The sequence below is a fragment of the Erythrolamprus reginae genome, chromosome 10, assembly GCF_031021105.1.
Source record: "Erythrolamprus reginae isolate rEryReg1 chromosome 10, rEryReg1.hap1, whole genome shotgun sequence".
NCBI lineage: Eukaryota > Metazoa > Chordata > Lepidosauria > Squamata > Dipsadidae > Erythrolamprus > Erythrolamprus reginae.
Genome location: NC_091959.1, coordinates 16,412,839 through 16,479,126, shown reverse-complemented (window position 1 = coordinate 16,479,126; position 66,288 = coordinate 16,412,839). Strand labels below are relative to the sequence as shown.

Below are 66,288 nucleotides of genomic sequence, written 5' to 3'. Positions count from 1 at the left end.
CCCAAAAGAATCTGGTTCTCCATCTTTGAGTCCTGCCCTAACTGAGGAGCAACAGCAGAGAATCGAAAGAAACAGACAAAGAGCACTTGAAAGAAGACAAGCAAAAAACCAGCTCAGTCAATCTCCCAGTGATGGTGAGTTCTAAGTATCAATTGTGAAAAAAAATCAAGGCATTTGGAATACTAGAATTCTTTGCTATTTAAACAGTGCAAGAAGTGGAAGGTCTTAAGCATAAAACGTATCAGGAAAGACTTCATGAACTCAATCTGTATAGTCTGGAGGACAGAAGGAAAAGGGGGGACATGATCGAAACATTTAAATATATTAAACGGTTAAATAAGGTCCAGGAGGGAAGTGTTTTTAATAGGAAAGTGAACACAAGGACAAGGGGACACAATCTGAAGTTAGTTGGGGGAAAGATCAAAAGCAACATGAGAAAATGTTATTTTACTGAAAGAGTAGTAGATCCTTGGAACAAACTTCCAGCAGACGTGGTAGATAAATCCACAGTAACTGAATTTAAACATGCCTGGGATAAACATATATCCATCCTAAGATAAAATACAGAAAATAGTATAAGGGCAGACTAGATGGACCATGAGGTATTTTTCTGCCGTCAGACTTCTATGTTTCTATTCTGATTTGAGAATTCTGGCACAGCCTGATAGGTCATTATTGGACTTGGTTATAGTCCTCCATGGAAATCTGTAATAATTAGTATGTGTATTCACATTATTTTTTTAAAAATCAAGTATTTTCTGCAAGTTGATAATTATTTCCCCTTTTCAACTAAAAGAGATTTATTCCAGTTCATAAAACTGATGAAGCAATTGGAAAACCGCCATGGTAATTATGTTAGAGAAAAAGAGCTGATGCAGAAGTTGTGATTTTAAAGTCAACTTTTTGTTTCCTTTAGAATTGCCTGCAAATGAAGAAGATGGCACCATTACATCTCAGGAGACGAATGATGTCTGCATAGGCAAAGATGGTGTCCCTTTCCAAGCTACTGAGGATATCCGAAGTAGTACAGATCAAGTGGCCTTGTAGTTGTGTGGAATAGAAATAGCGTAGTTTTGTTTTTACTACAACTGTAGATGTTGAGGCTGGTTAATTTGGCAGCTGCTATAATTATCAGTGTTTTCTCTTTATGCCAACATTTTAAAGAAGTGTTTTCATTTCAGCAGTAGAACGTTTTAAGCTTTAAAGCAACATTTGTACAGCCAACGTTAATGAAAACTATACATAAAAGTCAAATGATGCTATATTTCTACAATTTTAATCTTTTATAACTTTCCCATTGTGAAATATTTGTAATCGCCCATATTTTATACTAGAAATGAAAACAATAAATCTTGGAAACCAGAACTAATATATAAGCTTCAGCCTGGAAAAATAAATCAGTACTGTAATTGCTGATTAAAAGCTATGATGGCCTTCTAGAAATTTGCTATGCAGATCTTCTGGATTTAAAGGCAGGGAATGAAGGAAATGCAGAAATAGTGAACTAAAATCTTTGTTTGCTAAAAGAAGGAAGGGACGGAAGAGAGCTGGAAGGGACCTTGCAGATCTTCTGGTTCAGCCCCCTGGTCAAGCGGGAGAACTTATACACATGGTGGCAAACCTATATGGCACAGGTGCGCATAAAGTCCTCTTGGTAGGTATGCACACCACCACCAGCTGCTCTTCTGCCATGCGCGTGCATGCCGGCCAGTTGGTCTTCGTGCAAAGACCAGCTGGCCAGTGCGCACTGGAACCCAAAATGGAAAAGCTGGCCAGTTGTCCAGCACACATGCACCTGACAACCCAGAAAAGCAGCTTGCCACTTTGCACATGCACACCAGCCAACTGCTGTCTTCTCAGTTCTGGTGCTCCGTGCGATCCAGGTTTGGAAGGTTAACCATCACTGACCTATACTATTTCAGATAAGTGACTGTGTAGATCAGGGATGTCAAACCTGAGGCCTGCAGGCCATATCCAGCCGGCAGGGTGCTTGAATCTGACCCGCAGGGCTTGCCTGGAAATATCAAAGGACCGGCCCATAGTGCCTCTGCTGGCTAAAACGGGAGCTCTGTGGGATCCGTTATTGGTTGGCAGAGTGCTGTACGAGGCCATGGATGCCAAAAACAAGGCACTGCCCCCCCCCCCCCCCGCATCCGTTTGGCTGGCAAAGTGGTGCAGGAGGTCGTTCAGACTGAAAACGGTCTGTTTTGTCCAGCAAGGTGCTACAGGAGGCCTCTGTCCATCTCTCCCCCATGCACCTCGCAAAGAACTATGATGCTGATCTGGCTCTCTAAAGAAATCCAGTTTGACACTCTTGGTCCAGTCTCTTCCCAAAAACCTCCAGTGATTGAGTGTCCATGGTTTCTGGAGGCAAGTTGTTCCACTGGTTAATTGTCCTCACTGTTAGGAAGGTTCTCCTTAATTACAGGTTGCTTCTTTCCTTGTTTATTCCATCCATTGTTTCTTGTCTGGTGCTTTGGTGAATAATCTCCCCCCTTCTTTGTGGTAGCCCCTCAAATACGGGAATAGTGCTGTCCCCCCCTCCAGTCCTTTTGTTTAGGCTAGCCAAACACAAATCCTGCAGCTGTTATTGATTGATTTATTGATTGATTGATTGATTGATTGGATTTTTATGCCGCCCCTCTCCAAGGAGTCGGGCAGCTTACAACAAGATGCTCTTCTCTGAACTTTTTCCAAAGTTTCAACATCCTTTTTGTAATGTGGTGACCAAAACTGGTTGCAAAATTCCACTTCATGCAGGTCACAACTAATACTTGAGCCTTTTTTTATAATAATAATAGTAATAGTAATAATAATAATAGTAATAATAATAGTAGTAATAATAATAATAATAACATTTGTATGCCGCCCCTCTCTGAAGACTTGGGGCGGCTCAACAATAATAATAACAATGTTACAATGGAACAAATCTAATACAATAGAACAAATATTTTATCTCCTGTTCAATCGTACAATTCCCAGAAACTGGACAAGCCTCTACGGGTTTTTTGCTGAAGCTTTCCAGAAGTGGTTTGGCATTGCCTCCTCTTTAGGCCTGAGAAAAAGTAACTGGCTCCGAGTCTTTGGAGAGGGACGGCATACAAATCTAATAAATTATTATTATTATTATTACCCAGCTAGCTTTGTGCCCAAAGCAGGACTAGAACTCACAGTCTCCAAGTTTTTAGCCTCCCAGTTTTTGGCCCCAAACTGGCTTCACTTTATACCTAGAGACTCGATTTAAAATATCCCACATACCTGATCAGGGGAAAGAAAATACACTTTCGGGTCAGACTTGAGTCCCAATGAACACATCTCTGTTTTTTTCTTGGTGGCAACTCAAAAAGTGGTTATCAATCCTTCTGTCTAGGATTTCAGGATGTTTTGCTTCCTAGTGTCAGTTACAAACCACAGATTCCCTGGAAGTCTCCAATCAGGAAAGAAACCATCCCACTTGTACAGTATTTGGCTTCCAAGTCTAGACAGGTTTGGCAGTATGACCACCCATCATACAAAAAGCAGATCAAAGAACAATCATTTTTAGAGATAAAAAAGAATAACCATCAGATAGTGCCCAACAAATTCAATACAATTAGAGAAAATAACAAAATATAAAGATCTATTGGACACACACTTAAATTTAAAAATTAGACAAGAATTAAATGAAAAAAGTATAGTACAGTATTAGATTGGTGGACACATGCTCAAATTAAGTTTTTTAAAAATAAAAAAGATTACAATTTCCAGAAAAGGGAAAATGATTTCGATAAGATACTTATGAGCAATCAAAGAAAGTTAATCAGTAAAATATATAAATTTCTATTAAAATACAAAACAGAAGGGGAGATAGTTAAGGATAACAGGATTAGTTGGGCAAAATATTTTGGGCATCCAACAAACCTTGATAAATGGGAGAAAATTTGGACCTACAATTGGCAGATTACCAAAGCAGTGACATTCAAAGAAAACCAACTTAAAATATTTTACCATTGGCACCTATCACCATATAATTATCAAAATGTATCCAAATGTACAACCAAGATGTTGGAAGTGCAGAAATCAAAATGGTTCATTCTACCATCAATGGTGGACATGTTCCGAAGCTTTCCCGTAATGTAAGATTGGGTATATCCCATGTTGGACTCTCCTTCGCAGTGCAGTGGAGAAGAACTGTTGAACTTACCTGAACGGTCGTCTCGATGCACTGCAAGGAGAGTCCAAAGCCTCCCGGCCTTTTGAATATGATTAATGATTTATTAATCATTAGTGAAAGAACTGATGGGAAGATGGGGCAGGGTTAGAGGTTTTATGGTTAGTAGAATTTGAGACCAAGTTATAAAGAATAAACTGGAATCACCCTATAATTTGTAAATATGGCAATGTTCTTGGTTTAAAATAATATAAAAAAGTACACCCTCATTTTGGTGGAGGAGGTCAGAATGAATGATACTGGGTGGTGGGAGCACGCATCACTGCACACTATGCAGTGTGTATTTGTTATTTAAAAAATATATTTTTTAAAAAAGTCAACTTTCTAAACTTCTAAATCTCTAAGGACAATTAATTCTGATTGTTATTACCCTCTTCCTATTAAATCCAATTTAATATAGGTTGATATAAATTGCTAGTCTATTGTTGAGTACAATTTATTTCTATCTGACCCACCAAAATTGAAACAGTAATTATCATCACATTTTTATTGCTTCCACAAATTTGTATGAATTAAATCTTAAGCCTAAGCAATTCATGGACGTTTGCTGAGAAACAAAAGCTTGCTTCACGAATAATGCCAAGCTGGTGTGGATTCACCTAAGGACTGCTTGTGTCACGGGAAATGTTAGGCATATGGACAATAAGTGTGTGCATGTGTGTGTGTGTGGGGGGGGGTTCTACCCTTAATAAGGAGCAGGTGGTACTATATAAATAGCAGCTGAGAGGTTAAGGTACAAACCAGTTTTGATGTTTAGAGCAGTGTTTCCCAACCTTGGCAACTTGAAGATATCTGGACTTCAACTCCCAGAATTCCCCAGCCAGCATTTGCTGGCTGGGGAATTCTGGGAGTTGAAGTCCAGATATCTTCAAGTTGCCAAGGTTGGGAAACACTGGTTTAGAGAATACAACCCATGAGGTTAGTACATGGTCCACTGCAGATCCAGAACATTGGGTTAACCATCCCTTTGTGCAAATTGTGGGTGTTTTTGTGCTTTTATAGAGAAATTGGAATTCCTACAAAGAGACCTTGCAAGTCCAAGTTTCTGCATAAGAAAATAGCTTATCTAGTCATCTGCTTCCTGCAGACTTCAAATACTCTTCAAACCCTAAGTATCTCTGCTTATAAACAAAAAAAAATTATTAAAATAAAAGTCTGAACTAAGTATTCTTAAAGCTACATCTGAGTAGTTCCTGTCATTTTCATACTGTATATTCAAGTGTCTGCATGTCAAAACAACTAAAAATGATTAGACAAACTGTAGGTCAGTGTTTCTCAACCCCAGTAAAGTTTTAAGTTGTGTAGACTCTAGATTCCTAGAATTCTGGGAATTGGCATCCATGATTTTAAAAGTTGCTGAAGTTGAGAAACTACCCATTAAAATAAAGCAGCTGACTTAATGTAGGTTTCTACACAGTCAAAATTACCAAGGAGGAGTATTTTAAAGAACTAAGCTGCTACATCATCACTTATTCCCTGAGGTGCTTCGGAACTATTTATATTTCTCTGTACAGTGATACCTCGTCTTACAAACGCCTCGTCATACAAACTTTTTGAGATACAAACCCAGGGTTTAAGATTTTTTTGCCTCTTCTTACAAACTATTTTCACCTTACAAACCCACCACCGCCGCTGGGATGCCCCACCTCCAGACTTCCGTTGCCAGCGAAGCACCCATTTTTGCACTGCTGGGATTTCCCTGAGGCTCCCCTCCATGGGAAACCCCACCTCTGGACTTCCGTGTTTTTGTGATGCTGCAGGGGAATCCCAGCAGGGGAATCCAAGCAGTGCAAAAGCGGGCGCTTCGCTGACAACGGAAGTCCGGAGGTGGGGTTTCCTAGCGAGGGGGAGCCTCAGTGAAATCGCAGCATCGCAAAAACACAGGTCCAGAGGTAGGGTTTTCAAGGACTTCGGTGTTTTTGCGATGCTGCGATTTCACTGATGCTTCCTTTGCTGGGAAACCCCACCTCTGGACTTCCATTGCCAGCGAAGCGCTCGTTTTTGCGATGCTGGGATTCCCCTGCAGCATCGCAAAAACACAGAAGTCCAGAGGTGGGGTTTCCCATGGAGGGAAGCCTCGGAGGAATCCCAGCAGCGCAAAAACGGGCGCTTCGGCTGGCAAAAGGGGTGAATTTTGGGCTTGCACGCATTAATCGCTTTTCCATTGATTCCTATGGGAAACATTGTTTCGTCTTACAAACTTTTCACCTTAAGAACCTCGTCCCGGAACCAATTAAGTTTGTAAGACAAGGTATCACTGTATTTAATTTATAAAAGACAAAAGCATAACTTCCATTACCAATAATTGCTGTAAATGGATTTAAGAATGTCATCTTAAAAATAGATTCTCCTCTTTTTTTTGATAAACAACACTGCAATAATTTACAATTTTTTTAAAAAAAAACAAGCTGCAAAAAGAGGTTTTGGCACAGACGTCGTATGAAACGAGGCCTCACGCTCCATGGTCTGCAGAAACATCCAAAAGGGACAAATCCTTGATTTCTTCTAGCAGGTGGTACAAGCTCTTCCTACACTGTGTCTGCCGATACTCTTCGTCAATTCCTTCCTTTGCCTGGTTGGCTTTGGCCAGATTCTTTGCAAGTTGCGTTTCCTCCGCCGTCTTCGTGACTTCCCTTACCAAGTCTGTCCTGGACATCTGAGGCCTCTGCGACGGCTCCGTTTCCAAAGTCTTGTATGGTTTGCAGCTTGTGATCTGAAGCTGGATCCTGTCTGCATGGCAGCGAGATATCTGCACGGAGATTTTCACCTGGGTAGAAACAACTCGGAGTAAGTCTCGTTTATCAGGCCTTACATGGCTTAAACTCCCAAATAGAAACGATCCTTGGTTCCCATTTTACTGAGAAAGGTACAGTTTTATTAGAAATTTTTTTTTTTTTTATCTATCTATCTATCTATCTATCTATCTATCTATCTATCTATCTATCTATCTATCTATCTCTATCTATCTATCTATCTATCTATCTATCTATCTATCTATCTATCTATCTATCTATCTATTTATTTATTGGATTTGTATGCCAACCCTCTCTGTAGACTCGGGGCAGCTAACAACTGATAAAAACAGCATGTAACAATCCAATACTAAAACAACTAAAAACCCTTATTATAAAACCAACCGTACATACAAACATACCATGCATAAATTGTAGAAGCCTAGGGGGAAAGAATATCTCAGTTCCCCCATGCCTGACAGCAGAGGTGGGTTTTAAGGAGCTTACGAAAGGCGAGGAGGGTGGGGGCTGTTCTAATCTCTGGGGGGAATTGGTTCCAGTGGGCCGGGGCCGCCACAGAGAAGGCTCTTCCCCTGGGTCCCGCCAAACGACATTGTTTAGTTGACGGGACTCGGTGTGGGACCTAACTGGTCGCTGGGATTCGTGCGGCAGAAGGCGGTCCCGGAGATAATCTGGTCCGGTGCCATGAAGGGCTTTATAGGTCATAATCAACATTTTGAATTGTAACCGGAAACTGATCGGCAACCAATGCAGACTGCGGAGTGTTGGTGTGACATGGGCATATTTAGGGAAGCCAATGATTGCTCTCGCAGCTGCATTCTGCACGATCTGAAGTTTCCGAACACTTTTCAAAGGTAGCCCCATGTAGAGAGCATTACAGTAGTTGAGCCTCGAGGTGATGAGGGCATGAGTGACTGTGAGCAGTGACTCCCGGTCCAGATAGGGCCGCAACTGGTGCACCAGGCGAACCTGGGCAAACGCCCCCCTCGCCACAGCTGAAAGATGTTTTATTAGAAATCAAGCTTTATTGCAAGAATACAAAGCCAGAACTGAAAACTGCGCACCAAAATTCTTTCTTTCTTTTCTTTTCTTTCTTTCTTTCTTTTGTTCTTTCCTTCCTTCCTTCCTTCCTTCCTCCCTCTCTCTCTCTTTCTTTCTTCATTCATTCAGACCAATACACAATAATACACAATGAAGGTAATAGAGGACCCCGTCGAGGAAATAGAATTAGAGAAAGAATAGAAGAGAGAATATAGGATAAAATAAATCGATGAGAGAATAGAAAAAAGATATAGGGATAGAAGAGAAAATATATGAGATACAGGAGAGACAATAGGGCAGGGGACGGGAGGTACACTAGTGCACTTATGCACGCCCCACACATCTACCTCACATTAACCAACCCTGGGCAACCGATGAGGTTTTTAATGGACAACAATTCAGACACAGCTTGGTATGTAGCTGGTATGCCGGATGACCTTGAAGCAACATCTCGCGGGGGTAAAAGTACTTATTTCACTTTCTCAATTAGGTTTCCTCCCTTCCCCAATGTTCCTGGCAATCTGTCACCAAATAGCAGCAAAGCATAAGGTGGCAGCTGACACTATTGCAAATTTATGTAAACTGACCGGTGCGTGTCATACAGCATTGCCCCCCACTCCCAAGCTTTTGAGCACCAAAGACCAGTTCTGGGGGGGGGGGAGGGGGGGGAGTTTCCCCACAGACCAGGGAGGGGCACGGTTTCACACACTGCCTGGATCCCACATAGGTGAATGTGGTTTCGCTTGCTTGCCCTGTCCCTGGTGGGCTGTGGACTGTTGCCACAGCCCGGGGGGGTCAAATAAAGGTACATTTAAATAATAATAATATTTAATAATAATAATAATAATAATAATAATAATAATAATAATAATAATTTATTAGATTTGTATGCCGCCCCTCTCCGAAGACTCGGGGCGGCTCACAACAATAACAAAAACAATATAATAGTAATACAAATCTAATATTAAAAAAGTATATATAAAACCCCAACAATTAAAACCATACAACACATGCATACGAAACATAAAATATAAAAGCCTGGGGGAGGTGTCTCAGTTCCCCCATGCCTGGCGGCAGAGGTGGGTCTTGAGTAATTTGTGAAAGACAAGGAGGGTGGGAGCCGTTCTAATCTCCGGGGGGAGTTGATTCCAGAAGGCCGGGGATGCCACAGAGAAGGCTCTTCCCCTGGGGCCCGCCAAACGACATTGTTTGGTCGACGGGACCCGGAGAAGGCCAACTCTTGTAGCTAATTGGCCGCTGGGATTCGTGCCGTAGAAGGCGGTTCCGGAGGTATTACATTTCTACATATAAAAACAGTCAAAACGAACAAAACATACAAAGGAAAAAATAGAAAGGATGAAAAATAAACAGGCAAATCAGCTTAAAGCATATAAAACGTTCAGTTTCAATGGTAAAGACATAAGTTGTCAACCATATTGTTGACTATCACTATCGAGCGACCTGATGTTCGGTATTTACAGTATGTCTAGGGTGTGGAATTTGTGTATTTATTTTCTTTAGTTCTGCATACTATATTTGTATTCGTTTTAGGTATTTCTGAGGAAGGTACGAGTTCGTGTTTAGGGGTTTTAGGTACATCACTTACGGTCACATGATCAAAGAGATTCAAAGTCACGGGCTTGCCGACTGTGGGAGTGGCGGTAATTTTGCTAGGGAAGCGCTGCAGAGAACCAGGTTGCCATTCATAGGACCCTTCGGTTGGGCAGGAGATGACCAGCCCTTCTTTGTTCCTTAGGTAGGCAGCCCCTTTAATACCGTACCTGTAAGAGAAAGGGCGTCCTCGATACTTGATCAAGATCATTCACACCTTGATATTTCTATTTGACTTCTTTCTTATTGTAAGTTGTATTTTTATATTGTTTTAAGCCACCACCCTGAGTCTTTTGGGATTGGGCAGCATAGAAGTCGAAAAAAATAAAATGAATGAATGAATGAATAAATAAATAAATAAACACATACATACATACATACATACATACATTTTGTTCTGCCGGGCTCTCTGGTAGAAGCCTCCCGAAAATTCACGGGTACAAGTTTTAGACACACACACATTACATACATACAGACATACCATGCATAAAATTGTAAAGGCCTAGGGGGAAAGAGTATCTCAGTTCCCCCATGCCTGGCGGCAGAGGTGGGTTTTAAGAAGTTTACAAAAGGCAAGGAGGGTGGGGACAATTCTAATCTCTGGGGGGAGTTGGTTCCAGAGGGCGGGGCCGCCACAGAGAAGGCTCTTCCCCTGGGTCCCGCCAAGCGACATGGTTTAGTTAATGGGACCTGGAGAAGACCAACTCTGTGGGGCCTAACTGGTTGCTGGGATTCGTGCGGCAGAAGGCGGTCCCTGAGATAATCTAGTCCGGTGCCATGAAGGGCTTTATAGGTCATAACCAACACTTTGAATTGTGACCGGAAACTGATCGGCAACCAATGCAGACTGCAGAGTGTTGGTGTAACATGGGCATATTTGGGAAAGCCCGTGATTGCTCTCGCAGCTGCATGTTTGGCAGCGACCCTTCCCCAAAGACTATTACCAGCCACTGCCTGCAAAAAACTTTGCTAGATAACCTCGAGATCTCTGTAGAACCTTTTCCCAAGTTTCTAAGTTTAGCTATGTAGCTCTGTTGCTCTCTACTTCGACAAAATGTTTCTACACCCCCTCCTTTTTTTTTTTTAAATCGCAATGAATTCGGGACAATTTCTTGAAATTCTGCCCTTGCTTTCCAGTGCCTTGTCACATCCACGGCCTTTCCTCCCCATTGGGTTCAAGATACCTCCTCACCTGGGCACATAGACGAGCACCCCGTTGGTTCGGATTGAATAGATGACTCCGTCCGCTGAGCGCTGCTCCTCCCTCGTGGGACTCTTGTCATTGAAGAACATACACTGGAAGAGCCCCGTGGATTCTTTCTGAACGTGCTGGGCCGCCTTTCCAAAGAAAGCAATTGCCATCATCATCATCATTATTATTGTTGTTATTATTATTATTATTATTATTATTAATTAGATTTGTATGCCGCCCCTCTCCAAAGACTCGGGGCGGCTCACAACAGTAATAAAAACAGCATAACAATGGGACAAATCTAATAATAAAAATATATAAAAACCCCAATAATTAGAAACCATGTAGCACATACACAGCAAACATGAAATATAAAAAGCCTGGGGGAGATGTCTTAGTTCCCCCATGCCTTGCGATGTAGGTGGGTCTTGAGTAACTTGCGAAAGACAAGGAAGGTGGGGGCCGTTCTAATCTCCGGGGGGAGTTGATTCCAGAGGGCCGGGGCCGCCACAGAGAAGGCTCTTCCCCTGGGGCCCGCCAGATGACATTGTTTGGTCGAGGGGACCCGGAGAAGGCCAACTCTGTGGGACCTTATTGGCCACTGGGATTTGTGCGGTAGAAGGCGGTTCCGGAGGTATTCTGGTCCAGTGCCATGTATGGTTTTAAAGGTCATTACCAACACTTTGAATTAGCCACAGAAGTTGCTCTCAAGACGTTTTAGAGTCTCAGATACTGTCAAATCCAGGACCTCTAATGCGCCTGCCGTTTCTTTGACTCTTGTCCCTTTGGCAGCAGGATCTAAACTCCTGGCCTGCTCTGTTCTAATCAATGATCAATAGAAGACATGATGACGAGCGAAAGATCAAATTCTTTTAAAGACCTTCAGGCCACGTTGCAACAAATGCAAGATTCAATGTTCAAAAACCATGAGGACCAAAAAAAAGGGAAATAGGAAGTGCACAGCAATATAGGAGAAATTAAAAGAAAAAAATCCAATCAATGGGCGGAAAATTTGAAATATTTCAACCTCAAATATTAAAGAATGAGCAAAAAGTACAAGAAATGGAAGAAAAGATGGGATTGGAACAGAAAAGAAAGGGCAAAATGAATGAGAGACTGACCTAAGCAAATAGGGGATTGGAGACTACCGTTATCCTTCTGGAATCCGAAAAAGCAAATCACTATTTACGTTTCCAAAGTCTAAAAGAGGAAAAAGGAGAAGAACTTCCAGAGATAATGGCAGAGATATTGGCAAAGGCCCTAGGTCAGTGATGGCGAACCTGTGGTACAGGTGGCACGTGGTGCCATATCTGCTGGCACGTGAGCTCCAATCTCATATCTGCCCTAGCTCAGCTCCAATGTGCACGTGTGTGCTGGCCAGCTGATTTTTGGCTCACACAGAGGCTCTGGGAGGTCGTTTTTGGCTTGGGGGAAGGCGTTTTTACCCTCCCCTGGCCCCATGGAAGCCTTTGGAGCCTGGGGAGGGTGAAACATGAACCTATTGGACCCATCAGAAGTTGGGAAACAGGCTGTTTCCGGCCTCCGGGGGCCAGGGAAGCTGTGTTTGCCCTCCCCAGGCATTGAATTATGGGTGTGGGCACTCACGCATGCATGATAACATGCCCTCAGTATTTATGTATGTATGTATTTGTTTGTTTGTTTGTTTATTTATTGGATATACAAGCAAACATACCATGCATAAATTGTAAAGGCCTAGGGGGAAAGAGTATCTCAGATCCCCCATGTCTGACGGCAGAGGTGGGTTTTAAGGAGCTTACGAAAGGCGAGGAGGGTGGGGGCAATTCTAATCTCCGGGGGGAGTTGGTTCCAGAGGGCTGGGGCCACCACAGAGAAGGCTCTTTCCCTGGGCACCGCCAAACGACATTGTGGGACCTAACTGGTCGCTGGGATTCATGCAGCAGAAGGGGGTCCCTGAGATAATCTGGTCCGGTGCCATGAAGGGCTTTATAGGTCATAACCAACACTTTGAATTGTGACCGGAAACTGATCGGCAACCAATGCAGACTGCGGAGTGTTGGAGTAACATGGGCATATTTGGAAAAGCCCATGATTGCTCTGCACGATCTGAAGTTTCCGAACACTTTTCAAAGGTAGCCCCGTGTAGAGAGCATTACAGTAGTCGAGCCTCGAGGTGATGAGGGCGTGAGTGACTGTGAGCAGTGACTCCCGGTCCAAATATTAGAAAGGAAGGGATGTTGATGGAAATACATATAAACTATGCCAGAAGTCACAATCTTCCCAAGAAAGATACACATAAGGTTTGGTAAAAAATCAGTCAGAGATTAAATACTATATAGAAACAGAAAATCCACCATGACTACTTAAAAAAAAAAGGACAAGAGAGTCAGTGTGGGGTTTCCGGTTAAAACATCAGGCTAGAAACTGGGATGAGGGGAACAGCCGTGGAGGGCAGAAAATTGTTCCTGCTAGGAAGATTGTTGCAAAAGGAAGAGGGGGATAGGACATCGGTAATGCTGCAAAGGTTGCCGACACACACGAAATGTGGCACACAGGAAGTCCTTCCTGGCTTGGAACATCTCCAGAATTGAAAAGGTTTTCAAGCTTCGCCTGTTTCTCTCTGTTAAAGCATTTATTTATTTATTCATTCATTCATTCATTCATTCATTCATTCATTCATTCAATTAGATTTGTATGCTGCCGCTCCAGACTCGGGGCGGCTCACAACAACAATAAAACAGTACACAATAACCAAATCTAATGTTTAAAAAATATCTAAAAACCCATTATTTTAAAAAACATACAACACAAGCATACCATACACAGCACAATATAAGCCTGGGGGAGATGTCTCAATTCCCCCATGCCTAACGACAGAGGTGGGTTTTAAGAAGTTTGCGAAAGGCAAGGAGGGTGGGGGCAATCCTAATCTCTGGGGGGAGCTGGTTCCAGAGGGTTGGGGCTGCCACAGAGAAGGCTCTTCCCCTGAGTCCTGCCAGACGACATTGTTTAGTCGATGGGACCCGGAGAAGGCCAACTCTGTGGGACCTAACCAGTCGCCGGGATTCGTGCGGCAAAGGCGGTCTCGGAGATATTCTAGTCCGATGCCATGAAGGGCTTTATAGGTCATAACCAACACTTTGAATTGTGGCCGGAAACTGATCAGCAACCAATGCAGACTGTGGAGTGTTGGTGTTACATTGGCATACCTTGGGAAGCCCATGATTGCTCTCACAGCTGTATTTTGCACGATCTGAAGTTTCCGAACACTCTTCAAAGGTAGCCCCATGTAGAGAGCGTTACAGTAGTGCAGCCTCGAGGTGATGAGGGCATGAGTGACTGTGAGCAGTGACTCCCGGTCCAGATAGGGCCGCAACTGGTGCACCAGGCGAACCTGGGCAAACGCCCCCCTCACCACAGCTGAAATATGGTTCTCTAATGTGAGCTGTGGATCGAGGAGGACGCCCAAATTGCAGACCCTTTCTGAGGGGGTCAATAGTTTCCCCCTCCCGGGAGATGGACGGACAGATGGAATTGTCCTTTGGAGGCAAAAGCCAGAGCCACTCCATCTTATCAGGGTTGAGTTTGAGTCTGTTGACACCCATCCAGACCCCAACAGCCTCCAGGCACTGGCACATCACTTCCACTGCTTCGCTGACTGGACATGGGATGGAGATGTAAAGCTGGGTATCATCAGCGTACTGATGATACCTCACCCCATGCCCTTGGATGATCTTGCCCAGCGGTTTCATGTAGATATTAAATAGCAGGGGGGAGAGGACCGACCCCTGAGGCACCCCACAAGGGAGAAGCCTAGAGGTTGACCTCTGACCCCCCACTAACACCGACTGCGACTGACCGGAAAGGTAGGAGGAGAACCACTGAAGAACAGTGCCTCCCACTCCCAACCCCTCCAGCCGGCGGTAAAGCATAAAGCATGGGTCAAGCATAAATAAAAAGAAACTGGTCTTACCCGGTTCCTGCTGTTGATATGTCTGCATAACTCTTCAAGTTCTTTATTGCCAAGCAAGCCGTCTTTTGCACCGACTCCACCTTCGGCTGAGGTGGCGGCTAACAAGAGTCTGTGGACAATTATATCTGCGTACCGCCGAATGGGTGATGTGAAGTGGGTGTACTTATCTAGAGCAAGACCTGTGGTGGAAAGGACACTAATAAGCCCAAAGTCCACAAGACCAGCTGCAGAAGTAAGAAACGGACCCATCGCCCAGCAAATACCGTAATGGAAGAAGTCTTCTTCGGGACACGATCCAGTTGAAAAATAGACAGCGTTTGACATGGCTTGAGTGACCATAGACCTCAACAGCTGGTTTACCAAGGGGTCAGAAGGGTCCACCGCTCTGTCCAGAGAGTCCGCTAATGCCTTGTTAGACCTGTCAATGAAACAACTAGAATTACTTCTCTTAATCGCTCAATGCCATGTAACAGGAGTGGGCAAGTATGATCCTTTTATGACCTGTGGACTTCAACTCCCAGAATTCCTGAGCCATCCATGCATGGAAGTAGGAATTCTGGGAGTTGAAGTCCATAGGCCGTAAAGGGGCCATAGTTGCCAACCCCATCCTATAGAGTTTTGAACCTGATAACTGTAACAAAACAGTTGTACAACAGTTAATACAACGATGTGCAGCCAAAAAAGCCAATGCAATCCTAAATTGCATTAACAGGGATACAGTCAAGGTCAAGCGAGGTATTAATACCCTTCTGTAAAGCCTTAGTAAGACCACACCCACAACATTAAATCCAGTTTTGATTGCCACGCTATTAAAAAGATGTTGAGACTAGAAAGAGTAGAGAAGAGCAACCAAAATAATTAGGGCACTGGAGGCAGCTGAGAGGCCCGGTGGGCGGCAAGATCGGCGGTGGGGGCAGGGGTCGTGTGGGCCGCCAGACAGCTGAGAGGCCCTGGGCCAGAGATATCAGCGGCGGTGGCAGGAACGCGTGTTTTGGTTCTCAATCAAATTGGTTCTTGACCACACTTCTGGAACCAATTGTGGTCGAGAACCGAGGTACCACTGTACTTGCCTTTTGATACTCTCAGCCCATTTTCACATTTGTCGCTTTTGTAATTTAAAAAGTAAAAGGTCAAATTTAAAAAAAAAAACCAAAAGAGCTGAAAACAAAACGGAGGCATATGTGCAGTGCCGGAAACGCAGCTTCTGCGGGAGAGACGCACTCAAGGGGCAAAGAGACGCATTTGGCGTGCAAGCCGCAGTTTGCCGACCCCTGGCCTCGAAATTCCTATATTTGAACATAGCTCTTTTTGACATTCATCTTTTATTGGGTTCATCTAGCTGAAATGCTAATTGATATTGCTAGTCCATGTAAAATATGCCGTACGTAATAAACAATACATCTACTTACCGCGTGTCAATCGAGAAGCCTTTTGCCCCGGCACATTCTCGGACCTCGGAAAGAAATTCTTGCCGGGGTGGTGGGTGCTGGCGAAGCAGCCCCTGGTAGGGGAACACCTCCCAAATCTTCTTGGCCACCCAGTGGTTTGCCAAAATCATGCACTCGGCTATCGTCTCGTGGACTTCCAGGGGCTGGCGGGGGATGAGGTCATCTATATTTTTCTTGTCGTCCAGCTGAACCCTGATTTCCACCCCTTCCAGCTCCAGGGCTCCGTAGCTGCTGCGTTTGGCTCGGAGATGACGGGCAACGTCAGTTAACTTCCCGATGGCCCACATTAGTTCCTCTAACTTCTGTTTCCGTGTATTTTCCTCCAGGCTTTTGAGCTCCGGGATTTCCCCGGCAGCAGTCAGGTCTCCCTCTAGCAAAGCCTGGGCGGCCTCATAAAACAGTTTGTAAGAAGAGCGAATGATGGTTCTCTTGTACCGGACTCTCTTTATTTCATAAGTGGCCTTGTCCAGCTCCCAGATAACGCTCACGGCATACCTGAAAAGAAATGTTCAAACCATCGCTGATGAAGACACTTACAAGCAATGTAAATCCACGTTTCGGTCGGCCAGGAAGGACGTCTTCGTGACGTCAAAGCTCCGCCCATGGAATTCCCTATTGGGATTCCCCACCTCCGTTTGAGCCTCCCGACCGTCCCGACAGCTCCGCGGCTCTTTTGCAAAGCTGACAGCTGGCCGGCGGGGCTTCTTAGCGTCCTCCTGAACCCAAACGCTGAACCAAAACTTTTGCCGAAGCCCCCTGGCTGTTTCAAAAGGCGACAGCCATGCGGCGGGGCTTCTCAACGGCCTCCCCAACGCCGAACCCGGAAGTTCGGCAAAAGTTTGGGTTTGGCGTTCGGGTTCGGGAGGATGCTGAGAAGCCCCCCAGCTGTTTCAAAAGCCGACAGCCGGGCGGCGGGGCTTCTTGGCGGCCACCTGAACCTGAACTTTTGCCGAACTCCCTGGTTCGGTGTTCGGGGGGAGGGTTCGTAAGACAGAAAAAGTTCGGAAGAAGAGGCAAAAAATTTCCAAACCCCGGGTTTGTATCTCGGATTGTTCATATGGCGAGGGGTTCGTATCACGAGGTACCACTGTATATGTTTTTTTCTTCCTGTCGAATCACTCTGGAATACCCAAATATGGGATGCAGCATATTGCTTCTTCTTTTTTCCTTTTTTATATATCTCCTTCTGGGATATGGCTAGCTGATGAGTGCTAAGTAGTTTGAAATAGATCTATACTAGTCTCCCTTTGTTTCTTTATCAAAAAAATGTAATATATATAGATAAATGGTTTATCATTTACACACACACGCGGTAGGCACTTGTCTCAGGCTGCAGAAGGACAGTGGCCGTGGGAAACATCTTACTTTCTGTTTGCAAGATTCTACTTCTATATAATACTTCTACTTCTATTATAATAAAGACACAGCTTGTATTCCTGGTAATGCTTTTTGTCAGCACTGGCAAAGCTAACAGGCTTGGACCTAATAAAGCAATAGCAGTGACACTTCAAAGTGCTTTACATACCCCCCTAAGCACTTTACAGAGTCAGCCTCTTGCCCCCAACAAGTTTACCCACCTGGGAAGGATGAAAGGCTGAGTCAAGCCCGAGCCAGTGAAATTTCAACTGCCGAACTGCAGGTAGCAGTCAGCTGAAGTAGCCTGCAGTACCGCACTCTAACCACTGCATCACCTCGGTGCGAAGCCTGAACCCAACCAAATACAGTGATACCTCGTCTTACAAATGCCTCGTCACACAAACTTTTCGAGATACAAACCTGGGGTTTAAGATTTTTTTGCTTCTTCTTACAAACTATTTTCACCTTACAAACCCACCGCTGCCGCTGGGATGCCCCGCCTCCAGACTTCCATTGCCAGCGAAGCACCCGTTTTATTTATTTATTTATTTATTTATTTATTTTTGTATGCCGCCCCTCTCTGCAGATTCACCCCTTTCACCAGCCGAAGCACCCGTTTTTGCGCTGCTGGGATTCCCCTGAGGCTCCCCTCCATGGGAAACCCCACCTCCGGACTTCCATGTTTTTGTGATGCTGCAGGGGAATCCCAGCATCGCAAAAATGAACACTTTGCTGACAACAGAAGTCTGAAGGTGGGGTTTCCATGGAGGGGAGCCTCAGGAGAATCCCAGCAGCGCAAAAACGGGTGCTTCGGCTGGTGAAAGGGGTGAATTTTGGGCTTGCACGCATTAATCGCTTTTCCATTGATTCCTATGGGAAACATTGTTTCGTCTTACAAACTTTTCACCTTAAGAACCTCGTCCTGGAACCAATTAAGTTTGTAAGACAAGGTATCACTGTAGGGGGTTTTCATGCCCTACTGGAAAACCAGTGGCTTTTACTACAGTGGGTGAACCCACTCATGCACTCAGCAAGAAGGCACCCTTGATTTTCTTAGTTAAAAGTCTGCAAATTGTAGTTCCCAGGGTTGGTGAAAAGGCCTATGGGGAGCTAAGCTTAACTTCTCCAACTGCAAGGAGCGGATAAGGCTTAAAACTCACCTGTCCACATTCCCAAGAAGAGAGCATAAATTGGCACTCAGGATGGCCGGCAACATGTCATAACGGCGGTCAGCTAAGTAGTAAGTAGTAGCCCTAAGAAACCAGGAGCAAAAGTAGTCAATGGTTTTCTTCTATCATTGCATATTTTGAAGCTTAAAAAAATGAGATACACCTTGGTTATTTTTTAAGCTTTTGATCCAGTCTTGATTCCTGGCAACTGCCTGATCAGCTCCAGGAAGCTTGCTTGCTAACACGTTCGGATGTATTGAGACTGTTAATTACTGAATATAACAGCAATAGTAATAGCACTTCGATTTCTCTACCGCTTCACAGCCCCCTCTAGAAACATAGAAACATAGAAGTCTGACGGCAGAAAAAGACCTCATGGTCCATCTAGTCTGCCCTTATACTATTTTCTGTATTTTATCTTAGGATGGATATATGTTTATCCCAGGCATGTTTAAATTCAGTTACGGTGGATTTACCAACCACGTCTGCTGGAAGTTTGTTCCAAGCATCTACTCCTCTTTCAGTAAAATAATATTTTCTCATGTTGCTTTTGATCTTTCCCCCAACTAACTTCAAATTGTGTCCCCTTGTTCTTGGGTTCACTTTCCTATTAAAAACACTTCCCTCCTGGACCTTATTTAACCCTTTAATATATTTAAATGTTTCGATCATGTCCCCCCTTTTCCTTCTGTCCTCCAGACTATACAGATTGAGTTCATTAAGTCTTTCCTGATACGTTTTATGCTTAAGACCTTCCACCATTCTTGTAGCCCGTCTTTGGACCCGTTCAATTTTGTCAATATCTTTTTGTAGGTGAGGTCTCCAGAACTGAACACAGTATTCCAAATGTGGTCTCACCAGCACTCTATATAGCGGGATCATAATCTCCCTCTTCCTGCTTGTTATACCTCTAGCTATGCAGCCAAGCATCCTACTTGCTTTCCCTACCGCCTAAGCAGTTTACAGTGTCAACATTTTACCAGCAACAATCTGGGCCCTCATTTTACCCACTTCAGAAGGATGGAAGGCTGAGTTAACCTTGAGTCTGGTGAGAATCGAACTACCAAACTGCTGGCAGTTGGTGATCAGCAGAAGTAGCCTGCAGTGCTACACTCTAACCACTATGCCAACACGGCTCAGCTATTGGAGAGCAATAGGACAGGGAACGGAAGGCACTCTAGTGTACTTGTACTCGCCCCTTACTGACCTCTTAGGAATCTGGATAGGTCAACCGTAGATAATCTAAGGGTAAAGTGTTAGGGGTTTGGGGATGACACTATGGAGTCCGGTAATGAGTTCCATGCTTCGACAACTCTGTTACTGAAGTCATATTTTTTACAGTCAAGTTTGGAGCGGTTAACATTAAGTTTAAATCTGTTGTGTGCTCTTGTGTTGTTGTGGTTGAAGCTGAAGTAGTCGCCGACAGGCAGGACGTTGCAGCATATGGTCTTGTGGGCAATACTTAGATTTTGTTTAAGGCATCTTAGTTCTAAACTTTCTAGGCCCAGGATTGAAAGTCTAGTCTCGTAGGGTATTCTGTTTCGAGTGGAGGAGTGAAGGGCTCTTCTGGTGAAGTATCATTGGACATTTTCAAGGGTGTTAATGTCTGAGATGCGATACGGGTTCCAAACAGATGAGCTGTATTCGAGGATGGGTCTGGCAAAAGTTTTGTAAGCTCTGGTAAGTAGTGTGAGATTGTCAGAGCAGAAGCTACGTAGGATTAGGTTTACAACTCTTGAAGCCTTCTTGGCTATATTGTTGCAGTGGGCTTTGGCACTTAAATCTTTTGTTATTAGTATACCAAGGTCTTTAACCGAGTGATAATTTGATTATTCAGTTCGTATAATTTTATCTAGACAAGAGGTGCCGCTTTCAGATAGCATATTGGATTCATAATAAAATGTTAATCTTTGTTGAGAGTTAGTCTAATATTGTGGTTAAGGCCTCAAGTCAGATACCAGGAGATCCCGAGTTTTAGCCTTCTCTGAGGCCCAAAATCCAGCAGGGTGACTTTGGGCCAGTCACTCTTTCTCAGCCCTAGGAAGCAGCCAATAACAAACCATTCCCAAAATCTTCCCAGGAAAACTGTAAGAACCTGCTCAGGAGACAAAAGTGACTCAAAGGCACACACACACAATCTCTGTCGAAACGGATGTCTTGGTTTAGTGCAGAATAATTGTTCCTAGCAGTCCTAAGAAACACATTCACCAAGGAAGTTTTAACAGAGAAGAAAAACCAAAGTAGATCAATGTAGGACTCATATTTCATAGGGTGACATAATGGGGCTTGTTGATTCTCTCAGTAATTGTGATAAATAAACCATGGTTTATGTCTCAGCCCATTTCACCATCCTAACCAACTGTGAATTATTCAAGCCCATTAATTAAAGAAAATGTGACTTAATGTGACATTAGAAACCAATAAAATCAGAAGTAGCACAAAGGCTAAAAATAATGTGGGCAAATCCTATAGGAAGTCCTTGACTTATAGCCATTTATTTACTGACCGTTCAAAGTTACGATGTCAGTGGAAAAAAACTATGACCGTTTTTAACAGGTTGAGTGCTCAACCCACCACAGTTCATTTAGTGACCATTCAAAGTTACAATGGCACTGAAAAAAGCATCTTATGGCCGCTTTTCACACCTACGACCATTGCAGCATTCCTATTCTATTCTATTCCTATTCTACTCTATTTCTATTCTATTCTATTCCTATTCTATCTTACTCTATTCCATTCCACTCTATTCTATTCTATTCCTATTCTATTCTTATTCCTATCCCTATTCTACTCTACTCCTATTCTATTCTATTCTGTTCTATTCCAATTCTATTCCATTCTGTTCTATTCCAATTCTATTCCATTCTGTTCTGTTCCATTCCCATTCTATTTCTATTCTATTCAACTGGTGCACCAGTTGCGGCCCTATTTGGACCGGGAGTCATTGCTCACAGTCACTCATGCCCTCATCACCTCAAGGCTCGACTACTGTAACGCTCTCTACATGGGGCTACCTTTGAAAAGTGTTCGGAAACTTCAGATCGTGCAGAATGCAGCTGCGAGAGCAATCATGGGCTTTTCCAAATATGCCCATGTTACTCCAACACTCCGCAGTCTGCATTGGTTGCTGATCAGTTTCCGGTCACAATTCAAAGTGTTGGTTATGACCTATAAAGCCCTTCATGGCACCGGACCAGGATATCTGCGAGACCGCTTTCTGCCGCACAAATCCCAGCGACCGGTCAGGTCCCACAGAGTTGGTCTTCTCCGGGTCCCGTCGACTAAACAGTGTCGTCTGGTGGGACCCAGGGGAAGAGCCTTCTCTGTGGCGGCCCCGACCCTCTGGAATCAGCTCCCTCCAGAGATTAGAACTGCCCCTACCCTCCTTGCCTTTCGTAAACTCCTTAAAACCCACCTCTGTCGTCAAGCGTGGGGGAACTGAGACATCTCCCCCTATGTAGTTTTAGTGCATGATATGACCGTACGTATGTTTTTTATATTGGGGTTCTTTGCTTTTAGATTTTTAAATGTACAAGTCTTATTTTAGATTTTGAATTATTAGATTTGTCAATGTATATTGTTTTTGTCACTGCTGTGAGCTGCCCCGAGTCTGCGGAGAGGGGCGGCATACAAATCTAAATAATAATAATAATAATAATAATAATAATAATAATAACAACAACAACAACAACAACAACAGAAAAAAGGCCTACCTTGCTTTGGCCTCCGTAACAACAACAACAACAACAGAAAAAAGGCCTACCTTGCTTTGGCCTCCGTATCAACAACAACAACAACAACAGAAAAAAGGCCTACCTTGCTTTGGCCTCCGTATCGGTGTAAGAATTGGCTGCCACAAAATGAGTTACGTCGGCAATGTGGACTCCCAGTTCCAGGTTGCTGTTGGGAAGGAGCCTGATGGAGAGGGCGTCATCCACATCTTCGCAGCCCTTCGGGTCAATGCTGAAGACCAAATGGGTCTCTCTGAGATCGAGGCGCTTCTGCTGCTCTTCTGGACTTACCTGCCAGGGCCTCTCCGGGATGAGAGTGGGCATCTCACACATCTGCAGGAACAAAGAATGAGACAATGACTTAAGTGACCACAGGGATGTTTGCAAGGGTGAAAAACTCTTTTTTTCAATTCCATTGTAACTTTAAATGGTCACTAAGCGAACGATTTTATGTCAAGGACTACTTTTGTACCGCCCCTATAATAATTTAATTTAATTTAATTTAATTTAATTTAATTTAATTTAATTTAATTTAATTTAATTTAATTTAATTTAATTTAATTTAATTTTTTATTTTATTATTTAATTTAATTTAAGTATTTAATTTAATTTTTAATTTAATTTTTAATTTAATTTTTAATTTAATTTAATTTAATTCAATTCACCAATGGAAAAAAACCCGAGAACAAAGGCTTACCTGTGCTTCAGAGAAAGGACTAACTGAAATGGAATTCTCCACCAGAATGGTTTGTATTTCTCCTTCGAGATCGCCTATCCGACCCACGACTCGCACAAAATGTCCGTTCGGGTACAGCGAGGTCGATTCCCAGGAATCTATACGCACGACAACCCGGGAATCCTAATGTAAAACGACATCAGAGGTGTCAGAAGAGCAGAAAATACGTTCGCTCGCACACACCTCGGACTCGGAGGGAATGCCAAAGAACCACTCACCTGCAATGCCTCGGCCTGCTGGGTGCTTATTCGGATTTTGGGGATCCTGTAATCCCAAGGGGTCACAAGAACCTTCTGGGCGTTTTTGCTGTGCAACTGGTTCTCTTCCCGGGATGGGAAGGTGACCACATACTCGCGCCAGTTCTTCTGCAGGATGCCCACCACTTTGCCTGGAAGGGGAAGCGATGCCAGTTATCAGGTTAGCAGGGTTGGGAGGGACCTTGTAGGTCATCTAGTCCAACCCCCTGCTGAAGCAGGAGACCCTATGCCAGTGATGGCGAACCTATGGCACGGGTGCCACAGGTGGCATTTATTTTATTTATTTATTCAATTTGTATGCCGCCCCTCTCCGTAGACTCGGGGTGGCTCACAACAGTAATAGAAAAAATATACAGTAGTACCTCTAGATACGAGCTGCTCCACATGCGAGTATTCCAAGTTACGAGCCAAGATGCGAGCAAAATTTCTGTTCAACACCCGAGCTCAAATTCGGGATACGAGCCGAGCGTCCACTAGGTGGCGCAAGAATTCCATGTTTCCAGTTATCTCGGCGCCAAAAGCAAAATCTAAATGTATTCGTTCAAGATGTGAATTGATCGACATACCAGCTTGGCTCTGGCACGAATTAAACTCGTATGTCGAGGTACCACTGTATAATACAAATCTAATAATTAAAACTAAAAACCCATAATTTAAAAAACATGCACACAACATACCAAACATAAACAGTATAGGCCTGGGAGAGTTATCTCAGTTCCCCCATGCCTGACGGCAAAGGTGGGTTTTAAGGAGTTTACGAAAGGCAAGGAGGGTGGGGGCAGTTCTAATCTCAGGGGGTAGCTGGTTCCAGAGGGCCGGGAAACCCCACCTCCGGACTTCTGTGTTTTTGCGATGCTGTAGGGGAATCCCAGCATTGCAAAAATGAGCGCTTCGCTGGCAACAGAAGTCCGGAGGTGGGGTTTCCCAGTGAAGGGAGCATCAGTGAAATCGCAGCATCGCAAAAACACAGGTCCAGAGGTAGGGTTTTCAAGGACTTTGGTGTTTTTGCGATGCTGCGATTTCACTGAGGCTCCCCTCGCTGGGAAACCCCACCTCTGGACTTCCATTGCCAGCGAAGCACCCGTTTTTTGCGCTGCTGGGATTCCCCTGAAGCAGGAATCCCCAAACTTGGCAACCTTAAGACTTGTGTACTTCAAATCCCAGAATTCTCCAGCCAGCTATGTTAGCTTTGGAGAATTCTGGGAGATGAAGTCCACAAGTCTTAAAGTTTCCAAGTTTGAAGACCTCTGCCCTGCAGCATCACAAAAACACAGAAGTCCGGAGGTGGTGTTTCCCATGGAGGGGAGCCTTGGGGGAATCCCAGCAGCGCAAAATGGGTGCTTCCCAGTGGTGGTGGTGGTGGGTTTGCAAGGTGAAAATAGTTTGTAAGAAGAGGCCAAAAAATCTTAAACCCCGGGTTAGTATCTCGAAAAGTTTGTATGATGAGGCGTTTGTAAGACGAGGTATCACTGTATATATTAAAAACCCCATTATTATAAAAAACTAACAATTCTAAAATAATCATACCATGCACACCTTATATGATTAAACAGCATCCCAGTCTTAATCACCCCAATATCCTCTCCCCGAAGACCTGCATTACACCTGATAATACAACAGAAGTATAACTGGGACTGGTAGCCCATAAGATACAAGCCTGGTCTCAACAGGTCTTCTGGGTCACGTACCGGTGGGCATGGGTTCCCCATAAACCTCCCCAGGCGTTTTCTCTTCGCCCTCATTCTCTCCAAGGGCAGCCGTCCGTCCTTTCCACTCTTTCTGGGGCAGTAATTCCACCGCTATCACATCCCCATGAATTGCCCTATTCCGGGCTTTTGTGCCATAAATGAGAACATCCGTCTTGAGATCTGGGTACCAAGGAAGAAAAATATGGATCGAGAGAGTTTAGCATCTCCGGCATTAATTATGATAGGGTTTTTAGGGGTTTTTTTAATATTAGATTTGTGCCAGTATAATATTGTTTTTATCGTTGTTGTGAGCCGCCCCGAGTCTTCGGAAAGGGGCGGCATACAAATCTAATAAATTATTATTATTATTAGAGAAGAGGGAAAAAACCAGGAGATTTTCAATCTGCTTTAGTTTGTCCATTAGGAATATTCATGGACAAGAGATGAACCGTTAAATAACAAATAGTGAATTAAAGCAGAACCATAATTATTTTTAAAAATTAAATATGCAAAAAAGCCTCATTTTAACATAATAATTGTTAAGATACGATACATTTGGGTTGTCATAGAGACATAGAAACATAGAAGTCTGACGGCAGAAAAAGACCTCATGATCCATCAAGTCTGCCTTTATACTATTTTCTGTATTTTATCTTACAATGGATATATGTTTATCCCAGGCATGTTTAAATTCAATTACTGTGGATTTATCTACCACGTCTGCTGGAAGTTTGTTCCAAGGATCTACTACTCTTTCAGTAAAATAATATTTTCCCACGTTGCTTTTGATCTTTCCCCCAACTAACTTCAGATTGTGTCCCCTTGTTCTTGTGTTCACTTTCCTATTAAAAACACTTCTCTCCTGGACCTTATTTAATCCTTTAACACAGAGGTCCCCAACCTTTTTTGCACCAGGGACCGGCTTTCAGCTAGACCAGTTTTCCATGGCCCGGTGGGGGGGGGAGCTAGCTGTCAGCGGCGCCGTAAAAGGGGTGATCAAGAGAGGAATGGGTGAATGAATGGACGGAGGGTGGGAAGGAAGGAAGGAAAGAGGGAAGGTACAGGAACAGAAGAAGGGTGCAAAGAAGCAAAGAAAGGTGTGAAAGGGGAGAGTAAGAGAGGAAGGAGTGAAAGAAGGGAATGAGGGAGGAAAGAAGGGAGGAAGGAAAAGGAAAGCAAGAAATGGAGGGAGGAAAGGAAGGGAGGAAAGGAAGGAAGAAAGAAGGAAAGAGGGAAGGGACAGGAACAGAGGAAGGAAGCAAGGAAACTTATGAAAGGGGAGAGTAAGAGAGGAAGGACTGGAGGGAGGGAGGGAAGAAGGTAGGAAGGAGAAAGAAAAGAAATAGAGGAAGGAAAGGTAAAAGAGAGAAAGAAAAAGAGCAAGAAAGAAAGAAAGAAAGAGAAAGAAAGAAAGAAAGAAAGGCAACTTCAAAGAAAGGCTCACTGAGCATCTCTCACTCTCTCTCTCTTTCTATCCCTCTTTCTTTCTTTCTCTTCCTTTCTCTCTCTCCTCTTCCTTTATCTCCTCTTTCTCTCCCCCCTCTCTCCCCCTTTCCCCCTCTCTTTCTCTCTCCCTCTCTTGCTATCTCTCCCCCCTTTCCCTCTCTTTCTCTCTCTCCCCCCTCTCTCTTTCTCTCTCTCTCCCCCTCTTTCTCTCTCTTCTTCTCACTTTCTCTCTCTTGTTTTCTTTCTGTCTCTTTTGCTTTCTCTCTCTCTCACTCTTTCTCTCTTGTTTTGTTTCTCACGCTCTTTCTCTCTCTTGTTCTCTCTCTCTTGCTATCTCTTTCTCTCCCCCCCTTTCTCTCACTCTCTCTTTCTCACTTTCTCTCTATCTTGCTGTCTGTTGCTTTCACTCACTCTCGTTCTCTCTCCGTTCTTCTCAGCGGTGACGCGCGCACGCCCTGCCCGCCTCACATTTGCCGAGAGGACTTTCGCCCCGGGCTCTCAGCAAGGGGGTTTGCATGAGAGGCGGGGCCGGCGGAAGGTGATATTCAATGTCGGGGGCGCACGGGCGGTCTTGCGCGCGCTCCCTATCTCCCTGCTAGCCCACTCGGAATACGTATTCAAAATAAGAAAAGCCTTTGCCGGCGAAGGCTTTTCTTATTTTGAATACAGTATTCCGAGTGGGCTAGCAGGGAGATAGGGAGCGCGCGCAAAACCGCCCGTGCGCCCCCGACATTGAATATCACCTTCCGCCGGCCCCGCCTCTCATGCAAACCCCCTTGCTGAGAGCCCGGGGCGAAAGTCCTCTCGGCAAATGTGAGGCGGGCAGGGCGTGCGTTCCGGGTGCGGGAGGAGCTGCGGTGAAAGGCAGGAGGTGGCAGAGGAGCAGAGGGGGCAAATCGGGCGGGCGGTGGGCAGCGCGGAAAGGCCGAGGGGGCCCTGGCGCCGCGGACCGGCTGAAAACCCCCAACGGCCCGGTCCCGGTCCGCGGACCGGCGGTTGGAGACCCCTGCTTTAACATATTTAAATGTTTCAATCACGTCTCCCCTTTCCCTTCGGTCCTCCAGACTATACAGATTGAGTTCATTAAGTCTTTCCTGATACGTTTTATGCTTAAGACCTTCCACAATTCTTGTAGCCCGTCTTTGGACCCGTTCAATTTTGTCAATATCTTTTTGTAGGTGAGGTCTCCAGAACTGAACACAGTATTCCAAATGAGGTCTCACCAGGGCTCTATATAGCGGAATCACAATCTCCCTCTTCCTGCTTGTTATACCTCTAGCTATGCAGCCAAGCATCCTACTTGCTTTCCCTACCGCCTGACTGCACTGTTCACCCATTTTGAGACTGTCTGAAATCACTACCCCTAAATCCTTTTCTTTGTCTTTTTTTTTTTTTAAAAGCTGCCCAATATTGCAGGATATTATGTTACTAATTGTTATCCCAATCCAATCCATTCCTATTCAAGTATCCTCAACAGTTTTGGGGAAACCATTCCCAAAATGACCCTGAGGTTAAACTGAACGCATCATAATATCTGTAGCAAAACAGAGTCGAAGGTCGGGGAAAATGTAGAGGCAGCATTCTCTGAAGCTGATTCCAACCATTTAACCAGCCTTTTTATTTTCAGGTTGCCTTGTTAGGCCAGGGACTGAGACATAAATTAAGAAAAAATTAAATTAAAATTAAAAAATAAATTAAATTAAATTAAAGTGTACATTGCATAGGAAGGCAAAACCAGACTGAATTTGTCCTCACCTTTTTCTTTGTTGCTAGTGCCTTGAAATCGCATGAATGCTTCTACTTGGGCTCTGTGCTTATTCACATTCAAGACCCCCTACAAAAATGAATAAGAGAGTAACAGAGTTGGAGGGGAGCCCAGAGATCCTCCAATCCAACCCCCGACCAAAGCAGGAGACCCTATACCATTTCAGATAGATGGCTGTCCAGTCTCTTCTTAAAAGACTCTAGTGATGGAGAGCCCACAATTTTTGAAGGCAAGCTGTCCCACTGGTTAATTGTTCTGACTTTTAGAAAATTTCTCCTTAGTTTCAGGTTGCTTCTCTCCTTGATTAGTTTCCATCCATGGTTTCTTGTCCTACCCTCAGGTGCCTTGAAGAATAGCTTGACTCCGTCTTCTTTGCGACAGACCCTCAAGTAATGGAGACACTGCTATCCTGTCACCCCTAGACTTTCTTATCATTAGACACACTCAATTTCAGAAACTTTTCTTCACGTTTTCATCCCCAGCCCCTTAATCCTCTTTGTTGCTCTTCTCTCTGCACTTTTTCCAGCGTCTCAACACCTTTTTTATATTGTGGTGACCAAGGTTGGATGCAGTTTTCCACACGTGGCCTTACCAAAGTACAGTGATCCCCCGCTCGTTGCGAGGGTTCCGTTCCAGGACCCCCCGCAACGAGCGGGTTTTCGCGAAGTAAAAACACCATCTGCGCATGTGCAGATGGTGTTTTTAACTTCCGCAGCGCTAGCGAGGAGCCGAAGATTGGGAGCGGCGCGGGTGTTTTACAACGTCGCCGCCGACATGGGGGGCTCGCTAGCACCCCCCGAACCCCCAACCCGGGTTTGGGGGGGTGCTAGCAAGCCCCCCATGTCGGCGGCGACGTTTTAAAACACCGGCGCGGCTTTCCAATGAGTCCCGAAGACAAACACGGAAGTTTGACATTTGTCTTCGGGACTCATTGGAAAGCTCCGATCGTTTTAAAGCAGGCGCGCTGTTCTCCGCTGACTTCTAAAGCGGGGAAGTTCGCTAGGAGTCAGCGGAGAACGGCGCGCCTGCTTTAAAACGATCGATTGATATGAATACTTCAGGTGACCTTGATTCTATCCCTCTGTTAAGATACAGAGGGTGGACAAAAAAATGGAAACACTTGACTTTTTGGCATTATAAATGTTTGAACATGTTCAAATCAATCAAAACTTGAGATATTTTTATGTGCTTTTTATTAATTCTGTTATTTGATATGTTTTATTTAAACTACCCTTTTTTTTTTTTACAGAAATTTAAGGAAATAGGTTATAACCTTCTAGAAATGGCAGACTTCTCAGACTTTCAAAGAGGCCAAATTGTTGGTGCTCGAATGGCAGGCGCTGGTGTAACAGAAAGTTTAGTTTAGTTTAGTTTAGTTTTATTGGATTTGTATGCCGCCCCTCTGCGGAGACTCGGGACGGCTAACAGCAATAATACAACAGTGTACAGTAATAATCCAATACTAAAAATGTTTAAAAACCCATTCATATAAAAAACCAAACATACATACAGACAGACATACCATGCATAAAATTGTAAAGTCCTAGGGGGAAAGAGCATCTCAATTCCCCCATGCCTGGCGGCAGAGGTGGGTTTTAAGTAGCTTACGAAAGGCAAGGAGGGTGGGGGCAATTCTAATCTCTGGGGGGAGTTGGTTCCAGAGGGCCAGGGCCGCCACAGAGAAGGCTCTTCCCCTGGGTCCCGCCAAGCGGCATTGTTTAGTTGACAGCACCCGGAGAAGACCCACTCTGTGGGACCTAACTGGTCGCTGGGATTCGTGCAGCAGAAGGCGGTCCCTGAGATAATCTGGTCCGGTGCCATGAAGGGCTTTATAGGTCATAACCAACACTTTGAATTGTGACCGGAAACTGATCGGCAACCAATGCAGACTGCGGAGTGTTGGTGTAACATGGGCATATTTGGGAAAGCCCATGATTGCTCTCGCAGCTGCATTCTGCACCATCTGAAGTTTCCGAATGCCTGAATGTTTGGCGTTTCAAGAAGTCATGTCTCAAAAGTCATGACTGCTTTGGAAAGAGAAGGGAAAACATCCTCAGTCAAGCACAGGTCTGGTCAAAAGTCGAAGTTGTCTGAAAGAGACCATCGGACTCTAAAGCGAATTGTTAGAGCGGACCGCAAGACCGCAGCTCCTAAAATCACTGCAGAGCTCAATAGACACGTACAGAACCCAGTTTCCACAAAAACTGTTTGAAGGGAGCTTCACAAATCTGGATTCCACGGAAGAGCTGCAAGGTGTTTCTATTGTTTTGTCCACCCCCTGTAGCTTAGGACTGATTGCATTGGCATATTGTTTTACCTTTTTTTTCTTTTGAATTGCAGAGCGGTTTTAGAATCGTGCATAGTAGCCTTGGTTTATTTCAGTTCCCCGATTATATACTGTAAATTGAGGTTTTTCTCAATTATGTTGATAGGATATGTAAGATATCTGTGGTATGGGAGTATCAGGAAGCGAGTGAAAATCCTCATTCGTGGTCTAAGATAAGAGAAGAACTGAACCGTGAAGAGCTTTGGAAATACACTTTGTATACAAATTGCTTCAGGATTCAAATTCTAAAGAGAGCTGTCCCCAGGACGGAAATGAATTGGAAACCCCTATTTATTTCTGCTTGTCCTGGATATTCTTCGTTTGATTTTCTGGCTGACATTCTTTTAAATCTAATTGCCGCCTGGAGGAATGCTGAGAGTTTTTACGAGCCAAATGGTTTACCGTAGGTATCCTTAAATGCCCATTTGTGTTCCTGCACGAGACAAGTAAGTACAGTGGTACCTCATCTTACGAACGCCTCTTCTAACGAACTTTTCAAGATACGAACCCGGTGTTTAAGATTTTTTTGCCTCTTCTTCGGAACTATTTTCACCTTACGAACCCAAGCAGCTGCTGCTGAGATGAAGGGGTTTATTTTTTTCCCCTTTTTTGAAGAAAGAAAAGGGAGGGGTGGCTTGGAGGGGGAAATACTTTGCATTAACAAAAGTAGAACAGCGTGCTTGCAGGCACTGAAAGGGTGTCTTTTGAAGAAAGAAAAGGGAGGGGCTGCTTGGAGGGGGAAAAGACTGCATTTAAATAACTAGGAGAACAGCGTGCTTGCAGGCACTGAAAGAGTGTCTTTTGAAGAAAGAAAAGGGAGGGGCTGCTTGGAGGGGGAAAAGACTGCATTTAAATAACTAGGAGAACAGCGTGCTTGCAGGCACTGAAAGGGTGTCTTTTGAAGAAAGAAAAGGGAGGGGCTGCTTGGAGGGGGAAAAGACTGCATTTAAATAACTAGGAGAACAGCGTGCTTGCAGGCACTGAAAGAGTGTCTTTTGAAGAAAGAAAAGGGAGGGGCTGCTTGGAGGGGGAAAAGACTGCATTTAAATAACTAGGAGAACAGCTTGTTTGCAGGCACTGAAAGGGTGTCTTTTGAAGAGAGAAAAGGGAGAGGCTGCTTGGAGGGGGAAAAGACTGCATTTAAATAACTAGGAGAACAGCGTGCTTGCAGGCACTGAAAGAGTGTCTTTTGAAGAGAGAAAAGGGAGAGGCTGCTTGGAGGGGGAAAAGACTGCATTTAAATAACTAGGAGAACAGCGTGCTTGCAGGCACTGAAAGAGTGTCTTTTGAAGAGAGAAAAGGGAGGGGCGCCCCCCTTGCCTTTCTTCCTTCCCACTCACCCTTTACCCTAGCCTTGCTTCTTCCACCCGCCCCCTTTAGCTGCTCCTCCCTGCCCTCTGTTCGCCTCCCTTCTAAAGTTTGGGATTTTCCTGAAGGATTTGCACACATTATTTGCTTTTACATTGATTCCTATGGGAAACATTGTTTTGTCTTACGAACTTTTCACCTTACGAACCTCCTCCTGGAACCAATTAAGTTAGTATCATGAGGTACCACTGTATTTTAAAAATAAAGTCAGTTGCAGCAAAGCGAAGTTGGTCCTGATCAGAAAGGATGAGAAACGCAAGGAGGGGATGATTCTATACTCAAGTATTTTTTAATACAGGTTAGTCCTCCACTTACGACCATAAATGGGACCAGGATTTCAACTGCTAAGCAAGGCAGTTGCTGGGTGAGTCACATCTGATTTTATGACCTTTTTGACAAGGTTGTTAAGTATATCACCACATTTGCTAAGTAAACCACGTTAAGTTATTAAACAAATGAGCTGGGGTGGCGCACCAGGTAAAGTGCTGTACTGCAGGCCACTGAAGCTGACTGTAGATCTGAAAGTCAGCGGTTCAAATCTCATCACCGGCTCAAGGTTGACTCAGCCTTCCATCCTTCTGAGGTGGGTAAAATGAGGACCCAGATTAGGCTGGCTCTGTTAAAAAGTGCTATTGCTAACATGTTGTAAGCCGCCCTGAGTCTAAGGAGAAGGGCGGCATAAAAAAATAAAAATAAAATAAAATAAGATAAGATAAGATAAAATAAATAAATAAATAAATTGAGCATCCTCCCATTAAACTTGCTTATGGGAAGCCGGCTGGGGAATTCTGGGAGTTGAAATCTACAAGTCTTAAAATTTTCCAAAGGTTGGTAAATTCCAATCTAAGTGAATGCAATGCAAGCAGTCCTCGACTTACAACTGCAATTGAGCCCAACGTTTCTGTCGTTAAGGGAAGCATTCGTAAAGTGAGCTTTACACCGTTTTACGACCGTTCTTTCCACAGTTGTTAAATTAAGTTGTTAAGTTAGAAAGATGGTTGTTAAGTGAATCTGGCTTCCCCATTGGGCTTTGCCCGTGAGAAGGTCGCAAAAGGAGATCACATGACCTCGGGACACTGCAACTGTCGTAAGTACATGACAGTTGCCAAAGGTCTGAATTTTGATCACATGGAAAATGGTCATGTCACTTTTTTTCAATCCCGTTGTAACTTCAAGTGGTCCCTAAATGAACTGTTGTAAGTCGAGGAAACCTGTACCTTTCATTTTCCCAATAACTGCAACCCTGAGAGGCAGCCTGGATGAAACCCTTGATTTTCACAGCGAGAAAAGATTTAAAGAATAGCTTGAAAAGCTATTGAAGCTGAAAAAGCTTCTTGGGATGAAAAGCGAAATGTCTTCGAAGAAAAAAACAGAAAGGCCAGTTGCCTCTAGGAAAAAAACACCCTTGGGGAGGAATTTGGGAGGCAAACCAAAAAAACAAATAAGAATTGAGATAATAAAACGGACAAGAGATGACAGATAGAGGAAATATTGCGTAACACAAGACTGGCTTTGCTAGGAGCTAGAATAGAGGCCCACACTAGAAATAGGGGGGATATTATTATGCATATTTTAATATATTAATAGTAGCTAGATATAAAGATTAGGGGTTGAAAGATGGTGATGCTATGTACGTTCCAATGATACTGTTATTGTTAGTAGAATGAGGGACTAAAATGTTGAACAATTAAATATTTTAATACAAATATGTATAAGATTTTTACAATTATATAAGTATAATTTAAATAACAAATAATATTAATACTATCATTATGAGTTGCATTCAAATAAATGATACCAGATGCCCCACTCTTCATGTGTTAACATTGATTTATATATATGTATGTATGTATGTATGTATGTATGTATGTATGTAAATATATATATATATGTATATATATGTATATATATATGTGTATATATATATACAGTGGTACCTCAAGATACGAGCTGCTCTACATGCGAGCATTTCCAGATACGAGCTAGGAAGGAAGAGACATTTCTGTTCAAGTTACGAGCTCAAATTCGGGATACGAGCCGAGCGTCCACTAGGTGGCGCCAGAATCCTTGTTTTGGAATTCTGAGGGTTGAAGTCCACTAATCGTCAAGTTTGAAGATCCCTGAGTTAAGCGTTAGAAGTGCAAGGGTCTTCAAACCTGGCAAGATTAAGGCTTATAGACTTCAATTCCCATTCCTAAAGTAGCATGATTGGTGGAGGAATTCTGGGAATTATTATTATTATTATTATTATTATTATTATTATTATTATTATTATTATTATTGCTTTCTTTTTCTTGCTCTTTTTCTTTCTCTCTTTTACCTTCCCTTCCTCTATTTCTTCTTTTCTTTCTCCTTCCCACCTTCTTCCCTCCCTCCCTCCCTCCCTTCACTCATTCCTCTCTTACTCTCCCCTTTCATAAGTTTCCTTGCTTTCTTCCTCTGTTCCTGTCCCTTCCCCCTTTCTTTCTTTCTTTCTTTCTTTCTTTCTTTCTTGCTCTTTTTCTTTCTCTCTTTTACCTTCCCTTCCTCTATTTCTTCTTTTCTTTCTCCTTCCCACCTTCTTCCCTCCCTCCCTTCACTCATTCCTCTCTTACTCTCCCCTTTCATAAGTTTCCTTGCTTCCTTCCTCTGTTCCTGTCCCTTCCCTCTTTCCTTCCTTCCTTCCCACCCTCTGTCCATTCATTCACCCATTCCTCTCTTGATCGCTTAAAGCCGGTCCCTGGTGCAAAAAGGGTTGGGGACCTCTGTCCTACAGGATTGGGTGGCAGAGAAGTTGAACATATGTAAATTTAAAAGTTTAAGAAAGTTTACAAGTTAAGTGAAAGAAACTTCATTATTCATTTATATGTACATGTACATTTCTTCATTAAAAACATGTCTTTTTGCATAATTTAGACTAACTTTGTGAGTTTTTTGAGGGCTGGAACCAATTAAAATTATTTACATTAATTCCTATGGGGAAAAGTCGTTCGAGATAAGAGCTGCTCGACTTAAGAGCGCAGGTCCGGAACGAATTAAACTCTTATCTCGAGGTACCACTGTATATATATGTATGTGTGTGTGTGTGTGTATATATATATGTATATGTATATGTGTGTGTGTGTGTGTGTGTGCGTGTGTGTGTGTGTATATATATATATATATATATGTTTTTCTTATGTCGGATCACCCTGGTATATTTTTAAGGAACGTCACAGCTCCTTTTTTTGCCTCTAGGCCCAACCCAGGGCCACTGCAAGGCAGTAATATATTTATAGCCGACAAACTATATTTTGTATGTGTTAAATGTTTTTAGCTGGAATTTTTTTTTTTTCCTCCCTTAATTTTAAAAAATTCCAGCTAAAAACATTTAACATATATATATATATACACACACACACACACACACACACACACACACACACACACACATATATAACAATTAAATAAAGGAAAAAATCACCCTTGGGACACACTGGCTCTTGCTGCTGCTATGATATCCACCTTGTGGCTTAATCAATCTAACTGGCCTCTTTCCCACTAGTTTTCCCCCGTTTTCCCGAAGTCTCACTTGTGGCAAGCGCCATCAGCCAAGCCATATGTTACTTATTTTATCTGGCCAGCTGTGCTCTGTTTATTACAATTGCTTCCCTATGTCATTTTCAGAGTCATAAACGGCTATTTTTTTTGTAATTACTAGCTGTCAGGCCATTTTCAAATTATCTAAAATAAATTGCTGCTAAACACTCCAGATCTTCGTTTTGTGGATTTTGTTTTTTTCCTTTCCAATTCCATAATTCTGACTTCTGGGCCCGTTTTTGCCTACAGAGACAATGACCATTTTATATTATTCAGAGAAAAGAGCAAGACTAGGAAGAGCTCCTATTTTCAGGAATTTTCCAAATCTATTTTGACAGATCTCTGACCTACATTTTCACCATTATTTCCAGGGGGGGAAAAACTGCATAGAAATACAGTGGTCCCTCTACTTAATTAATTAATTAATTAGTTAGTTAGTTAGTTAGTTTATTTATTTATTTATTAGATTTGTATGCCGCCCCTCTCCGCAGACTCGGGGTGGCTAACAACAGTAAAAAAGACAATATAAACAAATCTAATATTAAAAGTAACTTAAAAACCCCAATTTAAGAAAAAGCAATCATAATTAATTCGTTCCATGACCAGGTTCTTAAGTAGAAACATTCTTAAGTGGAAGCCATAGGAATTACGGTAATCTAAAAGCAAATAATGCGTGCAAACCCATTAGGAAAAAAATAAAATCTTTGAATTTGGGTGGGAGGAGGAAGAGGAGGAGGAGGAAGAGGAGGAGGAGGAAGAGAGTCGCTGCCGAAGGAAAAAGGTGAGGTGAGAGGAATTTAAAAAATCCAAAACTTTAAGGCTTAAAAAAAAAAAAGGGATAGTCTGAGGCAGCGAGAAGGAGCATGCGCCTCCCTTACACCTGGCATGAGGCTGCCTCCCACACACTGCACCAGAGAGAGAAACCCAGGCGGGCGAGAGGGGGGAACCTCCCGCTCCTTTGACCAAAAGGCGGCGGCGGCTGCTGCCTGCTTCCTCTTCCTTCCCATGCTGAAGGACTCCCCTCTCCTCTCGCTCATTCGCTTTGTAGCCAGAGTCTTTCCTTCACTGTGGTGATTTCTCAGTTTGTCTGAAGCTGAGTTGATCTGGCCGGGGTAAAACGCGCCCTATTGCCTTTCCGCGCCCAGATGCTCTAGGAGGCAACCTCACGCTGGGTGTTGGGGAGGCAGCGCGAGGGAGTTACCAAAGCGGAGTCGTTTATGAAAATGCTCCGTTCGTTCTGGGCTGCCAAAGCCTCCTTAAGTGCCACCGACAGGCTCCTCTGGCAGCCCAGAAAAGCCAGAGATGGACGAGATTAAAGGGGAAATGGCAGGAAACTGGCCGGGCCTTTGTGCTGCTCTCAAATTTCCTGGGAAATTTTTCCAGGTTCAGGTTCTTAAGTAGAGGCAAAAAAATCTTGAACACCCAGTTCTTATCTAGAAAAGTTCTCAAGTAGAGGCGTTCTTAGGTAGAGGTACCACTGTATTATAAAAACATAGCTCACGGCTTATTATTCTGTACAAGTCTGCTTCTTTTGGTAATAATAATAATAATAATAATAATAATAATAATAATAATAATAATAATAATAATTATTATTATTATTATTATTTATTGTCATTGTCAAAAACAACAAATTGTCATTGGCAACGAAAGTTGTGTGACACCCAGAGACCAGTCCCACCATACATAAAATCAGAATAGGTAAATTTAAAAATAGAATAAAAAATAGAATAAATGTCCCACCCACTACAAATTTTACAGCTGGCTAAATCAACCCACTTGGTCAGATTGCCAGATCTGCTCTACAAATTTTAAAGAAAGATACAGGGAAGTTTAAAGTAAAGCTCACGCTAAAAGGCTCTGGGTCGAGCTACTGATCATTTCCTCTCTGTTATTTCAGCTTTCTGTGCTTGCACTGGAAGCCTCACCTGGATGTAGAGTCCTGATTTGATTCCTGCTTCCAGGGTTTCCATAGGGAGATGCTCGGGGTATTCCTTCCCACTGTTTTCGTGGCTTTCGCTTTCCCGTTCACGTCGCGACTGGAGTATGGAATCCAAAAGCTCTTGAGCGGCTTTTAAATCGGGCCAGAAGTTGTCCAAGTAATTCTGTGTTATACAGACAACAAAAAAGAAGTTGGAGATCCACGGTCCTGCTACCTACAGAATTACGTCATTAATTGAAAGATTAATGTCAGCTCTGCACGAGAGGCCAGTCAAGAAACATACCCCCAAGAAGTGGTTCTGTTTTACACTAAGATTACATTAACAGAATTGTACAACTCTCAATGTAAACCTCCCCTCCCCTCACATTTACACCCAAGAAACTAGGGAGGGTCCTTTCTGAGTGGTTGGATAATAATAATAATGATAATGATAATTTGTATTTGTATTTATTAGATTTGTATGCCGCCCCTCTCCGAAGACTCGGGGCGGCTAACAACAATAAAAAGACAATGTGAACAAATCTAATATTAAAAATAATCTAAAAAACCCCAATTTAAAGAACCAATCGTACATACAAGCATACCATGTATAAAAAAAAATAATAATAATAATAACAACAACAACAACAATAATTTATTAGATTTGTATGCCGCCCCTCTCCGAAGACTCAGGGCGGCTCACAACCTAGCAATAGTACAATACATTACAAATCTAATATTAATATTTAAAAAGTCAGTTAAAAACATTAATATAACATAACAGCGCCTCTGCTGCCTCTTATCCAACTACTCTCGCCTGCAGCTCTTCCTCCCATCTCCAAGGCTGTTCCCACATACCATTACTGCATTGATTGCCGATCAGTTTCCGGTCACAATTCAAAGTGTTGGTTATGACCTATAAAGCCCTTCATGGCACCGGGCCAGATTATCTCCGGGACCGCTTTCTGCCGCACGAATCCCAGCGACCAGTTAGGTCACACAGAGTGGGCCTTCTCTGGGTCCTATCGACTAAACAATGTCGTTTGGCGGGACCCAGGGGAAGAGCCTTCTCTGTGGCGGCCCCGGCCCTCTGGAACCAACTCCCCCCAGAGATTAGAACAGCCCCCACCCTTCTCGTCTTTCGTAAGCTCCTTAAAACCCACCTCTGTCATCAGGCATGCGGGGACTGAGATATTCTTTCCCCCTAGGTTTCTACAATTTATGCATGGTATGTTTGTATGTATGATCGGTTTTATAACAAGGGTTTTTAGCTTATTTAGTATTGGATTGCCACATGCTGTTTTTATCACTGTTGTTAGCCGCCCTGAGTCCACGGAGGGGGGCGGCATACAAATCCAATAAATAAAATAAATAAATAAATAAATACAAGGCTTGGGAAGACCAATTAATAGCACTTCCAGTGACTGAAGTGAGGGAGTTGAGATGCACAATGCACAGGGCAACACTGCAAAGGAGCTGGGCGCATGTCCCCCTCCCCCCCGTACAGCAAGAGTTCTGCAGGTGTTTATTCAATCCCTCCAAACAGGCCCTGCCAACAAAAATGTGTACAATCAGGGCTGTGGTTTTCCCAGTGGCAAGTTGTGGCTGTGAAAGTTGAACTATAAGGAAGGCTGGGCACCAAAGAATGGAGACCCTTAAACTCTGGTGCTGGAGAAGACTCGGGCGAGTCCCTTGGACTGCAAGGCAATCCAACCGGTCAATCCTAGAGGAGATCAACCTTGAATGCTCTTTGGAAGGCCAGATCCTGAAGATGAAACTCAAATACTTGGGCCACCTGGATAAGAGCCTGATGGACGCACTGGAGAAGAACCTATTGCTGGGAACAATTGAGGGCAAAAGAAGAAGAAGACGACAGAGAATGAGGTGGCTGGATGGAGTCACTGAAGCAGGGGTGGGCAGCAGGCAAGACGGGGTGGAACGCAGTTCCACTGGCGGAAATGAAGATGCGTGTGCAGCTCCAGCTGATCGGTGGCTGCGACTTCCTGGATTACTGGTCTCGGCTCGGCTCTCCTTTTTCCCCCTGCTGCTGCGTCTCCGCTCCTTGCTTTTTTCCTCTTTCCTCCTTCCTGGCCTCGGACGAGCTTCCCTCTCTCCTGCCTGCCTCCCCTCCAGCCTCACGTGGAAGACGTGGGTGAAAGCAGCGCTGGCAGCATTTATGCTTCTGGTAGCACCCATATGCCTAGCTACACAGCCTGAGAAGGGGGGGGGGGCGACCCAGGAAGGAGAGCGTGGGAAACATGAAGCAAATTGTCACCCCAGTGAGCAAAACTGGTAAGGTTGTAAGGCGAGGACTTAACAGTTCACTTGAACGATGATGATCGTTCAAGCCATTCCCACCTGGTCACATGGCCGGCAAGCCACTCCCACCCAGTCACATGACCATTAAGCCGCACCCACAAAATAAGCCACACCCATAGTATGGCAATAAAAAATTTGGCTGCCTATTACTACACTGAAGTAGTCAGTGTGAGCTAAGTGGACTCCAGAGGACAGGAAGGCCTGGAGGAATGTTGTCCATGGGGTCGTGATAGGTCGGACACGACTTTACAATTAACAACAAGAGGTCAACACACAAAAGAACAGCACAAAGGCATTACCTTGAATGAGATCACAAAGACACCTTCCGTTTCACTTCCAAACAGCTGTACAGCCTCTTCATCCTCTGTTACCATGACGATAGGCATCTGGCCCGAGAAGTGATTATAGTACCACACGGAGGCGTTGTAAATACTCCTAGGAGAATCAGCGTTCACATTTATCTTAGGATGTCATGTTACGTCTTCTCATTTTGCTCTGATCCCGCAGTTTGTACGACTTAATGTCAGCCGTTTGAAAACATGCCACAACCATCTGAGTCTACGCGGCCCTTCAAGAGTTCCTTGGTCAACACTAAAGGGAGCTCCTTCCATATTACTTTCCTGAAATAGTTGACTGATTAGGGGTAGGAAAAGTTGGCTCTTCTGTGACTTGTGGACTTCAACTCCCAGAATTCCTGACCCAGTCATGCTAGCTCAGGAATTCTGGGAGTTGAAGTCCACATGTCATAGAAGAGCCAACTTTGCCTACCTTTGGATTAGGCCTTCTCAGAATATAAAATAGGGAGCAGTGAATAAGACCATAGGTGGCGCAGCAGGTTGAGTGCTGTACTGCAGGCCACTGAAGCTGACTGTAGATCTGCAGGTCAGCGGTTCAAATCTCATCACTGGCTCAAGGTTGACTCAGCCTTCCATCCTTCCAAGGCGGGTAAAAGGGGGACCCGATTTGTGGGGGCAATAGTCTGGCTCTGTTAAAAAGGGCTATTGCTAACATGTTGTAAGCCACCCTGAGTCTAAGGAGGAGGGCGGCATAAAAATCAAATGAATGAATGAATGAATGAATGAATGCAAGAAAATACATATCTTACTTTTGTGTCAAATCCAGGTATGCAGTTCTCAATTGTGCTGCTTCGTTCAAAGACTTTTGCCTCGATACAGGTAGACTTAAACAACAGTTCATTTAGTGACCGTTCAAAGTTACTACAGATGACCGTTTTTTTGTTCTGCACATGTGCATACAGCCCATGAGGCACAGCGATGCAGAAGTGAATCGACAGTGAGGTAAGTTGGAACCCACCCCAGACCACTGACTCACATTTATGACGGCAGCAGTGTCCCGGGGTCACATGATCCCCTTTTGTGACTTTCTGACGAGCAAAGGCGAATGGGGGAAGCCAGATTCACTTAACAACAATGGCACTAATTTAACAACCCCAGTGATTCACTTAACCAATGTGGCAAGAAGAGTCGTAAAATGAGGCAAAACTCACTTAACGGATGTCTCACTTAGCAAGATAAATTCTGGGCTCAATTATTGCTGTAAGTCAAGGACTTCACAATAATCACCAGGCCAGGCCAGGTCTGGGCAGGCTTGATGACCACAAAGGGGTAATCGCTGAGCCAAAGTTGCAACTGTGTTGGTTATGACTTATAAAGGCCTTCATGGCATCGGACCAGAATATCTCCAGGACCGCCTTCTGCCGCACGAATCCCAGCAACCGGTTAGGTCACACAGAGTTGGCCTTCTCTGGTTCCCGTCAACTAAACAATGTCGTCTGGCGGGACCCAGGGAAGAGCCTTCTCTGTGGCGGCCCCGACCCTCTGGAACCAGCTCCCCCCCGGAGATTAGGATTGCCCCCACCCTCTTTGCCTTTCGTAAACTCCTTAAAACCCACCTCCGCCGTCAGGCACGAGGGAATTGAGACATCCCACCCTTGCCTATGTAGTTTATGCATGGTATGTTTGTGTGTATGTCTGGCTTTTTAAATAAGGGGTTTTTAGTTACTTTTAAATATTAGATTTGTTGTAGATTGTTTCATTATTGTTGTGAGCCGCCCCGAGTCTACGGAGAGGGGCGGCATACAAATCCAATAAATTATTATTATTATTATTTTTGTTGTTGTTATTATTAATAATAATAATAAATAAAAAATAAAAAAATAAAAAAACTGCTCAGGGCCGCATTATGTGGAGCACGTACCTGGTCTGCCATTTCTCCACCGATTCCCCCCGCTCTCGCGGCAAATAAGAAAGCAGCTGGAATTCATTAAAAAATATAATGCAATCGCGACGGGCATCCCTCACTAAATTCCGCAGTTTATTGTACTGCCTGTAGAAGAAGCAGAAGACAAGACACGGCTTCAGAGAGAGAGAGAGAGAACAACTTTATTATTTAAGACCCGAAAGAGACATCCGTCATATTTAGACTTTCCTGCTCAAATCATTTGCAGCCTTCTGCTGCCAGGAAACTTGGATATATACAGACCTTGAGATAATATGTTATGTTAAACTACGCTAAGAACAGCAGTGGAAGAGGGTGTTTTTTTTAATAGAAACAACGTAGTATTTTGAAGTTATTGAACAGCTATATCAAAGGAATTACATAACGTGACAAGTTGGCTTTAAATGCGTTTTCTTCTGTGCTCTGTTTTATATTTGCCTTTCATCTTATGGCAGTGATTTTATCGCAGGGCATCAACAACTTCAGTGAGGAGCAGGTGGCTGGCCAGGTGTTGTCCTATGGCATTTTCACCGACCACCACACCTGTCCCTGCCTGGGCATCCCTTCCCTGCCCTGCTTTGCCTGCCAACTGTTGTACATACTCCTGATCAGTTGGAGGATGATGAAGAAACTTGGTTATGGCCTATAAAGCCCTTCATGGCACCGGACCAGAATATCTCCGGGACCGCCTTCTGCCGCACGAATCCCAGCGACCAGTTAGGTCCCACAGAGTTGGCCTTCTCCGGGTCCCGTCAACTAAACAGTGTCGTTTGGCGGGACCCAGGGGAAGAGCCTTCTCTGTGGTGGCCCCGACCCTTTGGAACCAACTCCCCCCAGATATCAGAGTTGCCCCCACCCTCCTTGCCTTTCGTAAGCTCCTTAAAACCCACTTCTGTCATCAGGCATTGGAGAATTGAGATTTTCCCTCCCCCTAGGCTTATAAAATTCATGCATGGTATGTCAGTATGTATGATTGGTTTCTAAATTGGGGTTTTTAAATTAACTTAAATATTAGATTTGTTTACATTGTATTATTATTGATGTTAGCCGCCCCGAGTCTGTGGAGAGGGGCGGCATACAAATCTGATAAATAAATAAATAAGATATTGAGGACTCAGATTCAGATAGTGTTTATGAATTAGTGGGGGGGCCGGGGTTACAGGTAGTAGAATAGGTGGGAGGCCAGCCACAGGATGGGGCTATGAGTTCAGGATCTAGTGAGGGAGAATCAGACACTCGCTGGATTAACCCTAAATTCAGAAGGGCCCAAAAACGGAGAGAGCAGAGGTCTGGAAGAAGATATTAAGGAGAGGAATGGGTTAAATATTGTAGTGATGTATTTGGCACGTCAGGGGGTCAGTGGAGAAGAAGGGTGGAGTTTCAAAGTTGCCAAAAGGAAAAATGGATGTGTTTTTGCCACGCTAAAGTAAGCCAAAGTATTTTGTATTGTTATCAGTCAGTGCTACTGTTTTTCAAAGTTATGCTGTTAGGAAAATAAATCTTGTTTAAGTGAAGCAGAAGGAGGAATGTGAGAAATGCAGCTAAGAGAGATAAAGGACCGAGTGCATGTATGGAATGTGTTTGAATTACAGGAGAGCAGAGAAATAAATGGAGTTTCTTTATTCATGAAATGATGCATTTAATAAGAGTTATTTGTAATTGCTAAATTTCTACCAGAAACCAGAACACCAATGAGAATGCCTGCCTCTCCTTCTACCTGCCAGTCTGGGAGGTCAACGGAAGGGCTGTTCCTGCCAGCCGAGGATGCAGATGGACACATTTAGAAAGTGTTGGACCAAGTCTGCTCGTCCAATGAGCTGCTCAGAGTCACGTACAGGCAGTCCTCGACTTACAAAAGTTCATTTAGTGACTGTCTGAAGTTACGTCTTTGAAAAAAGGGACTTATTTCTTTATTCAATTTTTTTTATAAATGCCGCCCTTTTCCTTAAGACTCAGGGCGGCTTACAACATGTTAGCAATCACACTTTTTTTAAACAGAGCCACAATCCAGGTCCTCATTTGACCCACCTCGGAAGGAGGGAAGGCTGAGTCAACCTTGAGCCGGGGGTGAGATTTGAACCGCTGACCTGCAGATCTAGCAGTCAGCTTTAGTACAGCACTCTACCCACTGCGCCACCTCCGCTCTTATGACTTATGCCTGCGTTTCACATTTAGCAGCATCCCCGTGCTCAGAGGGTGGGTTCTAACTTAATTCACCGCTGGTTCACTTCCTTCCGCTCCACATGGGCATGTGCGCATGCAGTGCTGGAAACCAAACAAAAAAAACAGCTTCTGTGCGTGCACAAAGCCCAAAACAGGTCCCACAGAGTTGGCCTTCTCCGGGTCCCGTCGACTAAACAATGTTGTTTGGCGGGGCCCAGGGGAAGAGCCTTCTCTGTGGTGGCCCCGACCTTCTGGAACCAGCTCCCCCCTGAGATCAGAATTGCTCCCACTCTCCTGGCCTTTCGTAAGCTCCTTAAAACCCACCTCTGCTGTCAGGCATGGGGGAACTGAGATAACTTCCCCAGGCCTGTACTGTTTATGTATGGCATGTTGTGTGTATGTTTTCTTAAATTATGGGTTTTTAGTTTTAATTATTAGATTTGTATTGTACATTGTTTTTTCTGTTACTGTTGTGAGCCACCCCGAGTCTATGGAGAGGGGCGGCATACAAATTTAATAAATAAAATAAATAAATAAAACAAAATGGCAGCCCCTACAGCGCTGCCATTAGAGCCAGTTCGGGGGGGTGGCCAACCAGCAATTGTTCCTGCTTTGGCTAGCGGGGCGAAATTCCTGCTTCCGGTTCTGTAGAGCAGTGTTTCCCAACCTTGGCCCCTTGAAAATATTTGGACTTCAACTCCCAGAATTCCCCAGCCAGAAAATGCTGGCTGAGGAATTCTGGGAGTTGAAGTCCAAGTATCTTCTAGGGGCCAAGGTTGGGAAACACTGCTATAAAGCAACCCACCTCTGCCCTTGTGATCTAAATTCACAAGGCAACTGACTCGTATATATGATGGTCACAGTGTTCCTGGGTCACGCGATCTCCTTTTACGACTTTCTGACTTGCAAAATCAATGGTGGGAGCTGGATTCACTGAACGACCATGTTACTAAGTTACCTTCAGAGATTCACTTGGTGACAAGTGACAATGGTGGCAAGTAAGATGATCAAATGGGCCAAAAGCCATGTCTCACTTAGCGACAGGAATGCTCTTGCACACTTTTCTTTGGGGACCCACAGCCAAAATAAGGACAGTATGTTTTCCCCAAACCTTCATTGGGGAAGAGAAGCTGGGATCTGAGGAGTTTTAAGGGTCCCCCAACTCGCTAGCAGACCCACCCAAGATTGAAAGCCTAGTTCATCCATCTTCGTCTACTTATTTTTGCAACACCACTGAAACCTCATAAAAATGCAATGTAAGATGTATACCTAAATAAATGAGCATCCCAATTCCAGAGCTTAAGTATTCAAACAAGGCATAAAGAATTATCTGAATAAGGTGTCAGTCAAAAAAATTATTCATTTACGCTGGCTGAAAAACGCCGTCGCATCCCTGATTTCCAAGTTTAGTCAGGAATTTTTGGCCCCATCTGTCAGACTGCAGGAAGGTTGAACCAGGAGGCAAATGGCAGATTGTGTGTCATGAATGAAAAAGATTAAGAAGTATTTTGCAGGCAGAACATGGAGTCGTTTTTACAATCCAGGGACGGTCCAACAGTAAACAAAAAACAAAAAACAGAAAAACATACCAGTGGCAGGAAGTTTTTAAACATTTTTATTAACTTGCTATATTATGACTTTGGATTAAAATCCTCCATTACCTCTGAAATATATTCATAGATAATGATGCTATAATTAATGTCGGCTAGAAAAAAAAATCCTTGATTAACCTTTCAGGTCTCAAGGGGATTTAGAGCATGGATGTATTCATATAATCGCCAAGGCATATTATTAACCTTTGCAATTGATTTTTTTTTACTACAGTATACTTTTTAGAGTTTGATTCTGTATATCTTGCTTTTTCCAATGCCACTGTAAATCTGAAATAAATCTGCTAGCTAAAGTCTGAAAAAATATGAGATTTTAAGCAGGTCTATTAATTTGCAAGGCAGATTAAATACGGAAGGGCCTGCAAATCTTCATTTTTTTTCATTTTATTAACAGGATATTATGGATTGATTGATTGACGCGTGCACGTTTTTCTTCATCGTCAGAGAACAACATGTATCACAGATTGCAAATAAGTGGAAGTACTTTAGCTTACAGATCTAGCTGTGAACACAAACATCCATCAATTCTAGGTGAAAATTGAAATGACAGAAGACGTTCGATATACATCCTGCCTTTCCTTCAGAAGCTCAAGGCAACATACACATACCAACCCTCCAGCTCACCTCCCCCATTTCCACCCCACAACAACTACCTGTTCAGGTAGGCACAGCACCTGGCCCCAAGTCACCCAACTAACTTCTGTGGCTGACGGCAAAGCTCAACCTGGATTTCTCTAGGCCACTATTTCAACATCTTCACCCCACTAAGATCTTGGTGGAGAAGCAGAGTGGAAGCAATCCAGAACATTAAATAATAGGGGTGGAAGTCACCTTGGAGATTTTCTATTCCTATTCCTGCTCAAGCTGGAGGTCATATATCATTCCAGCCACATAGCTACACAGAAAGCCTCCAATGATAGACAACTCACAGCTTCTAAAGGCAAGGGGCGGCATACAAATCTAATAAATGAATGAATGAATGAATGAAGAAAGAAAGAAAAAGAAAGAAAGAAAGAAAGAAAGAAAGAAAGAAAGCCGTTTAGATTAGGTTCAGATTAACAGACTTGGAAGTGATCTTATAGGTCATCGGTGTCCAACCCCCTACTCAAGCAGGAGACCCTACAACATTTTCTGACATATAGCAATCATTTCATTTCATTTCATTTATTAGATTTGTATGCCGCCCCTCTCCGCAGACTCGGGGCGGCTCACAACAATAATAAAAAACAATATACAATGGCAAATCTAATTAAAATACCTAAAAACCCTTATTTAAAACAGTACATCCACCAAAACATACCATGCATAAACTATATAGGCCAGGGGAGATAGCTCGTTTACCCCATGCCTGATGGCAGAGGTGGGTTTTAAGAAGTTTTCGAAAGGCAAGGAGGGTGGGGACAATCCTAATCTCCGGAGGGAGCTGGTTGCAGAGGGTCGGGGCCGCCACAGAGAAGGCTCTCCCCCTGGGCCCCGCCAGACGACATTGTTTAATCGACGGGACCCGGAGAAGGCCCACTCTGTGGGACCTAACAGGTCACTGGGATTCGTGCAGCAGAAGGTGGTCCCGGAGATATTCTGGTCCGATGTCCCGACTCTTCTTGAAAGTCTCCAGCGATGAAGCTTCCACAATATCCAAAGGCAACTTCTGTTCCATTGGTTGATTGTTCTCACTGTCAGAAAGTTCCTCCTTATTTCCAGGTTGAATCTCTCCTTGTAATGATCTTCTACCAATTACTTCTCTTTTTGCCTTCTGGTGCTTTGGAGAATAGGTTGACCCTGTCTTCCCTGTGACAGCCCTTCAAGTGCTGAAAAACAACTATCCCCTCCCCCTAATCCTTTTGGATAGACTCGGTTCCCTGAACGGTTCCTCATACATTTTAGCCTCCAGCCCCCTTGTCATCTTTATTGTTCTTCTCAACACTCTTTCTAGGGTCTCAATATCTTTTTGTGTATTGTGGTGAGCAGACTAGGACCGAGGACAATTAGCTCTTGACTTACATCAGTTCATTTATTGACCATTCATAGTTACAATGGTTACACAATCAAAATCCAGATTTTTAGCAACTGACTCACATTTACGACGATTGCAGTGTCCCGGAGTCATGCGATCACCTCTTGCAACCTTCTGACAAGCAAGGTCAATGGGGCAGCACGATTCACTTAACGACCGTGTTATTAGCTTCAGTGATTCACTTAATAAATGTGGCAAGAAAATAGTAAAATTCAATGAACAAATGTCCCACTTAACAACATAAATTTTGGGCTCCACTATGAAGGAAGGTTGCTGGAACTGGCCATGGATAGTCTAGTGCAGTGTTTCCCAACCTTGGCAACTTGAAGATATTTGGACTTCAACTCCCAGAATTCCCCAGCCAGAATTCTGGGAGTTGAAGTCCAAATATCTTCAAATTGCCAAGGTTGGGAAACACTGGTCTAGTGAAAAGAAGGTCCAGGGGGGACATGATAGCAGTATACAGGTACTTGAGGGGTGGCCACAGAGAGGAGGGGGTCACGCTGATTTCCAGGGCACCAGAGGGCCAGACGAGGAACAACGGATGGAAGTTGACCAAGGAGAGATTCAACCTGGACATAAGGAAGAACTTCCTGACGGTCAAAGCGATCAACCAGTGGAACGGCCTGCCAGCGGAGGTTGTGAACGTCCCGACCCTTGGCATAGTCAAGAAGAAATTGAACTGTCACCTGGCTGGGGTGGTATAGGGTTTCCTGCTTGAGCAGTCGGTTGGACTTGATGACCTACAAGGTCCCTTTCAACTCTAATTAATTAATTAATTAATTGTGGTCGTAAGTTGAGGACTCCCCATATTCCAAGTGTGGCCTCATTGGTGCAGCAAACAACCCCCTGGTGATGGAATGGGCAGTTAAGAAGTTTGATAAATCAATAAATAACATAAAGAGTACTGTCGTATCATCTGATCTTAAGAATCATAGAGTTGGAAGGGACCTCTAGGGTCATCGGTTCCAACCCCCTGCTCAATGCAGGATTCATTCATCTTGAACAGGGGAATACACTCCAAGACCAGGGAAGTCTTAATACCACTCTACTACGCCCTGGTCCGACCACACCTGGAGTACTGTATTCAGTTCTGGTCACCACACTTCAAAAGAGACATTGAAACTCTGGAGAAGATGCAAAAAAGAGCAACCAAGATGATTAAGGGACTGGAAACCAAGACTTACGAAGAGAGACTGAGGGAACTGGGCATGGAAAGCCTGGAGAAAAGGAGGGCCAGAGCGGACATGATAGCAGTCTACAAGTATACGAGGGGATGTCACAGAGAGGAGGGGATCACTTTATTCCCCAGGGCACCAGAGGGCTGGACGAGGAACAACGGCTGGAAGCTGACCAAGGAGAGATTCAACATGGAGATAAGGAGGAACTTCCTGACGGTCAGAGCGATCAATTAATGGAACAACCTACCAGCGGACGTTGTGAATTCTAACACTCTGGACATTTTTAAGAGAAGATTGAACTGCCACTTGATTGGTGTACTATAGGGTTCCTGCTTGGGCAGGGGGTTGAACTCGATGGCCTTCATGGTCCCTTTCAACTCTAACAATAAATAAACCTGCCGCCATTGTTGCAACCTAGGGCTGCATTGGCCAGTGAACTAACCCTCCTGGATAAGACCAGATACCTGCGTCCTCTTTGTTGCTGCATTGCTTGACATGCTGTCTGCATGAAAACCAGGCCCTTCAGCTCGGGGAATTCCAGAATCTCCAGGTAATCTTGAAGCACTTTCCAGTCAGGCACAACATAGTGGGTGACGTCATCGGACAGCAATTTCCCATCTGAAGCAATAAAACCAAAATTTAGTGCTCTCTCTCTCTCTCCTTTGCTCCCTCTCTCTCTCATAATATATACGTATATATGTATGTATGTGTGTATACAGTATATATATTAGTTTTTTCTCTTGGACGTTATATTGAAGAAACGTCACAGCTCCTTTTTGCCTCTAGGCCTAACCCAGTTAATTTATTCATAGCCAACAAACCATGTTCTGTATGTATCAAATCCCAGTAAGGATATGGCTAGCTGATGAGGCCAGAACAAGGCCGAAATAGCGCTATCCTAGTCTCCCTTAATTTTAAAAATTCAGAAAAAACATGTGATACGTACAGAACATAGTTTGTTGGCTATGAATAAATTAATAACCACAAATGGAAAGCAATAGTAGGGCACAGATTCCTGGCATCGAGCACGTGGAGTTACCCTTGAGAATAATATTGAAGCCAGTATTTCCACTTAATGATCATTTTTGCAGATGGGGAGAAAATTTATTCTGTGGTCAAGGCCAGTAACCACAAAATGGCAAGGGTTGACCTCCATGCACAACTGAGATTTAAATTTCTTCTGGGGCTGAGCAGCCTTTTGGATTCAATCCCGAATTTTGTACTGGAGCACACAAGGACAGCATGGGGTATTTAAAGCAGTCCTGGGCTCTGGGAGTCGAAGGGCCGTCCTACAAAATGATGCAGCTGCTTTAAAGAGTCAGAGACAAGGTGCTACCTTCAAACTAAACTTCCTCTTTGGGGAATACCTGTATCGCTAAGGAGACTTCCCTATACTCTAATGCAGTGTTTCCCGACCTTGGCAACTTGAAGATATTTGGACTTCAACTCCCAGAATTCCCCAGCCAGTATTCGCTGGCTGGGGAATTCTGGGAGTTGAAGTCCAAATATCTTCAAGTTGCCAAGGTTGAGAAACACTGCTCTAAGGTCCCTTCCAACTCTGCTATTCTGCTTCGTCCAACTCCGTCAATTCTCATTGATGGCAAAGGGATTGGTGGAGAGGGGAGGAAGGAAAGTCAAATGCATAAATCCATAAAGCAACTTGGCGCCTCCCTCCCGCCCCTTCCTGGCATTCGTAAGCCCCGCCCACCCCGGGAAGACCCGCGAACATTCACACGACCACCCATTCCCCCGAGCCGCCGCCCCGCCCCCTCAGAGCTCCGCCCCCGCTCTCAACGCACCACGGGGGCAGCCTGCCCGGCAGAGGGCGCTGCCACAGGGCACGTCGGGACGCAGGTAGTGCTCGCGCACCACCCGCACGGAGCGGCCTTGCTGGCTCCGCAGCAGCAGCACCTTCTCGGTCCGCAACATCTCCGCGAGTAGGCGGGGCCCCGTCGCCGTCCCGCCTTCCGTTGCCGGGCAGTCCTTCCTGTTCTTCTGATTGGCCGTCGCCGGGGAGGGGGGGGGCTTACAGAAAGGGAGCGCGCGGAGGGGCGTGGCCGCGCGAAAAGGGCGTCGCTACTTCCGGTGCTGTTTCCCGCCAACGTGAGGTAAAAACCTGGACGTTGTTATCGGCGTCGGTCTCTCAGCGGGTGTCGTGCTCCGGGCGAAGTAGCGGGGGTGAAAGGGCTCCTTGTCATTTCGGATCCGCGAGGTGCTTCGTCCTCCTGCTTCCGCCCGCCAGCACGACACCCCTGTGAGGTAGACCGGGCGAAGCTTTCGTCACTTCCGCCCCCCTTTCCTTCAAGAGAAACAACAATCCTGTGAGGTGAGCTGGGCGAACAGAGAGCCCAGCTGGGAAGCCTTTTAGGGCGCTTCTGAAGGGAGGTCCCGGTCTCCCTTGTGCCAATTCAGTGCCTTCCCCTCTGGCCCAGAGCCCACCAGGGGTGGAGGGACTGGAGCCTGGCTCTCCCCTTTCTCAGGCATCCCCTCCACACGAAGCCCCCCAAATGGGGAAAAAAACAACACCATCACATCAATGTCAATTCTTAGCAACTCAACTTGGTTGACAAGCTGCGCTCAATGGAGCCGTGTGTTCATGGAGGTAAGTATTTAGGGGGTTATCCCAAGGTTCTGTCTTGAGCCCAGTACTCTCCCAGTAGCAATAAGACTTATAATACCACTTTACAGTGTTTTACAGAACATTCTGAGCAGTTTACAAATCTTAACATATTGCCCCCCAACAATCTGGGTCCTCAATTTATCAACCTCAGAAGGATGGAAGGCTGAGTCAACCTTGAGGGACTCAAACTGTTAGCAGTGGACAGAGTTAGCCTGCAATACTGCATTCTAACCACTGGGAAAGAAGGAAGATAGCAATAGCACTCAGGCTAATATACCACTCTACAGAGTCAGCCCCTTTGCTCCCAACAATTTGGGTCCTCATTTTACCTACCTTGGGAGGATGAAAGGCTGAGTCAACCTTGTGCCTGATGAGACTCCAACTGCCAAACTGCAGGCAGCCGGTAGGCAGTAGACGTAGCCTGCAGTAGAGGATAGAAGGGGAAATAATCAAATTTGCAGATGACAATGAGTTGGTGGGAATAGCCAACATCCAGAAAATGGGCTGAAGATTCGAAGGATCTTAAACATGACAGCTATCCAACAAAAGGCAACTCTGGGAGAAAAGTAAGGGTTTACACTTAGGCAAGGAAAAAAAATACAAATGCAGGCTGCATCAATAAATGGATAGTTTTAAGAACATGTGAAGTGTTGGTACTGCTTTATACCACAAGGTAAGATCACATTTCGAATTGTACTGCATCCAACCCAGTACAGCACTTTCTCCACCACCCCATCAGTCGGTTGACCTTGAATCCCCTGGGATAATTCGTGGCTGAGTGAGGATTTGAACCCAGGTCTCTGCACTCTTAGTCCAGCACAAAGAAAAGGGGGACAACCTCTTCTCCTAGGTTCCTGAGATCAAGACAACAAGAAATGATGCCAACTAATCAAGGAGGGAACCAAGCTAAAAATAAGGACAAATTTCCTAACAATAATTAATCAGTAAAATGGTTTGCCTTCAGAAGTTGTTGGTGCTCCATCACTAGAGGTTTTTAAGATAAGATTGTCCACAATGGTATAGTCTGCTTGAGCAGGGGGTTGGACTAAAAGACCTCCAAGATCCCTTCCAACTCTTACTTTGTTCTCTACTTTTGGTCTAATTCGTCCTTTCCTTTGTCAAGAGTAGAAGTCATGAAATAAATAATGCACAATAGCTGTGAGTTTTATGTATTTTATGAAGCTTTTTAAAAGTGTGCTTTTATGTGCATTTTTCCATGTTTTTAAACGGTTGTCTTATTCTTTATTGTTTATATTTTCTTTTTCATTGTTTGTAAGCTGCCCAGAGTCATATATCAGCGGAGGGCGACTAGATAAATTTGAATTGCTTATTTATTTGGGAAATTTATATACCTGCCCATCTCACCATATGAGAGTCTGACTGGCATACATAATTAAAAACACAAAACAGTACCATTTTAAAATTTAGTATGTTTTTGTTACAAAACAGATTTTACTCTTCATTTTTTTAAAAATACAAAAAATGAACCCAAAAAATCTTATGTTTTATATGTGTTAATAGTCTCTGGCTTAATCTAAAACAACACAACAAAATAACCCAAACCAAAAACATTAAAACCATTTAAAACCACAAAAATATATTTAAATTATATAACAAAATTCTTATCCTAGTTTTTTTTTATATACATAACTCAAAGTGGTGAACATACTCTGAGCATAATGTGAGTTTTCCTATGGGGGTACTCTTACCATACTGACACATACAGAATAATAAGTATAAATGTGCAAATGATTCTCATCTACAAAGGAATCAATGAGAAGTTCAGTGAGAATATTAAGATATTCATGAACTGGGAGAACCAATGTTTAACAAGGTTAGCCAGTGAATAGGCATAGCAACTAAATCAGGCAATGGGAACTTGAACACTTCTGAGTCTGTGCAGATAATCAAAACTGAAAACTGAAGTTTAAGGCTGGGTGTGGCTCACTCTTTTCTGCACTCTGCCCACTCTACTTTCACCCCACTCTGCTTGTCTGATCTGCTGAAATGAAACTAATCTCTGCTTGTGTTTACTTGAAGAAATAATCTGCTTGTGGTATTGTATACATATTACTACGTTTATAAAGAAGTTATGAATCCAGCTGAATCAGTCATCTGTGTGTGCTTTTGGAAACTGATTTTTCTTCAACAAACTGATAGAAAAGAAAGGAAGAGTGCTAGTGATATATTGAGAGGAGTAGGAGCAACTATATCTTTTGTAGGACGTGAGTTGTCTTTCTGATGAGTACATCCAAATGAAGTGAAATGACTACTGAGCCACATCAAAACTACAATTCCCTCCCATTTGTGAACATGGATTATAGCTAGAAGAGGACAATTACTTTAAGAGAAATTACTTTAAATCATGTGAACATCAGCTCCCAGAATGCCCCAGCCAATATGTTTTAAAGTTGCCAAGGTTGAGAAACACTGGTTTAAATATAAAGTTGAGTAGGAAGTGAAGAGGCTGTGCGTGAAAGTAAAAGGGATTATTTTTGCAGGAAAGCAAGATCCTGAAAGTGAGTAGATAATTAAGAAATTTGTATAAAATCTGAGATTCTTAGACCATCAATATACAGGTATATGACACACTAGCCAGTAATGAACTACAGCTCATATGGGGAAGGAGAACATGTTTGGCAAGAACTTTGGGAATCTTATCAGGAGAGCTAAACAAACCTGAAAGGATGAGGGGGGCGGGAAGAAATGCAGACCAAGAAAAATGCTGGATACTAGGAACACAGCTACATATCATCATAATAAGCCTATGCAAGACCAAAAAAACCCCAGTTAAAATTCTTAATAGAGGTAGTGCTTACAACCATTTGGTTTGTGACTTGAAAGTTACAACACTGGAAAAAGTGACATGGATATTTTTCACACAACTGCTGCAACATCCCCATGTTCACATCAAAATTCGGATACGTATGTATTTTTGGCTGTTGCAATGTCTCAGGGTTATGTAATCACCTTTTGCAACCTTTTGACCAGCAAATTCAATGGAAAAGCAGATTCAGTTAACAACCAAGTTACTAACTTAGCAACTGCACTGATTCACTTAACAGCTGGCAAGAAAGGTGATAAAATGAGGCAAAATTCACTTAACAACTGCCTTGCCTAGCATGAACATTTTGGGCTCAATTTTGGTCATGAGTCGAGGACTTCCTGTATGTGGCAGTGAGGAGACCAGTAAGCAATGATTCATCTCGTCTCTTGTCTCAGCACATAGACCTCGTTTCGCAAGCATCTAAAACTTGAGGACACTGAGAAAGTAACTGCAGCTGGCCCCTGCATTTATGACTGTGGCAGTGACCCTGTGCTGATTGACATTTCCTTACTTCCCAGCTGGCTGCTGATAAGGAGAGTCGATGGAGAAGCTGACAGTAAAATTGCAAGTCAAGGTCGCATGTCTTGCTTGCCAAGCAGGAGTAGTGACTCACTTAACGCCAAATGAGAAGTGATGTAAATCTGCCATAGTCATGTGATGCTTCGTATAGCGACCACATTGCTTAGTGGCAGAGTTTCCGGCCCGAAAAGAAATTGGAAGCTAAAATAATACTATGGAGAGTATCATACAATTACAGGTTATATTATAGAATTCTTCTCCAGGTAGAGATGTGACCAAACTCTATAAATCATCTCACATGTTCTCAAGATAGCAGAATACAGTGCTAATGGGAGACATAAAATACCTTGGTTTTAGCTGGAAAATACCCTACAGATGTCTCACCACATTTGCTGACAATAGTGTTTTTCAGAAGGGGAAAGGGAAAAACGAGAACCGGCTATCCTAGACTTAATTTGGACTGAAGAAAGGAGCTGATCAGTAGCCTGATGGCATCAGGGGCCCTGGCAAAAGTTGGCAGGCCATGTATTCAGACTCAAGAGCGAGAAAAGCTGAGTGGAATTAGCCGTGGAGAGGCCAGCTTCCAGTCAGCCCGGGCAAACATCACACAGCCTATTGAAGCTTGAAATCCTAAACGAGAAGTCAAAGAGGGATAGGAGAACATGGGAAAATATAGGCATAAATGATCCCTATGATAAGGGAAATGAAATGCTTTTAAGGAATCTGAAATTCACTGAGATGCTGAGAAGCAAAATGATCCATATTGGAAATAGACTCAGCAGGAATCCAAACAGGAAATTCAAATATGTCAAGATGGAACTGGGAAGAGTTAAAAGGGGCGTTTAAAGGGGTTTTTTTTGGTGGTGGTGGGGTTTGTCTGAAAAATAAGATGGCATAGCTATTCCTCAATTTATGAACACTTCTGGAGTCAGAATTTCCATTGCTAAGCAAGTCTATTGTACCTGATTTTACAATGGTTTTTGCCATTGCAGTTAAGCAAATCACCGCTGCTATTAAACAAAAAATGTGGCCATTAAGTGAATCCAACTTCCTCCATTGACTGCTAGTCAGAAGCTGGCTGGGACTGTCATAACTACATGCTGATTGACAGGCATCTGAATTTAAATCACTTGGGGGGGAAATCACTTTGATTTTTCCAGAATTTTCATTTTTAATGTGTTCCAAGGGAGAAAAAAGTGACAATAAAGGTGATTTTACCTTACTGACTTTAGAAATGCTGCAATGGTCATTGTGTGTGAGGAACAGTTGCAAGTCACTTTTCTCAGTGCTGTTGTAACTGTGAATGGTTCCTAAACAAATGGTTGTAAGACAAGGACTATCTGTAGAGCCTTCTTATTAGAAGCAGAATGATCCAGGTAGCTTCTGAGAGAAGCTTCTTAGTGGTCAGAACTTGGTGGTCAGAACTGTTAAGTGGTGGAACAATCATCCTAAGTGTGTGAGGGATACACAAACACACTCATATACCCACGACTGTGGCAGGAGGGTCCCAAATAGATGCTATAATCTAGATCAGGAGTCTCCAACCTTGGCAACTTTAAGACTGGTAGACTTCAACTCCCAGAGTTCCTCAGCCAGCAAAGCTGCCAAGGTTGGGACCCATGATCTAGATAGTCTTCTGTCCAGGAAGAGTTACTGAATTCCCAAACTAACCGAGTCCTTTGGAAGATGGGCGCCATATAAATTTTAATTAATTAATTAACTAATAACCAAGGCGTGCTCCAGATCTGTAAAGACCCCACCAACTCATACAAGCTATGATACTCTCCTGTTGCAGGTAATCCTTGACTTACAACAGTTTATTTAGTCACCAGTTCAAAGCTACATACAAAAAGGAATTATACTTTGATGTTGAATATTAAATATAAGTAAATGTGGATTTATTATTGGATAATTTTTTTTAGTTATTAGGAAAGTAAATATAAAAAGAAGGCAATACGGCCTAGATTTAAGAAATTGGAGATATATTATTAAGCACGTTAAAGAACATTAGCGGTAAATTGAATTAGAAGATTGGTTTTTCTGGATGATGAAATTAGAAAAGGAGGCAGCAAGAGATAAGCAGTATATACCGAAAGATAAGATATAATAGAATGGATATGTAATGTTTTTATTAACATTTGTGCTTTAAGAATATAATATATAAGCTGTATTGAAAGTATATAATGTTGTAAACATGTTTTTATTGTGGAGAAAAAATAAAAACACTTTTTGGCAAAAGTTGCAGCTGACCAGTTTTCACACATCCATTGCGGCATGCCCACCGTCGCGTAATCAAAATTAAGATGCTTGGCCACTGGTTCATATTGATGACTGCTGCAGTGTCCCTTTAATCCCCTTTTATGATCTCCTCCCATGCAAAGCCAATGGGAGAGCCAGATTCACTTAACAACCCTCTCACTGACTTAACAATGGCAGTTATTCATTTAACAATGGTGACAAGAAAGGTCATAGAATGAGGCAAAATTCACTTAGCTGTGTCCTTTAGCAACATAAATTTTGGGCCCAATTGTGGTTGTAAGTCAAGGAACACCTGTATTTTCCCTGAGAGAGACAATGCTGTTTTATTTCTGCATAAAAGGGCTTACTACTCAAGGAAAGCGGGCTGTTAAGAACGAACATAATCACAAGTTGCTAAAAACAGAGGCTGTCATTCTGAATGGATTAGTATCTTCCTTTTTGCTGGCATGTCAGAGCCGTTATGATCAATTATTAAGTAAAGAAGAAAAATTTACTGTGATATGCACAACTCTGATTTTTCCATAGACGTGCAGTTGTAATGTATCATCTTCTGACATTTTAATGACATTTTAATCTGGTAACTCCTTTCATTTCAGGTTATGTTCATGTACACTGTAGAAGCTCCCATCAACTCCCCCCCCCCATGCCAGTTACGAAAGAAAAAAATGCCTTTCCTTCCATATGGCACATTAAAAGCTATGCAGTCGCCCAACTCAAGAAATAAGCCAGGGAAGATGAAAAGGTTTATTCTGTAGTTGAAACACTTTTGTTTCCAAAATCATGACTCACAGATGGTGTATGGTGATCTAATGAATCTTTACTTAGAGGTAAATCCCATCCAATTATTTCACAGATTTGAAATGGCAATAGAGAGCCACAGATTATCTATCTATCTATCTATCTATCTATCTATCTATCTATCTATCTATCTATCTATCTATCTATCTATCTATCTATCTCTGAAACTTGGCAACTTTAAGACTTGTGGACTTCAACTCCCAGAATTCTCCAGCCAGCGTAGCTCCAGCGTAGCTCCAGCGTAGCTGGCTGGAGAATTCTGGGAGTTGAAGTCCACAAGTCTTAAAGTTGCCAAATTTCAAGACCTCTGGATTTAAGTGCATTTGCCAATAGTTTTCAGGATGTAATTTTCATAACCGGCACTAGGAGTCACCCTTTCCCTAGATCAGCCCTGTTGAATGAAGCAGAGAGATTCATTGGCCTTTTCTGATTTTTTTCCAGGATCCCCACTGCTTTCTTCAAAGTTTCCTTAATAAACCTGTAAGTTCATCTTCAAAATAAAAAAAAAATGCAGAAAAATACTGCTCTAGTATACATTGTCACAAGCAATGGCATAACCTATTAGATTCATAGAGAGAGAGATTATCCTCGTTCTACTTTTATTTTTGCTTAGTTTTTACTGTTATGTATTGGTTAAACAATTCCAAATTTAAGATTAAATTGCTGAACTCTACTGTTATACAACATGCAATTTGATACCTCTATAAAAGTAAAGGTTTGGTGACTATGCAAGTATTTGGCAACATCACATTTGTCATTCTGGGATGTTGTGTGTTTTAACTAATAATGGCAAATATTTGTAGCTCAAGGTTGAAATGGGTCCTTGGTGCTCTGAGTTTGGTTGTTGTCTTGCAGACATTCCATTACCCAACTGGGTAACATAATCAGTGCTAAGGTGGATTGGGGTGTGGAGAGAGAAAGGAGGAGGAGAACTATGGGTTCTTTGGTGTTCTGTGAGCTTAGCTGTTTTTCGTTTTGCGAATGTTTCATTACCCAAACTAGGTAACATCTAGTGCTAATGTTTTTTAACTTTCCAATCTAGCCTAGAGCTCTGCATACATCTTTTAAAATCAGTGCACTTGTCTATATTAACTTTTAAATTATAGCCCATGCATGTTTACCAGCCGATGTGCTCCACCAAATTAAATACCTTAAAATGTACTATATTATAATTAAGTGTATTGTTAAGCTCTTTGGCAACTACCTCAACCCAAAGTAATTCTTCCAAGCAAGATTCTCACAGGGTCTTCTTTAATGCCATCTATCAAGATGAAAAAGGATTACCAGAATTCTAGAACTGACTTATTCTGAGTGTCGAACTAATTTATTCCCTAGTGCATTATTGGTGGTGTTTTTCTTAGTTCCTCTCTAATAGCTTTGTTGCGAACCAACAAGGAGGCAATTCTTTTCACTGATAACAAAGGAGCAGGTGGCTGTTTACAAAACTGCCTCCTGAATTCTTATCAATCACTGAACTAAGTAACACACATAATGGAACCAAGCTGTTCATTTTCTTTAAAAAAAAATAATTTTGGAAAGGTGTTTCACAGTTAAGATAGCAGAATTGAAGGCCAATACAACATGGGAAACTCTTTTATTAAAATCATGTGTTGCATTATTTAGCCCATTGCACTATTGTAAACTCTTCCAGCATAATTCTTCTCAAGTATATCTTAGATTATCCTTATAGCCACAACTCATTTTGGCAGATTAGAAGGAAAGAGAAGCCCAAATCATCCTGGGAGTATCAAGGAAGGAAGGAAGGAAATAAAATTGGAAATGAGTCACCACCAGCAACTTACCTATTATATCCAAATAGCTTTTACATTCATTAGTAGTTTTTCTGAACATTGGCATTGGCAAAAATATGAATAGATATAAGTGGAAATACCTCTGTGTACAGATAATTCTTGACTTACAACAATTCGCTTAGTGACTGTTGATGGGATTGATTTAGAGACTAGTGATTGACTGAAGAATTCTGGGAGTTGAAGTCCACAAGTCTTAAAGTTGCCAAATTTGAAGACCTCTGCGATAGATGGCTAAAAGGAATTGGCTCGAGTTTTTTTTAGTAGCCTTTGCAATGTAATTCTAAGGAACCAAACTCAGTCAAGAGACACCTTGGGCCTCAACATCGAAGTATTCTATCCATCCCATAAATATTGGGATGTTCTAACTGGGGTTTCTGCCCAGATAAATATAGTTCTGAAATATTCAGACAATCCTGGCTATCTCAGGTGCCTTATTCCTTGAATATTGGTCATAGAGGTGTTTAAGCTTATTTTATTCTACATCTTACACTTGCATTGTTACAAGTGATAATCTGCCTGTAAGGACAACTTCAGAAAATCAGAATTGCAAGTAAAATGTAGGGAGGATCTTTTTTCAAAATGATAATTGGCATATACAGCTTTTTTATAGCACCACAGAGAGAAACAAAAACATTTCCATAACCACTTAAAAACAAAAAAAAAAGGGGGGGGGGAGACCCAAAACAAGTAATTTGTAACAACTCCTGTTGAATAAACTTGTCTTTGTTGGCACAGAATGATGTTTAAACTATAAATTGGCCTAAAATTCAGGCAATGGGCATGGATATTTACACAGCTATTTTTATAAACAATTCCAACTATTAAAGATATTTGACTGATAAAATCAGTAACAATAAAGGTAACACAGCTTCGGTGCTTGAACTACACATAAAAAGCGATTGGAAGAATACAGTATTGCCAGTATTTTTATTTCAGTACTCTGGATAGTTTTTCCTTTATCCTGCAAACTTTCTATTGTCACCGGTTCATTTTTCTGCAGCCCATAGAGATATTTGGCAGGCTGGATTTCAGATGAATAAAATAATATGCAAAATAGACATATGTTACGATGCCTAATATTGCACGTGTAGAATTTAAATTTTCCTGGTGAATAATTTTTGACCGTTAATATTTTTTTTGCACTGTAAACTTCCCCCACCCCCCGCCTGCATCTGTTGTTTGCTTTTTCTTCCAAAAGGCGGTGGGGGGGAAATGCAGTTTGTGCTGACAAACTTCTAAGTAAGCAGGTAAAAATTAAATGCTTACAAGGATGAGGAGGCACAGAGGAGACGGCACGCAGATTCTTTGCTGAGCCATGTCGCTCTGCTTGCGTTTTTAAAGGAAAGAGGGTTTTTTTGCTAGTGCAAATGCAAAACAAGCTCTACCAGGCCTGAGATTTTTGGCAGCCAAAGAACAGGAAGGTCAAATGGCTTGCCAGAGGTCATCCATTGACTTGAATGTCTTTGACAGGACAGCAGCCAAATTTCCCACCGTCTCCTTGTTCTGATCTGTTGCCCATTGGCTTTCTTAAATACAGGACTAGGTTCTCTTTTGAGTCGTATTTCTTTCTTCAAGCAAACTATTTTTATAGAGTTTTGCAGTAACTTAATATATCCTGCAATGAAAGTCAGAGGGAGATATTGATGGCCGCCTTAGCATATTTTGGTGCAAGGCCAAGAACACCCCTAGGGGAAAGGTACTTATTCTGCGATGGAAGGGTTCCCACATTCTCAATTCTCCCGGAAAGGTTATTCCTTATTATTATGATGCCATCGTCCGCTACCTTCCATCTTCCCATCCCCCAAGAGGCGAAGGGCATCCATCTTAACCACAGGGCTTGTTAACATAAAGCCATCTGACTTTATTTTCAGGACCTGATCTTTGTCAATGACAGAAGCAACACCAAAGAGGAGCATTTATTCAGAATTAATGAATTCAAATAAATCATTGGTTGACTTTATTAAGTAATGAGTTATTTAATTAAGAACGGAGATGGATGGAGATAGAACTCGTATGAGACGCACACAGGTTTCCAGACACTTTTTATCTTCTCTTGTGCCAGTCCTGTTGAAATAAATGGACAAGTAAATACAGGAAATCTTTAAATATTTTAAAATTAAATATGCTTTTAATAACTCCCTTTTATTTTTGTTGGAATTTAAGCATTCATTTTTCATTTTCCAGATTTTATTCCTTATTTCTTTTTTACTTTTATATTTATTTATGTTGTCAAGCCTGTATTAATTAGATAACACATACAGGTATAAACATGCTTATTAATACATGAAATGGATACGAATAAAAGAGGACGTTAGGAGAGGGATGGTGTCCATCCAACCTTTGCTGATAGTCTCCTGCATATCAGATAACAGGGTGTATGTGTGTAATCTGCCAAATGTTATGCTAAAAACAATGGCAGATATGTAGATTGGTCAACTTGAATGTTAAACTTACTTTGCTTCGAGTGCATTACTGATTTTGACCTCAATAAAATTATTCATGCCTGCAAAAGTCCAATAACAACATTAAGCACCATTTACTTGCAGGGTTTTCTCCTTGTCTTCATTTTTTGTGAATTAGCTTTTATTAGAATTTGATGGCAAGCAAAAACAGAAAGCGTGCAGGAGAGATATTGTTTTGGAGCACCAAAGTAGATTTCCTGCCCCTCAACAATGCAAACTAGCTGTGCTAGGATTTGTCTTCTGGAACCCGAATCGTTATTTCATGCTATCAAATATGCTTACTTGACTAAATCCAGCTTTGTGGGTAATTGTCTCTAACCAATCCCTAGGACGGTTTTTGTAATGTACAATTATCTCTTTTTATCATCACAGCAACTATGCAAATGTTGAAAAGCAGCAGGTTGTCCACTCAATCTGCCTGATTGCCAAAAAGGGTTAGAAGACTTTAGCTCCTGGTTTTCTGTGGGTTCAAGGAGCGAAAACAGGCTCCTCAGCTCCTTTTTCAGCTGCGACAGCCTCCTGCAACCCTCTGCCAGCCAAGCACCGCAGCACCGTGGACCCGTCCTTCACTGTTTCCAGGGCAGCCCCATGGACCAGATTTAAGCACCCCATGGACTACAGGCCTTGAGTTTAACACCCCTGTGGTCTAGAAGGGAAAAAAAATTGTACATCATTTCATTCTCCATCTCATTTCCTTTGGGTCCTGCAAGAGATTAAGAGCCTTGGTGGCACAGTGGTTAGAGTGCAGTACTGCAAACTGCTTCTGCTGACTGCTAGCTGTAATTCACCAGTTCAAATCTCACCAGGCTCAAGGTTGACTCAGCCTTCTGTCCTTCTGAGGTGGGTAAAATGAGGACCCAGATTGTTGGGAGCAATAGGCTGACTCTGTAAACCGCTTATTTTATTTATTTATTTCATTTATTTATTTTGTCCAACACGCAATGAGAGTTTTAGTGGGTATATATATATATATATATATACACATAGTAAAATACATGATGAAGGTTATAGAGGAGATACTCATAGTAAAATATATCTATGAAAGAATAGAAAAGAAGATATAGTAATACCGTGTTTCCCCGATAGTAAGACCCCCCCGATTGTAAGACATATGGGGGGTTTCAGGGGGGTCGGCTTATATAAGCCATACCCCGAAAGTAAGACATATGTCTTACTTTCGGGGAAACACGGTATAAACGGTATTGCGGGGGGGGGGGGCGATGACATTGCTTCCAAGCTCCCCGCGCGCCCCTCGCCTTCGCTCGCCGCGGCCTCTTCCACCGCCTCTTCCCCTGCCGAAGCTCAGCTGCAAGCGGCCAGCGAGGCCGCTTGCAGCTTCGCTCGCCTTCCAAGCTCCCCGTGCGCCTTCGCATTCTCCCCGCGCGCCTTCGCCTTCCAAGCTCCCCGCGCGCATTGCTTCCAAGCTCCCCGCGCGCCTTCGCTCGCCTTCGCTCGCCACCGCCTCTTCCCCTGCCGAAGCTCAGCTGCAAGCGGCCAGCGAGGCCGATCGGATCCGAGGTGAGCGGCCGGAGCTGCGCCCTCCTTCGCCCGCCTCCTTTCCGCTCGCCTCGGAGCCGAGCGGCCTCGCTGGCCGCTTGCAGCTGAGCCTCGGCAGGGGAAGAGGCGGTGGCGCCGCGGCGAGCGAAGGCGAGGGGCGCGCAGGGAGCTGCGCCCTCCTTTCCGGCAGCTCCCTGCGCGCCCCTCGCCTTCGCTCGCCGCGGCGCCACCGCCTCTTCCCTTGCCGAGGCTCAGCTGCAAGCGGCTCCGAGGCGAGCGGAAAGGAGGCGGGCGAAGGAGGGCGCAGCTCCGGCCGCTCGCCTCGGATCCGATCGGCCTCGCTGGCCGCTTGCAGCTGAGCTTCGGCAGGGGAAGAGGCGGTGGCGAGCGAAGGCGAGCGAAGGCGCGCGGGGAGCTTGGAAGCAATGCGTGCGGGGAGCTTGGAAGGCGAAGGCGCGCGGGGAGAATGCGAAGGCGCGCGGGGAGCTTGGAAGCAATGCGCGCGGGGAGCTTGGAAGGCGAAGGCGCGCGGGGAGATGTAAGACATACCCCCAAAGTAAGACACAGTGGGGCTTTTGGGGGTAAAAAGATAGTAAGACACTGCCTTACTATCGGGGAAACACGGTAGAACATATCAATGAAGGAATAGAAGAAGAGATACAGGAATAGAAGAAAGGAATAGGAGATATAGGAGAGTAATAGGACAGGGGACGGAAGGCACTCTAGTGTACTTGTACTCGCCCCTTACTGACCTCTTAGGAATCTGGAGAGGTCAACCGTAGAGAGGGCTGTAAAGCACTGTGAAGCGGTATATAAGTCTACGGGCTATTGCTATTGCTAAATCCCCCAGGGATCCGATTCAGCAGCTCAAAGGAAAGAAGACTGAGGAATCTAATATGCATTTTTTTTTAAAAAAATATCTATTATTTTTCCAAGGGACAGATTTCGAAAAAGGCTGAAAACGCAGTGAGATGTTGGAGATAGAAAATGTCCAGCGGAGGTTTACAGCTTCAGCTTGATTGAAACCCTGCATTGCAACCTGGTGGCAAAATCCAGAGTCCCAAGATGTCTTCGGATCAAAGTAGGTTCTCTCCCCCCCCACTCGCATATTCTTCCACTGGGGGGGTGGGAAGCAGGAAACCATCTTGGCATCTACTCTAGGCCATAATGAAGACAGATGGTTTACCTGGCACTCTCTCCCTTCCTGCCTTCTGTCTGCGGACAAGCAGATCATGAGCCAGATAGGGGGGGCTTGGAGGCAGGTCACTCACCCCCCCCACACACACAGACAGTTTGATCTCCCCTGGGAGGGTGCCCCGAAGGGAAGGGAAAAGAAAATCAGGAGGCAGAAAAGCGAAAGCTCGTGCCAGAAAACAGACGTCATTATGAACGGTAGCAGTGTAAAATGGAGACTTGCTTTTCTGTGCTGCTGCTGCGATTTAAGCCACTTTCTTGCCATCTCGCCAGGAATCTGGCATAAGAGAGCCACTTCCAAGAGTTTATGCGCCTTTTATTACGTTAGAAAGGTGCCCTTTCCCATTTAGGGTTTTAATCAGCGCAAGTCTAACGGTTTGAAAAGAAGGCGCTTCATGAAGATAAAATAAAGAATAGAAAATAGAAATAGCCCTTATATCAGACCAAAGTGTCTTCGGACATTCTTCCAGAGGGTCCAGAGAACTGGGTATAAAAGTAGATCTCGCACAATTGCCTTGGAGTGGGTTACTGCCTTCGGATCTGGAACATATTCAATATCACTAGCAATCATAGAAGAAAAGACTGGGAGGAAAAAAATGAACTCTGGAGTGACCTTGAATGTCAAACAAAGGAAGGTTTCTTCTTTTTCTCCCCTTTGTTCCCATTGTAAGTTAATTTGATGAGTCAAGCCTTGCCTCCGCGTCAGAATAACAGGGTTGGAAGGGACCTTGGAGGTCTTCTAGTCCAACCCCTTGCTCAAGTTGGAAACCCTATCATTTCAGACAAATAGTTGTCCAACGTCTTCCTGAAAATCATCATTCACTTGATGGGTTTCCTTGTCCATTGCATTTTTGCCCTTGCCTGGACCTTGAGATCGGAACACACATAATCCAGAGTTATTCCTGTGTTTACATCCAGTCCTTTCTCTTCCCTGCCAGCCATACTTTCTGTGAGCCAATGTAGAAGAGAAGTAATATTATTTTGAAAAGCATCATTCCATACTCCATAGGCTTGCTATCATTTTAAAATCTGGCGAAAATTAATTCCTGAGTTTGGGGTTGGATTGTGGCTGCTGGAACCTTAGAAACATAGAAACATAGAAGTCTGACGGCAGAAAAAGACCTCATGGTCCATCTAGTCTGCCCTTATACTATTTTCTGTATTTTATCTTAGGATGGATATATGTTTATCCCAGGCATGTTTAAATTCAGTTACTGTGGATTTATCTACCACGTCTGCTGGAAGTTT

At 43.5% G+C, this 66,288-nt stretch overlaps 2 protein-coding genes across 5 annotated transcripts in view; one reads left to right on the top strand and one right to left on the bottom strand.

The window, feature by feature from the left end:
- The window catches only part of TIPIN (TIMELESS interacting protein), an 11,398-nt gene extending 10,029 nt beyond the window's left edge, over positions 1–1,369 (top strand). For all 3 annotated transcript variants that reach the window (XM_070762064.1, XM_070762066.1, XM_070762067.1), the window contains exons 7-8: positions 1–134; positions 917–1,369. The exon at positions 1–134 is cut by the window's left edge and continues 70 nt beyond it. In XM_070762064.1, the coding sequence (XP_070618165.1) occupies positions 1–134; positions 917–1,047 (265 nt within the window). In that variant the 3' untranslated portion in view covers positions 1,048–1,369. The remainder of the gene's footprint in view (positions 135–916) is intronic.
- Positions 1,370–6,464: 5,095 nt separating this feature from the next.
- Positions 6,465–51,310, bottom strand: DIS3L (DIS3 like exosome 3'-5' exoribonuclease). 2 transcript variants are annotated; one of them, XM_070762074.1, is made up of 17 exons: positions 50,853–51,310; positions 49,518–49,671; positions 42,065–42,193; positions 40,147–40,282; positions 37,536–37,712; positions 28,346–28,424; positions 25,145–25,324; positions 23,418–23,587; positions 23,161–23,322; positions 22,549–22,796; positions 18,724–18,816; positions 16,169–16,702; positions 15,023–15,177; positions 14,760–14,938; positions 10,808–10,953; positions 9,611–9,785; positions 6,465–6,977 (listed from the first exon to the last, which is right to left on the bottom strand). In XM_070762074.1, the coding sequence occupies exons 1-17, from the start codon at positions 50,980–50,982 to the stop codon at positions 6,663–6,665; spliced, it is 3,162 nt and encodes a 1,053-aa protein (XP_070618175.1). In that variant the 5' UTR covers positions 50,983–51,310; the 3' UTR covers positions 6,465–6,662. The 2 variants fall into 2 exon arrangements, with proteins under 2 accessions (XP_070618175.1, XP_070618176.1); XM_070762075.1 differs by lacking the exon at positions 42,065–42,193 and having other exon boundaries at positions 50,853–50,996.
- Between the last annotated feature and the right edge of the window lie 14,978 nt (positions 51,311–66,288).

Coding starts and splice junctions, on each gene's coding strand:
- DIS3L (XM_070762074.1), bottom strand. CDS start 50,982: ATGTTGCGGACCGAGAAGGTGCTGCTGCTGCGGAGCCAGCAAGGCCGC. Junction 49,672..50,852: donor CCGGGCAGGCTGCCCCCGTG/GTGCGTTGAGAG, acceptor TTATTGCTTCAG/ATGGGAAATTGCTGTCCGAT. Junction 10,954..14,759: donor ATATCAACAGCAGGAACCGG/GTAAGACCAGTT, acceptor TTCTTTGGAAAG/GCGGCCCAGCACGTTCAGAA.